Source organism: Paroedura picta, chromosome 2 (assembly GCF_049243985.1).
Source record: "Paroedura picta isolate Pp20150507F chromosome 2, Ppicta_v3.0, whole genome shotgun sequence".
NCBI classification, from domain to species: domain Eukaryota; kingdom Metazoa; phylum Chordata; class Lepidosauria; order Squamata; family Gekkonidae; genus Paroedura; species Paroedura picta.
Window position 1 is genome coordinate 26681476 of NC_135370.1, and position 71151 is coordinate 26752626.

Genomic DNA, 71151 nt, shown 5'->3' on the forward strand with positions numbered 1-71151 from the left:
CCTTTAGGAAGTGAAAAGTAGGTTATAAAAGCCAGCTCTTCTTCTAATTGTACACAGTGCTTTATTTATTTATTTTATGGAGGCTATCCATCGTTCAGGTTCTGTGCAGAGATGTACTGATTAAGGTCATGGATAATAAATAATGCTCATTTGTACATTATATACGAGCGGGTGTGCAGCAATTAATAAACCATTCCCACAGTATTGGAGCTTCAATTTGCCATCCTAGAGATTGCTTTCCAGGAAAAGAAAATTGTTTCCAAGTCACAATGTAAGAGGAGCACTCAGAAGGCATCTTGCATCCTCTCAGCGCACAAAAGAATTGGCCCATAAACCATCGTTGCCCCCCCAAAAAAAACGCTTTGCCCCACGTATGATATACAGCTTAATGATATGCCCAGCTTCCATTAAACTGTAGAATGATCTACATTCATTTACAGCAGAAGGCGAGACAGTATTTGTTGAAAAAACACCTTTGCAGGCTAAGATGCTGCAGCCAAAGAGATAAGCTATCCATGTCCTTGAATTTTTAATTCTCAGCCAATGAGAGGATTGGTACATGGCTGAATAAATGTCCCTAGCATTAGTGCTGCTTAATGTGTCCGGGATGCATTTAGTGAGGGGGGGATCAGCAAAAGTGAAATGGACATTTATTAAAAACTTTGATGGGAGTTCCTGCCAGGTCGGGTTGCCGGCCAGGAGATCTGGCAGAATTACAACTGATCCTCAGGCACAGGGATCCGGCCCCCTCAAGAAAAGGGCTGCTTTGGAGAGTGAGCTGTCTCGCATCCCATCCTGGCAGAGCTCTCGACCCTCCCTAAACCTGGCTCACCGGAGGCTTCACCCCCAAGACTCCTGGAATTTCTCCACCTGAAGGGGGCAACCTTAGTTCTGATGCAATATGCAAGATCTGTCATGTGCCTCATTCAACAGCATTTAAAGGATATCCTACAGGGGACATCAGAGGAGATGTGTGGCTAAGATTTAGATAAGGAATTTCCCAGTGTTTTTCAAATTAGCCAGGGCACCAGTTCAAAGTTCCTGGTTGCAAGGCTTCTCTTAAATCTGTGGTTCTCAGCCTGAGGGTCGGGACCCCTTTGGGGGTCGAACAACCCTTTCACAGCAGGGCAAGCAGCTTGGCCATCCACACAACAGCCTGGCAGGGTAGATCGAGATAGAGCGTTGTCTGTCTGGCGCAGTGGAAAAGAGCGAGATCGGCATGGTGGGACAAGAGGCAGAGCTGAACTGAGAAACCCTGCGGGGGAAAAAACTATATACAATAATGAACCATGGATCTTCACGCCATTGGTCAGTTTCGGTTTAATTTCTGTGAAAGAACCCTTGTATAACTTTATGGTTAGGGGTCACCACAGCATGAGGAACGGTATTAAAGGGTTGCGGCATTAGGAAGGTTGAGAACCACTGCCTCAAGTGACTGCGCTCCAGAAGCCCTAACTTCTCTCAGCAGAGATCTGCCTCTTATTTCCCTCTCCTCTGCTATCTCCAATCCTCCCCCCCCCCCCCCACTCATTCAGGAAAAGAAAGAAAGAGCCTCCTGCTGCGCTTGGCTCCCATCCCGGCTTTGAGCTTCCCCAATCAAGTGCAGAATACCTTCTGTTTCAATTCGGGGGTGTGGGGAGGAAAACCTGGGCTCTAATCAATCTGAATTCAGCAGGATCAACAACAGAAGGAACAAAGTAAGAGCAGAATCAGCCCTGGAGTCCGTGAGGTCTTGAGATCATGAGTCAAATTACTCTGCTAACTTTTCTGGATATTGCAGATCTGGACCATGGGCCCCACCACTCCCCATCCATGAGGGGAGGGGAGCCTTCAATGTGATATAACGCCATAACTCTGCCTTCCAAAGCAGCCATTTTTTTCTAGGAGACCCAATCCCAGGAGACCTCCAGATACCACCTGGAGGCTGGCAACTCAACCCTTGAGTGATGCTCCACCTTCTTCTGCTCTATTCCTTGCCCTGCCTCTGGGTCCAGAGAGCCATTGCTCTTCTGGCTTACTGTCTCCGCAACCGTTGACTTTCCCAGGGCCAGGCTGCAAAGGCCGCCCGGTGGCTGAGGTGACTACCTTTCCGCCCTTGGTCCCGCCCTGCTTCATCCAGGTGAGTCTAGCTGCTGGGCCCAAGGTCCTAACCTGTACAGCAGGACATTCCTAGGAAGATTGCCATACCAGAGCTTGGTGCGGAGCTATTTGTATACCTTTTGGAGTGGCACAAAGGAATATTCCGACAAGTAAAAGGATAGATAGATAGATAGATAGATAGATAGATAGATAGATAGATAGATAGATAGATAGATAGATAGATAGATAGATAGATAGATAGATAGATAGATAGATAGATAGATAGATAGATAGATAGATAGATAGATAGATAGATAGATAGATAGATGGATGGATAGATGGATAGATGGATAGATGGATAGATGGATAGATGGATAGATGGATGGATGGATGGATGGATGGAGGGAGGGAGGGAGGGAGGGAGGGAGGGAAGGAGAGAAAGAGAGAGAGAGAGAGAGAGAGAGAGAGAGAGAGAGAGAGAGAGAGAGAGAGAGAGAGAGAGAGAGAGAGAGAGAGATCTTTGTCATTCGGCCCTGACAGGCAAAAGAATTGGAGAAATATTGTTTTTGTCTGTGTTTCTCGTTTCTTCTGTGGAGACGGTTATTGCTTATTCTGTGTTCGCACTCACAATGTGCATGGCTTTCTATGGTTTGTATTTAAAAAAAAGAAAGAAATTCAATTGGTTCTCTGCTTCTCACAATAACACATTTCCTGTCCATAACTGACTGAGATGCCTGCCTTCTTGTCGTGTGCGTCTGTCGGAAAGAAACAATCTTATTTCCTTCCTGTGGAATGGGAGGATGACATCCATCGGCTCGGATGCGGTGATACGTGTGTGGGAAAGGACGTCGGTTTAGCATAGCTGCACTTGCCCGATCGTGGCGCAACATCGGCTGCCATGCGTATCGCATGGATATTTTTAATCAACTAATGGTGTCCCGACCTGCATGGCCGAAGCTAAGCCAGTCTCATCGGATCTCAGAAGATAAGCAGGACTGGCCCCAATTAGTCCTTGGAGGGGGTGGCTGAACATGGGCAGACAAGGATAAACCACCTGTGTTTGTCTCTTCCCTTGAAAACCCTAGAGGTTCACCATAAGTCAGTTGAAACGATGTACATGAATGTCCCCTGACCTGGAAGGCCCAGACTAGCTTGATCTTGTCAGTGCTCAGGAGCTAAGCGGGGTTGCTTAGAAGAAGAAGAAGAAGAAGAAGAAGAAGAAGAAGAAGAAGAAGAAGAAGAAGAGTTCTTATTTGCGGCTTTTCTCTACCCGAAGGAGTATCAAAGCAGTTTACATTCGCCTTCCCTTTCATCTTCCCACAACAGACACCCTGTGTGGTGGGTGAGGCTGAGAGAGCCCAGATATTCCTGCTCGGTCAGAACAGCTTTATCAGTGCTGTGGTGAGCCCAAGGTCATCCAGCTGGCTGCATGTGGCGGAGTGCGGAATCAAACCCGGCTCACCAGATTAGGAGTCCACATTCCTAACCGCTACACCAAACTGGCTCTACACCAAACTGGTACTTGGCTGGGAGACCACCAAGGAAGTCCAGGGTTGCTCAAGAGAAGGAGGCAATGTTCATCTCTGGCCTTGAGAACCCTACTGGGTCACCGTAAGTCAGCTGCGACTTGACGGCATTTTCTACCAGCACCACCACCATATGAAGGCGCAAGAGGAGACTGGCAGCAGTGTTTCAAGATGAGCTTCCCCGAATCCTGTTAGACTTTGTCTTGAGCAAGAGTCAGCCACTGACTGTCAGAAAAGGCTTAACTCTTTGTTAACACCTGTTGCTGCTAGTGGGAACAGGCAAAGTGAGTCATGGGATTTGTTTATTGGCATGTAAAATGTTTATGCCATTGTCTACCTGTCCTGGCTGCACCTACACAACTGTGAACGGAAGAGAAGGACTTCTCCTCCCTCCCTTTGTTACTCCAGACTGCTTTAGGCAGAGAAAGGGAGAGGTCCACCTTGTACTTTAACCACGTAACATCTAAGGTTAAGAGCTCCATCATGAGCTACAGGAAATTAAGCTTTTAAACATTATTTTGTCCCCCAGTTCCCCTACCAGGGTAGTTTAAGGTGACCAGATTTTAACATTGGTCAAGCGGGACACCATTGACCAGGTGAGATCTTGATTAAAAATTTGGTCTATATGGAGTAACAAAAAGTTTACATAGAACGCAAAAATAGTATTGTCATATATATATTTTTTAATTTCAACATAAGTACAATTTGCCAGGTGCCCCCAGATGTCCCAGATGTCCCTCCAAAAGTGGGACAATCTGGTCACCTTATGGTAGTTCTAGCAAAATCCTTTATTATACTTTAATACTGCCATGTCTGGTCTCATCATTTATATTTAAGTCTTCTACTTTTAATTAAGAGCCTCTTGTGGTGCAGAGTGGTAAGGCAGCTGTCTGAAAGCTTTGTCCATGAGGCTGGGAGTTCAATCCCAGCAGCCAGCTCAAGGTTGACTCAGCCTTCCATCCTTCCGAGGTTGGTAAAATGAGTACCCAGCTTGCTGGGAGGTAAACGGTAATGACTGGGGAAGGCACTGGCAAACCACCCTGTATTGAGTCTGCCATGAAAACGCTAGAGGGCGTCACCCCAAGGGTCAAACGTGACTTGGTGCTTGTACAAGGGATACCTTTACCTTTACCTTTTACCTTTACCTTACTTTTAATTACAGAATACCCAACAAATCCCAACTGACTTCTTCAGATATGTGGAACTGAACTGCCTACTTAAGGGGAGAGGGGCGGTGGCTCCAGTAAGCTCCTGGGCAGACCCTGAGGTTCATGGGCCCTCTGACTCCCAAGGGTCATGGAGGGACACTCAGCCAGTTGGAGCTGCTGGGCCAGAAGCTCAGGTGGCTCAAGAGTAGGAGCCGGGGCCAGGGGTTGGGAGGCCTGAGGAACCCACTGAAGATACGGGCCTATCAAAGAGGCCCCACTGTCACCTCTAGAACCCAAGGAATGGAGAAGCCAAAAATCTGGACTCCTGTTCAGCTCAGAAGGTGAAATGTCCTGCCAACTACCTGAGGCATCTCCTCAGCATGAGAAGACCGAAGCTTCACTGTGAAGCTTTGCAGTCCAGGTCACAGCTATGACTGTTGACAGTGATTCCTATAAAGAGCCTCGGTTGAAACATGCAAAAGAGGAATGAAGCCCTGGCTGCTTAAAGGATAAATAGCTTCACTGAAAAGAGAAACAACCTTGTAAAGAAAGAGAGGGGGGAGAGAGAGTCCTGACTGCCTAACAGTTATTCCGAAGGCAAGCAAAGAGGAAGTGGGCTCAGAGGAGCAGGAAGTCTCCAACTGAGCCAGGAGGAGATTCTTTGAAAACACCAGGAAGTCCCTAATCTATAGGCTGGCAAGAAAAGAGGGATGAGGAAGAGTTGGTTTTTATGCCCTGCTTTTCACAACCTATAGGAGTCTCAAAGTGGCTGACAATTGCTTTCCTCTACTCTCCCCACAACAGACACCCTGTGAGGTAGGTGGGGCTGAGACAGCTCTGAGAGAACTGCTCTGCAAGAACAGCTCTAACAGAACTATGACTATCCCAAGGTCACCCAGCTGGCAGCATGTGGAGGAAGAGTGGGGAATCCAATCCAGTTCTCCAGATTAGAGGCTGCTACTTTTAGACACTGCTCCTACCTGGCTGTTACTGCTACACATCTCCCCTGATGCTCTCCACAGGACATTCTTCTTCTGCTGTTGAATCATGCACACTACAGTTTTTGCATAACCCAACAAGTTCAGCTCTGGCAGGGGTAGAACTAGCAGCTCTGGTAAGGGCTTGTGACCAACAACTGGCTTTGAGTGCAAACAGGGCTTCCTTATAGCTCTCATAAGCAAGGTGAGACGTTCCAATTAAAATTTACGGATGCCAGTTTAAGGTTACGAGCCAATAAAACATGTCAAGAACGGCCCATCAAAATTTCTATGGAATGAGTCCTGTATGTCATTGGAGATTGTTCTTTCTTATCCATTCGGGACCCAGAGAAGGGGAAATTAGCTTTAAAAGAGTCCTAGGTGTAGTCTGCATGGGGCTTTTTACCCAGTCCCAGTCCGAATGAATCCCTCCCGTCTACACTGAATTCAATTTGCATTTTGATTTGGGGCACTTTAAATTTTCCCTCTGCAACATGCATGATTGATACCTTTCCCCCGTGACATCCTGGAGTAGATATAAGCCTTGATATTTCAAAAACCGCCATGAGTAAATGTGCAGCTCTTTGTGAATTAACTTGCTGCCTCATGCCTCCAATGCTGTAGCAAAGCAGTCTTCCCTGATTGGCCAGGGTGTCAGTTCAAAATCTTCCTGGTTCCTAGTTGGAAGGCTTGTCTTAAAGTGACTGCGCTCCAGAAGCCCTAACTTCTCTCAGTAATTTGCCTCCTGGCTTTTTTCCCTCTCATCTGCTGTCTCCAATCCTCTCCCGCCCCCCTCCCCCCCACTCAAGAAAAGAAAGAGGCTCCTGCTGGGCTTGTCTCTCCCCCCCACACACACACACGTCTGAGCTTCCCCAATTGAGTGCAGAACACATTATTACAAAGTAAGCACAGAATCAGCCCTAGAAAGGAAGAACGCAAGATTCTTATAACCTTTGTATACTTCTCAACAGTGGCATGCCAGAATAAAATTACCAAGAGAGAGGAGTGAGAGCCCATGTTTTAGACAGCCCATCAATCACCTTATTGCGGGGTGGGCTTGGGGAAGGAGTGTCCTTTGAATTCAGGAGAACTGCTCCAGACCTGGTAGGGGCCTAATGGTGCATCATGGGAGGGGAATGAGTCTTGATACCTTTTGGAATGCTGCACGGGCAAGCAAGGATAAATGAAGCCTGTGGGATTTCTGGCCAAGTTTGGAGCCAAGGCAGACTTATTTGTACCTAAGGAAGAGACTTTTGACTCTCAAAAGGGCGTTTCCCAGAAATTTTGTTGCCTTTGAGACACTACAGGACTTGAACCTAGCTGTTCTCCCCAATCAAGGCACCAGACACTGGCAAGCTGCCCAGCATATTTAATATTTGCTTACTTTAATAGATTATTATATAGAATATCTTTTCTCAACCTTTTTTACCATTGTGAAACCCTCTAAACATTTTTCAGGCTTTGAGAAACCCCAGAAATGGTATGATCGTGCAGAATAGGGTTGGGAAGCAGAGCTGTGGACACGCCCACTCGGGGCCCGTCCCCTTCCCACCCCCTTCAGGCCCACCATCAGCCATTCTGGGGAGAGGCAGGAAGGTTAACATGACCATATATAGTCATATCATGTGACAAATGTTGAACACATTTTTAAAATATCTAAAACATTCACTCCCACCCATCCAGGGCTGTTAAGAAACCCCAGGAATTCACAAAACCCTGGTTGGTAAAGCTTGATATAGGTCAGCCATTCCAGTAAACCAGTTGTCTCACTATTATGTCTGGCCATTTGGCCACTGATGCAAATGAGGTCTTCTGCCAGCCAAGGAACTAACCAATCAAAGGAACCTGTTAAGGTCCAACCAGATCGCTCTGTTTGGGCCAATCGGATTGCTCTGCTAGGGCCAATCAGAGGCAGCTATTAGTTGTCTGAAAGGTATAAAACTGCGTGAGTTTGCCTGTTTTTCTCTGTTCAGTATTTGGAGTCTGTTGCTGGAGTTGCTCAATAAAAAGAGCTGTTCTGAAGAATTGGAGTCTGTGATCACTAAGCCTGCAGACTTAATACTCACATCCTTTTTTTTATGGAGGGGGTGGGGAGGGAGGTAACCTGGGCAAACAGTAGGCATGAGGTTCCTTTCCTTCTCACCCCTGTCTCTTGGGGTTCCACCAAGAGCTGTTATCTGTGCTCCCTTCTGTTCTATATCCTTCCATCCATACCTCTTATCTCTCTTCTTCTGCTACCTTTTTTCCTGGCACTTGCCTGAAGGCACATTACAGCTTTATCATTTTGCTCCCCCCTGTCCCCCCCCCTTCCAGATCTGTCTAATTGCCTTCCTGTTATCTCAGTTTAGGGGGCCTCTCACTTTCTCAAAGCTGAAACTTGATAAAAGTGGATCGCAATCAGACAACCGCGTTGTTCCCATTTTAGCAACATTTAGGAGGCTGGATAAGGAAATCTGAATTACGGTTTCCCCAGTCCAGTGGGCAGGGTTGCCGGTTAGTCAGCTGTATCTCTGAGGATTGTTTTCAAGGGGGAGGGGGATGATGTTTTCATGCAGAGTGACTTGCCCCACTGTTTAGTTCATAAGCGGAGTTTAAATATGCAAAGGCGCAGAGCACCAGGGGGTTTAAAGAATTTTTGAAATCTTTCTTGAGAAGAGTAAGAGAGGAGAGAGACAGAGTCCTAACAGTCTAACACGGAGGCTGGCAACAGTCTAACACGGTAGTCTCCAACCACCGGGCCATGGCCCGGTGCCGGGCCGTGAAGGCCCTGGCATGGGGCTGCGGCTCCCTGCCTCCACCACTGGTCTAACAGACTAATACTCCATTCTGGAAGGAAAGCAGAAGAAATTATACTCAAAGGAGCGGGAGGAAGAGTACTCAGGAGTCCTAACTGTCTAAATGTTCAACTGTTATTCTGCATTCATTTTGGGGGCAAGAAGGGAGTCTCCAGTTGAGTCAATCAGGACACAAGAGGAGAATATTTGAAAAACTCCAGGAAGTTCCTAATCTAAATAGAAGAAGAAGAGTTGGCTCTTATATGCCGCTTTTCTCTACCCGAAGGAGTCCCAAAGCGGCTTCCAGTCGCCTTCCCTTTCTTCTCCCCACAACAGACACCCTGTGAGGTGGGTGAGGCTGAGAGAGCCCTGATATTAATGCTTGGTCAGAACAGTGAGCCCAAGGTCACCCAGCTGGCTGCACGTGGGGGAGTGCAGAATCAAACCCAGCATGCCAGATTAGAAGTCCACACACCTAACCACTACACCAGACTGCTAAATACACCTAGAAAATAGAGTTTGAGGGGGCCATAGAGGCCATCTAATCCAATCCCCTGCTCAATGCAGGATCCGCCTGATAAAAAACTAACAATAATCACCCAATGCAATGAGTAAGGTTGTCAGGTCCATTGGTGCTCCTGGCGGGGGATGGGGGACACTTTCCGGGAGCGACTTCAGCATGTTTTAGAAGTTGAGGAATGGTGCTCTGGCTTTTTTGCTTCTAACCATGGAGTTTTGACCAAAATCCAGAGCGTCACTGGCCCTCCACCCCCGATGATCCCTGATATGCCAACATAATGTATTATGTATTATGTATTGTTTTATGTATTGTTCTCTGTTATAATGTAAACCGCCCTGAGCCTCCGGGGAGGGCGGTATAAAAGTATGATAAATAAATAAATAAATAAATAATAAATAAATAAATAATTTCTGGATGATGTCAGCACATTGCATCAAAATGCGGAGTTCATCAGGTTTCGAGTAAGTTTTTTTTGGGGGGGGGGATTTAGGAGATGAGATGAGCATCCTATTTGGGAAGTATCCTGTCTCACACAGTGGCCAATCTGTATCTCTCGATGCCAATGACAGGTCATATAAAGCAGTGGTCCCCAACCTTTTTATTACTGAGGCCCGGGGGGGGGTAGTCTTTTCCCGAGGGATGTCACCGCCGCCTGAGTCCCTGTTCCACTTGCTTTCCCGCCAGTGCCCCTGACTTCCCGCTATCCACTGGGGGGCACTGCCAGCAGCAGCCATGGCAGCCACTGGAGAGCACCATAGGTGAGCTAGCGGCAGAATGGCAGGGCAGCCCCCGAGGCAGCAGCTGGGGAGGAGGATGAGGAGGAGCCGCAGCCCGATACTGACTGATCCACGGCCCGATCCCGGTCCCCAGACCAGGGGTTGGGGACCACTGATATAGAGGACAAGGCCTTCCTAAAACTAAGAAGAACCTTACTGGATCAGACCAGTGGCCCATCTAGCTCAACACCCCATCTCACACTGTGGCTAAAGTTTTTCTTGATGTCCAACAATGGAAGAGAGTCGGAGACTTTCCCCTGGTGTTGTCTCTTGGTGATGGCATTCAGAGGACTAGTGCCTCTGAAAGTGGAGGTTCCCTTTAATTGTCATTGATAGACTTATCCTCCATGAATCTATCAAATCCCCTTCAAAAGCTATTTATTCCTGTGGCCATCACTCCATTCTCTGTCATTTTAAAAATCCATCCTCCTCCTACTGGCCATCAGCTTAATTGGACGCCCTCAAATTCTGGAGGGAGAAAAAGGGTCCCCTCCCAACTCTCTTCACCCCATGTATAATTGTTTCTGTCCCTCACACAATCCTGTTTCCTCATTCACCCCCTAACAAGAAGACAAGAGGTTATTGTCTAACGCCCACCTTGATGTACAAGAGGCAGAAGGATCCCTGTTGACAAAGGATCAGCTATTGGCTCCTCCATGCTTCCCTCACCTTGTTATTTGTTCTTGCCTCTCTTTCCCAGCAGCAGGACTATCAGTGACTCCCCTGGGTGTATTATGCATGGAAATCTCACAAAACCTGCCCCAAAAGACACTGTTTTTATTTCTGCACATGGGATCATTTTCACTGTACAAAATGGTATTTTTGATTATACATGGCAGCCTCTCCTCATATCATCAATTGCACTTTTTCAGGGTAGTATTTAAAACTAGCTTTTCAATGACTTTTCTTTTGTGATAGTACTGAGGACACTCTTTTTTCATGCATAAACATTAGCGTGCTTTTGGTCTCCACCCCAGTGCCAACCCCTTTTCTGCTCGCAGTCCCTCGTCCACCAATGGGAGCTCGAGGTGCCTGCTGCTGATTGTCAGTGATCACATGAACATGCAATTTGGTTCATCTTCCTGGCAACTGAGCCAACTAATCGCCATGTAAATGAGGAAGATCACTTCTCTGTTAGGCGTGGCATTTCCTGCTACAGCAAACGGTCCTGAAACTACTAAGCTCCACTTCTGATCAGTGACCATAGTGGGCACAGGAGGAAGCTTCCCCTTTCAAATCCAGTGCCCAAAAAAGCAATGCAGTATTAGAGCACATGCATAAATTGGATTTTTTAAAAAACATTTTTAAACAGGATGATTTAAAAGGGTTGCCGAACTGACCGTGGGGAAAAATGGTACATGCATACTAGCCCCTGGAGACAGGAGAAAGCTAAGACTCACCGTGCCTTACCCAGCTGACAACATTTGGAAAATTCATGTTGGATTGCTAGAAGACACTTTCTGGACACTGACAAAGTGACTGGCAAGGGCACAGGAATGACTAAAGTTTAAAGATTAAAGGTGATGGAAGTCTTCTTTCTTTCTTTCTTTCTCTCTCTCTCTCTCTCTCTTTCTCTCTTTCTTTCTTTCTGCAGGTAAATTATCTCTGTGTTCTAATCCAGCCCCTTTAGACTTGGAAGGGTCATCAATAACGCTGTCATTTACAACACCATCCGTGCACAGGCAAATGTGTTTAGAGGCGCACATTTCACATCACACAGAGACGCTGCAGCAGCAGGGGAACTGAAATGGACTTTCTCACAAATACAGAATCCACCATCTGTATTGACGTTATGCATCCAAAACATGTTCTTTTGTCATTGTTGTTGTTGAGATTTTTGAAATGTGACTGGAGATTTCCGGCTATGATGACGGTGGACTGATATCTTCTTTGAAAAGCTCTCAGATAAACTAGTCTTATTTTAGAGAGCCAGTTTCGTTTAGTGGTTAGGAGTGCAGACTTCTAATCTGGCAAGCCGGGTTCGATTCTGCACTCCCCCACATGCAGACAGCTTGGTGAGCTTGGGCTCACCACGGTACTGAGAAAACTGTTCTGACCGGGCAGTGATATCAGGGCTCTCTCAGCCTCACCCACCCCACAGAGTGTCTGTTTTGGGAAGACACATGGGTGTGTCTGTCTGCATACTTCTATACCATTCTGATACTCATGGGGTGGTTTGAATCTTCTTGGATGCTTTCCGTTCCAAAGAGGCTTCACTGGGACCATTTATGCACTTGGAACTTCATTGCCCCACCCCCCTGTCAGGAGCACAGATCAGGCACGGATGAGGTGCACCAAGCCAAATGCTTCCCGATGTGGGTGCAGGAAGAGGTGGGGCAACCTGCCATGACTAAAACTCCAGCCTGCAGCCCAGCATGAAACCTCCAGTGCATAAATGGTCTGGAAGAGAGCAGAGCACCCGATTGGGAGCCGTGTCTCTGGTGAGAACACGGCCGCATGAAGTCATAAATTACATCCTGGATGCATACACCCGGCTACTTGGGCATGGATGGTTTTGAAGGATTTGGACCCAGCTGGATCTATGCCTTCCTTGTGGTTTGGTTTCAGCAAAAAGAGGAGGGGGAGGGAGAGAACACGATATTCAGAACGATTACACCCCCCTGCCTCGGATGCGTATCAAACGTGGGAGATATTTGAAAGCAAACATGCCTGGGCAGATACAATTTGACAAATCCTGGATTTCTCTATCTGGCCGATCCTCGTTTTGAAAAAAAGTGCGACATCCCAATTAGAGCTGAGGGCCGTCCTAGATTTTAATGAGATTTTTGCAGAAGCAATGACAGCTAGCATTATATATATATATATATATATATATATATATATATATATATTTGGGGGGGTGTCATTTCCATTTCCATTCAAGGCCCCCTAAATCCGATGGCTTTAAAGTGGCCCTTCAAAAGACAGATGTCCGAGCATTGGCCAAATCACAGCATGGCAAACCAAGATTTTCACAGTAGAGTCTCTGGCGAGGTCCAGAATTCCTGGACGGAGGCCCATTAAATCATATATGAAATCACCTTATTGACCCTCAAAGCAGCGCCAGGACTTGATCCTGTCACTTTCAAGGCCGACTGTGTAATTACGGCGCTGACTTATTCCCCGGGGTCAAGCAACGCCCGCTCTCCTTTCATTTGAATGGAAATCTTTGGCCGATAGCCTTATAAATTGTGCTTCGGGTTTAGAGTTCATTACCCGAGAGCTGTTAACAAGCATCGGGTAGGGTCAAGCACGAGGAATCCCACCGGGTGGTAGTCGGCGGACCGAAAGGCAATAAGTTACAGGCCAGCCATAAAACGAACGGAGTTCCCGGCCAGGCTGCGAAGACCTGTGCCTCTTGCTCTGAAAGGGCGGAAAGGTTCACTACCTCGGGCCTCGAATGAAACCTGTCAGTCAAGTGGAAGGACAGTCGTAGAGACATTGACATTGTGAATGCAAAGTGCAATAGATCCCATGGCTCCTACCGGTTCACCAGAGGTGACGGCTGTCTTTCAGAGAGGGGATGAGAGTTCGATAAGCCAGGTCTTTCTTTGTTAGTGTTGCGTTTTGTAATTGTCACCTTACCTGCAACACCGTAGGGACCTTTAACAAACACTGTCTAGAGCAGGGGTAGTCAACCTGTGGTCCTCCAGATGTTCATGAACTACAATTCCCATGAGCCCCTGCCAGCAAACGCTGGCAGTGGCTCATGGGAATTGTAGTTCATGAACATCTGGAGGACCACAGGTTGACTACCCCTGGTCTAGAGCACACACAATTTGTCTTTGCCTGTTCAGATTGGAGAGAAGAGCCCGGGTGATCCGACCCCTGAAAGTTAGGGCCAAACTCTCGGGGTCTGACGCATGGGCAAGGGTGTCATTTTAGCGAAGAATCTGGCCATTCAAAAAGCTGCAAGGGCATTTTGGTGTGGGAGGGATGAGGTGATGTTTTATATCCCCCCCCCCCCACACACACACACACACCGTTTCAAGCACCGGCAGTGGTGGGGGCTTGTAGGGTTGGATTCTTGTTGGCATCCTTGGATTGGACCCTTGAATGCTGTTATGCCCCCATTTGGCCCTAAGGCAGCTCAATTGTTCTCACAGAAAAGGTCTGTTTTGGGAATGTCTCATCTACACAGCAGCCCATGCAGGTGAGTCTTCGTCTTGCAGAGGGACCAAGTGGAGTGGGCTTGGAATCTTGTGATCTGTGAGTTCAGTGACTCTGCAGGACTAAACTGAAATCCTTCATTAGAATATGCCATGGTGAGCAGAATGAATTCTGAGCAGATCAACCCAAATTTGCTCTTTCCAAAAGCTCATTGTTCTAGCAGTGAAGTGGAACAAGGGCAGTTTGCTATGCATAACAAGAAAAGGTTGGTTTTAATATCCCACTTTTCTCTACCTGAAGGAATCTCAAAGAGTCTGACAATGACCTTCCTTTCCTCACCCCCACAAAAGGCATTTGTGAGGCATATCAGGCTGAGAGAGCTCCTGGAGAGCTGAGACTGGCCCAAGGTCGCCCAGCAAACCTCACGTGTTTCAAAGTGGGTGACAACTGCCCTCCCTTTCTCTCCCCACAATGGGCACCTTGTGAGGCAGGTGAGGCTGAGAGAGTTCTGAGAGAACTGGGATGCTAGGTCTCCCAGCAGGCCTCCTGTGTCTCAAATCACCTTCCCTTCCTCTCCCTACAATGGGCGCCTAATGAAACAGGTGGGGCCAAAAGAGTCCTGAGAGAAATGGGACTGATGTGTCAAAAAGTGGCTTACAGTCGACTTCCCTTCCTCTGCCCACAACAGGCACCCTGAGAGAACTGGGACTGGTTGAAGGTCACCCAGCAGGCCTCATGTGATTGTAAGCCACTCTTAGAACTCTCTCAGCCCCACCTGCCTCACAGGGAGCCTGTTGTGGGGAGAGGAAGGGAAGGCGATTGTTAGCCGCTTTGAGACGCCTTCAGGCAGTGAAAGGTAAAGGTAAAGGTATCCCCTGTGCAAGCACCGAGTCATGTCTGACCCTTGGGGTGACGCCCTCTAGCGTTTTCATGGCAGACTCAATACGGGGTGGTTTGCCAGTGCCTTCCCCAGTCATTACCATTTACCCCCCAGCAGCAATCTGGGTACTCATTTTACCGACCTCGGAAGGATGGAAGGCTGAGTCAACCTTGAGCCGACTGCTGGGATTGAACTCCCAGCCTCATGGGCAAAGTTTTCAGACAGCTGCCTTACCACTCTGCACCACAAGAGGCTCATCAGGCAGTGAAAAGAGGGGTATAAAAACCAGCTTTTTTTCTTCAGTATGTGGAGGAGCAGGGAATCAAACCCGGCTCACTGGATTAGAAGCTGCCGCTCTTAACCACAACACCACCCTGGCTCTCAGACAATGCAGGATTCAGGAATGACCAGAAGTGAATTGTTCCTCCTGAAGTGGGAGGGCCGATTCTCAGAATGACGGAGAGCAAGACAGATCCTGCAACAAGCAGTGTAGTAAACACCGTGAAGATTAAGCGTGGCTGCTAACTCAATGTCACTTCCGATTACCCACAAAGATTTGCTTCAGGCTCATGGGGCATTCAAGGAAATGTTTCAGACCAAACTGAGCAATTGTCGGTGGTCTATACCAGAAATGTTCCTCGCTGTTGTTTAATGCAACCAGCACACACAGACACACCCTTTATTTGCCAGAAGAGAACACAAAAGTTGATTTTCAAGTTGCTGCTAAGGAGTTCTGGTGACTGTTCACGAGGGTTGCCAACCTCCAGGCAGTGGGAAACCAATATGGCAATAAAATATCCAGATTGGACTTATATAGAGTCGTCTCTCTTCAGTAATTCTTTTATTCTTATTTCACACAAGTCCCGACGCGTCTCACCTGACAGCTTTTTCAAGGGACATTTTTTATATTTAAGGACCAACTTATTAAGGAATCTCTTGATAGAGTATAAGGCCATACAAATAGCCTTGTGGCACTTCAGACGCTAATTTTATGCATGATATTTTATTGCCATAATGGTTTCCCAGTGCGTCTGTATTTTTCTATATTTGTTTCTTCACTGGGACCCACCCCTCCCAGTTCATTATCTGTGAACCTCCAGACAGTGACTGATGATCTCCGGCTATTACGAGTGATTTCCGGACAAAAATGGCCGCTTGGGATTGTAAACTCTATGGTATTATATTACGCCCCATTGAAGTCCCTCCCCAAAGCTTGACTTTCTCAGGCTCCACCCACAAACCATCGGGTATTTCATAGCCTGTAGCTGGCAGCCCTGCTGCTCACACATGAACACATGTGAATCTTCCTTTTACTGAGTCAGACCCTTGGTCCATCAAGGTCGGTATTGCCTGCTCAGGCTGGAAGCAGCTGTTCAGAGTCTGCGGCAGATGGCTTTTGCATCACCTCCTGTCTGCTCCTTTCTGCTGGAGATGCTGGGGAATGAACCGGGAGCTACCTGCATGCCAAGCAGATGCTTTTCCATTGAGGCAGAGCCCTGCCCCATTTTACATGGCATTTTTCATTTGTTCATCATCTTCATTAGGCCTCACCAGAATCAAAGAGACATTTCATCAAATATAGAAAGGGAGGCCCCCCTGCAGCCCTGGCCCTGCTTCAACTAAACAAATGGCCCCCAAATTTCAGGTCAGAGAATCGGAGAAGCCAGTATTGATTGCGGGTTTACTGGGGATTCAGAGGTGCGTTTGGAGATTCATAGTGAGTGGTGTAGCGGTAAAAGAGTTGGTCTAAGATTGGGGAGACCAGAGTTCGAGTAATCACTTAGGCATGAGTACATTCCCCTGGCTTTCCAAAGTGGGTTTTCACAAAGTATTCTGAAAGAGAAAACGGTACGCACAATATCTTTCTTATGTATGTATAATGTATTTCTTATGCCATCCCTCCTTGCAAGAGGCTCAGGGTGGTATACAGATGTAAAAAAACACACACAAAAAAAAAACCCAGTGTGGAAACAAATTTAAAAACACAGGTCGGTTTCTCCATTTCCTCCCATCACTTTCTTGACTCAGACCAAACCTGAGAACCTGCTTGGTGTAGTGGTTAGGAGTGCAGACTTCTAATTTGGCGAGCCAGGTTTGATTCCATGCTCCTCCTACGCATGCAGACAGCTAGGTGACCTTAGGCATGCCATAGCACTGGTAAAGCTGTTCGGCCCGAGCAGGAATATCAGGGCTCTCTCAGCCTCATCCACCTCACAGGATGTCTGTTGTGGGGAGAGGGAAGGGAAGGCAACTGTAAGCCGCTTTGAGACTCCTCCGGGTAGAGAAAAGCAGCATATAAGAACCAACTCTTCTTTTTCAATAATCTCGGGGCTCTCTCAGCCTCACCCACCTCACAGGGTGTCTGTTGTGGGGAGAGGAAAGGGAAGGCGACTGGAAGCCACTTTGAGACTCCTTCGGGTGAAGAAGAGTGGCATATAAGAACCAACTCTTCTTCTTCATATGGGAAGGAGGCAATAAAAAGGAGGGGTAGGGATTCCTGTGTGATTTCTGACTACTGCAGCATCAAGCTTAAGCCTGGTGGAAGAGGCCCACATCTTTCAGGCCCTGCAGAAGTTTACTAGATCCACCAGGGCCTGTTTTTGCACTTTCCTTTGTGTCCAGATACAATTAATTGGCTTATTTGGGGAGTAAAAACACATGCTGTGGTAAAGGAGAAATGAAAGAAAACACACCTTTGGAAGCCAAATGGAGAACAAATACCATACCATAGGTAGGCAGCTGGCCGCTCTTCTTTAATTTCACACTCTATCATGAAACATTTCTATCCTTGGATTTTTTCTTCTTCTTCTTTTTTGCAGTTATTAAGCACTCCAAGTAATCAAACTCAACTGTTAATCAAAATTTGTTTGATTCTGACAGATGCAATTCTCTCATTGACACCCCCGCTCGGAACGATTTATTTTTGGTATTCGGTTCCTCGGCTCTCCCGCAATCATTTCTCATTATAGGAGGACGTATAAAAGAGGTAATTAGCAAGCAGCTTGAGGTTATAATGTCTGTTCTCCCTCAGAAGAAAAGTTATAGTCAACATTAAAACAAAAGCGGGAAAGGGTACGGATGGAAACGGGAACTTGGTTTTACTCGCCAGTTCTTACAGCCGTCGCAAGAGGAACTCTGACCCTACGGAGATACGGTTCCATGGGTAAAGATGCTCCATCAGTCAAACTGCCCAGATACGGCAATGTAGATCCCCCTCCCCACACCTAGAAGAAACAGGAATCTCAAGGTGTCAGCCCCCAAACAAAGCCGCTAATTTTCATCCGTTCACCGAAACCTGGGACTTCATAACGCAATTCACAAAGAGCCTTGATTACTCTGCAGCCTTGTTAGTTGGTAACTTGCTAATTTGACTGGTGCAATCAAATGCCGCCTCCACGCTGGTTGAAATGGAAGGCTTGTCGACCGACGGCTTGACGATTCAATCCCCCCCCGTCCATTTTAGGGGGTTATTCTCCTCCAGGTAAAAGAAGCATGCAATCTGATCCCCCAGCAGGCCTCATGTGATTGTAGCTTCAGGCCTCACCTTTCCTGTGATCAGCTCTTCCCATTCCATACGTTCTGTCGTTACCGAGTTGCTCTCAAGTGGGAGAGATGTGGGTTTACAGAGTTTTGTGCATTCTTCACACAGTTGTGTACAAGCCAGGAACGGGGACTGGGCCCTTTTTGTTTTGTATTGTATAGCGTATGTTATCAACTAAGGTTGGGTGCTTAAGGTTCTGGTTATCACCTTTAAGGCCATGCTTAAACTGGGACTGGCCTCATGTGTCAAAAATTGGCTTACAGTCGACTTCCTTTCCTCTGCCCGCAACAGGCACCCTGAGAGAACTGGGACTGGTTGAAGGTCACCCAGCAGGCCTCATGTGATTGTAAGCCAATTGTGCCACTCTTAGAACTCTCTCAGCCCCACCTGCCTCACTGGGCCCCGTGTACCTGTGGGATCGCCTCTCTGCTTACACTCTCCAAAGAGCCTTAGGCTCCAGCACCTCCAACTTTCTGGTGATCCCTGGCCCCAGGAAAGCTCACTTGACTTCAACCAGGGCCACAGCTTCCTCCATCCTGGCCCCTACCTGCTGGAACGAGCTCCAAGAGGACGTCCCTGATGGAACTTGAACAATTCTGCAGGGTCTGCCAAAAGGAGCTCCTACACCAGGCATTGAGTTGAGGTCAACCCGAACGACCTCTTCCCAAGGGCCCTCCCCCCTGAGCCTCCCTTCCATGGCACCCACTACAACTCCGCCCAACCCACTGGGCTATCAGTATGTGTTAATTTAATGTTCTCCATAGTATTCTATTGTTCCACTACATTGCCGTTGTCACTGTATTATTGTTAAACTGAGTTTGCATTGTTTCTGTTTTACGTGAACCGCCCTGAGCCTTTGGGGAGGGCAGTATATAAATATAATTAATGAATTAAAATGTGGTCAGACTTTCCAGTGCAGTTCATGCTGTCTAAAATTCTCACTGCTGACATTGCTTTGGGGTAGAGGGAAAACAGGGATGCAAGCAGTAGGCTGTGACTCTTGACAAAAGGCTGAACTGCAAAGATACAGACCAGACTGCGATCCTGTGGGCATGAACCGTGCAATCCAAAGCAGGGTTGGTGATAGAAAGTGCTGTCCAGCTACAGCTGCCTTATTGTCACCCTGTAGAGATTTCAGGGCCTGCCTCTGCATCATGATGTTGGTATTCTTTGGCGGTCTCCTATCTAACTACGGCCAATACTGCTTAGTTGACAAAAGCAGGCTAGCTTGGGCAATCCAGGACAGTTTTACCCTTGTTTGTTTGTTGTGGGTTTTTTTTTTAAATAAAAAGGGCCTTCCCTCCCCCTTCCTCCCCCTCTTATTTGTCTGAAAACTGATAGAGAAGATTCCCTGAGGCCAAAACAAAGTTGGTAATGGCCTTGCCAATCCCACTGCCTTTTCTGACAGAACCCAAGGCTAGAAAGCTGGCAATGTTGATGCGGTTGCCTAGCAATGACTGGAGAAGGCATTTGCTTTCTCCAGTCCAGCTTATATTATTTTAATGCTACAGGTGCAGCTTATATTACTTTGAGTTTGAATTCCTGTGAATTCCATCCCAGCTGAAGCACACAGCTCAATGCTTCAGAATGTAGAGTGTTGTCATTTGCTCCTCCCCTGACAACCAGACTGTTAATGTTTTATTTATACTTCATTTTATCTATTTCGTTTACAAGCTGCCCTTTCCCCCACTGAGGTCCTAATGTGGCTTATAACATTACCCCTTCTCCATTTTATCTTCGTAGCAACCATCCTGTGACCAGTATGTGATCACCCAACAAACTTCTACAGAAGAAGAAGAAGAAGGGTTGGTTCTTATATGCCTCTTACAGTATAGAGATTTGAACGTGGGTCTTGTAGGCCCATTTCTAACACTCCAACTCTACATCATCCTGGCTCTTGTCTTATCACTTATGGTTTGAATCTTGAGCTTTCCTAGATATGCATTACCTCTTCATTTGGGTGGTATTGAAAGCAAGGCTAAGAAAGTCTACACAGAACTTTACAAACTTCTTTGAACAGGGCTTACTCTTGGGAAAGTGTTCTTAGGATTTCACAGAGAGCCTTCCACATGTATGTTCCCTGGAGAGCATTTCACTCTTCAAATACCAATCTGTTGGTGGTCCCTGCTGGCCCCAAAGATGTCCACCTGGTCTTGACCGCCTTGCCAGTCTGGGGGAATGAATTGCCTGTCAAAATTCAGGCCCTAATGGATCTAGCAAAGTTCTGCAGGTCCTGCAAGATGTGGCCCTCTTCCACCAGGCATAAGGGTGATGCTGTAGTGGTCAGAAATCACATGGGCCTCCTTCCCCTCCTCTCTATTGACTCCTTCCTGTATGATTATTTTGGTCTGAGTCAGGAAAGTGATGGGAGGAAATGGAGAAATCAACCTGTGTTTTTAATTTGTTTTCACACTGTTTTGTTTTTTTTTTGCTTCTGTAAACCAACCCGAGCCTGCTTGTGAGGAGGGGTGGCATAAGAAATAAATTATACATAAATAAGAAAGATATTGTGTGTACACAAGTTTTCTCTTTCAAAATGCTTTGTAAAAAATCACTTCGGAAAGTTGGCAGAAAGTAGCCATTATTTGAGATGAGTAGTTCTTCAAATGCACTTGTATTTGCCTCTCTGTATGTAATATTTTTGGCTGCAGGACACCCAATGCAGCTTGCGTATGAGCAACTTCCAAGAATTATAATTTTTCGTAAACAAAGAAATGCCAACCAATTCAAGCCAAGAACCTGCATCTTCTGTGTGAATAAATATGGAAACAGCAGTCTATCAAATTCTTGACGAGTATCTGTCTGTGGCCAATGAAATCCAGAGATTGGGGCCAGGGGTGGACAAAACAAATCTTTCTATAAACCTGGGAAAACCCTCAAGTATTTCTGAAATATAGAAAAATAAACACACGGTGTGTGTGTTTTTGTGTGTAAAGAAACCCAAAATAATATAAGGTGCACCTATAGCTTTACAAATAAACGGACCAGATCCAATTGGATTAAATTAATGCAAAAGAAATTCCATCTAAACATCTGGAAGAAGTTCCTGACAGTTAGAGCGGTTTCTTAGTGGAACAGGCTTCCTCAGGAGGTGGTGGGTTCTCCATCTGGATCGCTATCTGACGGAGAGGCGGATTCTGCGAAGTTTCAAGGGGGTGGCAGGTTACAGTGGATGAGCTATAGGGTTGTGAGTGTCCTGCAAAGTGCAGGGGGTTGGACTAGATGACGCAGGAGATACCTTCCAACTCTATGATTCTATGATTCTATGAACAACACCTTCTCTGCCCATTGCTAGGCAACCATAGCAGTACTGCCAGCTTTCCAGCCTTGGTTTTTGTCAGTAAAAAGCAGTGCGAGGGACAGAGCCATGAGCAGCTCTGTTACAGCCTTTGAGAAAGGATGCATCAGGGCTTCCTATTGCAACAACCAACAGGTAACTGTCTCCCATGTGACTTATACTGTTTGCCCCAGCCTGACTGCTTACTACTGTTCAGTAGCAGCTACCCCACAAAAGCTGGTGTGATGCAGTGTTTAGAGAAGGGATGGCCAAACTGTGGCTCTCCAGATGTCCACAGACTACAATGACCATGAGCCCCTGCCAGCAGGGGAGAGCCACAGCTTGGCCACCCCCTGATTTAAAGTGTTACCAGATTTGAGTTTCCACTTTTTCCGCTCGTTGCGTGAAATGACCCAGTCACACACTCTGACACTAGCCTATCTCAGACGTTTTCTGATAAAATAAAATACAGTAACATGATACAAGTTCCTTAGTGAAGATTGGTAGGCTGGCTGGTCAGTGGGAAGGAAAGAAGGAATCAGTGGGAGAAGAGGGAGTGTGGGAGCTGCCAGGAATGGGGAAAGAAGAGAAAATAATGTGGAGCAGAGGATACAGGGGATAGTTAGGGGGGACCCTGGATGTACCCCAGTGGTCCCCAACCTTTTTATCACCGGGGACCGGTCAACGCTTGACCATTTTACTGAGGCTGGGGAGGGGGTGGTCTTTTGCCGAGGGATGTCGCCGCCACCGCCACCGCCTGAGCCCCTGCTCCACTTGCTTTCCCGCCAGCGCCGCTGATTTCCCACCAACCACTGGGGGGCGCTGCCAGCAGCATCTGCACAGTGCCACACTGAGGGGTAGCCCCATCCATGGCGGCCACTGGAGAGCACCAAAGGTAAGCCAGCGGCAGAGTGGCAGGGCAGCCCCCAAGGCAGCAGCCGGGGAGGAGGATGAGGAGGAGCTGCGGCCCGGTACTGACTGATCCACAGACTGGTACCGGTCCCCGGACCAGGGGTTTGGTGACCGCTGACCTACAGCACATCGGATGTCAGGCCATGATAGTTTCCAGGGAGAGAAAGATGAAGATGGGGGGGGGGGAGATAAACATGGAAAGAAAAGAAGGGAGCAGAGAAACAGGAGAGCACGGATTGCCAAACTGTGGCTCTCCAGAAGTCTGTGGACTACAATTACCACGAGCTTCTTCTGGCAGGGGATCATGGTAACTGTAGTCCATGGACCTCCGGAGAGCCACAGTTTGGCCATCCCTGCAGGAGAGGCTATCAGAGATATCCGGAATGTATGTGTGTTTTGTGGGGGAGGGGTGAATTGCCCCCCCCCCGCAAGTCCATCCAGGATCCAAATTTCTTTATCTCTAATAGCCTGTGAACCACGTAACCCTTATCCACTTCAATTTAAGACGACATGTACTACTACTTTTATTATTGTCATGTCAATAAATCCTTCCCTTTGGTTTAGTTGCCGTTCATGCAGAGGTTTGGACAAAGTTGCAGACGCAGATGTCAAATGGTCGTTTCCGCCTTTTGTTTGGGAGTGTGCATTTCCCAGTTCAAGATGCCTTCTCAAAACAGAGATATGCTGGGAAGTCCTTGTGGGATAAAAAGGCCAGGCAAAGGTTACCATGTACAGCTATGTAAAATTCACCGGCGTTTGGTCAAACATGGGTAAGAAGGAAAGTAGGCGAGCGCTCCGCTGCATTTAAATTGTCTGTGCAAGACTTATTCGTCTTGTAAATATTTAGCAAACAGAGCTTCTCTCCCTTATGGCCTCTTGCCATATTTTAATACTATTAGTATTTATTAGCGGCATGCAGACAGAGGAAAGGAAATTTGTTGGCTAGCTTGGCTAGAAAGAGGTGTAATAAATTAAAAGGTGAGCAGAAGGGAACGGGAGCAGAGTGCGTTTTATGTAATGTTGCAGAAACTAAAAGAACGGCCACATAGACTGGAAACTACAGGACGGTGGGCCAGGCAGATCTCTTGCTATGAGAGGCTGCTTTTTAAATGTGGGTTGTCATTTGGTTGCTCAACTGCACATGAGCCCATGGATCAATATATTACAAAGGAAATTATAGCTGAGAATGAAATGTGAGCAGATATTGCTAGCAGAGGACCAAGAGTCATGGAGAGGGGGTGACTGAATGACAAAGAGGGTTGAACTGGATGGGCCCCTTACCTGATCCAACATGGCTTCTCTTATGATCTTATCTCTGGCAGCCGACATGCTCTGGCTCCTTGGTACTTGGGTGTCAACAGTGGGAGGGCTTCTGGAGTGCTGGCCTACCTGTGGATCTCTTGATGGCACCTGGTCTTTGGCCCCTGTGTGACAGTGTTGGACTGGATGGGCCAGTGGTCCGATCCAGCATTGCTTCTCTTGGGTTATTATGATCTCATTTTTTCCAAAAGATATCCGTAGATTGAGATCCAATGTTTCCTGTAATCCGTTCTTTTCCTATAAACCGCCATAAGCTGCCGGGGAGGGCAGTATATAAATAAAGGTAAAGGTAAAGGTATCCCCTGTGCAAGCACCGAGTCATGTCTGACCCTTGGGGTGACGCCCTCTAGCGTTTTCATGGCAGACTCAATACGGGGTGGTTTGCCAGTGCCTTCCCCAGTCATTACCGTTTACCCCCAAGCAAGCTGGGTACTCATTTTACCGACCTCGGAAGGATGGAAGGCTGAGTCAACCTTGAGCCGGCTGCTGGGATTGAACTCCCAACCTCATGGGCAAAGCTTTCAGATGGCTGCCTTACCACTCTGCGCCACAAGAGGCTCTAAGTATATAAATACAAACAAACAAATAATCTGATAGTATTTTTTAATATAAACTTGATTGTTTTATTTTGTTTTATTTACTATTATCCAAGCCCGCTGCAGTAAACATGCAGTGGGCAGTAGCGTCAGGGAGGGTGGGTGGTGGGAGGTGGGAGGCAGGCCACCAGAGCTGCGGAGAGGTCTCCCAGCTCCGTAGCAACCTCCCAGGGTGGAAGGTAGTGGGGTGGGGTTGTGGCAGGTGGGGTGCTGGCAGATGTGTGCAGGCTGTGGGCGGGTGCAAGTGTATCTGCAAAGTGGCGGCGGGCCAGTGTGTTGGTGGTGCTGGCAGCGGGCCTAGGCAACAGATCAGAGGCAGCGGTGCAATTTCCCGTGCGGGCCATCGTGCGGCGCTGGGCATGTATGTGGCCGTTGTCGTCTCCTCATTGTGATGTCTCGTGACATGGGCAGTGGAAGCTGCCCCCGCCTCCTCGCTCTCCTAGGTCGCACAGGGCGCAGAGTTTGGGGGCAGCAGTTCATGCTTGTGTTTGCCGCGGTGGCAGGCTCGGCAGCACCTCGTAGTCTTCCTTGGCAGGCTCCATGTGCATCGACACCACCTCATCACCGCAGCTGCCGTGCTGGCATGGTCACCGCAAGGGGCAGATCCTCCTGGTTAGCGGGCTCCGTGGCGGGGTCATAGATGGGTGCCTTTTCAGTGGCGATGGCTGAAGTGGCCTCTGCTTGCCACCGCAGGTCAGCATGCGTAGCAGCGGCGAGGTGCTGGCGAGCGGCCGGGCATGGAGGGTATGAGGAGTTAGGGCCAGACTAATCAGGGTGTGGCCAGCTTGCTGCACCTTGATTGGCCCTATTCCAACTTGGACATCCCAAACACACTCCACCCCCCCCCCCCCGGGCAGTTTCACAAATATTAAGAGGAACCATGGAGAAGATTTATTACATTTATGGACCACCATTCCCAGCTCTGCTGGCTCACAGCACTTAACAAGTAAAAACAGTAAAATAGCATAACAATCCCCTCCCACCTACACATCCCCATTAACCAGCCCATCCCGCTGCACCCCCAGCTGTATTACCCAACCCCAACCAATCCCCGCAAGCCGGTATGCCCAAGAAGATGGTAAAACAGCAGTCTGGGGAGGGGCAAGATCTTGATCCGCCCAGCCTCAACCAAAGGCTTGGTGGAAGTGCTCCATTTTACAAACCCTGTGGAACAGCACCAGCTCCTGTAGGGCCCTCAGCTCTCTTGGAAGCTCATCCCACAAGGCTGGGACCAGGGCCAAAAAAGCCCTGGCCCTTGTTGAAGCCAGGCAGACTTCCTGTGGCCTATGAATCTCCAGCCTATTAACCATTTTTATAGTTTTACCATTTGGTATACTGCAAGTTACCCGGAGCCTCTTGTGGTGCAGAGCGGTAAGGCAGCAGTCATGCAGTCTGAAAGCTCTGCCCATGAGGCTGGGAGTTCAGTCCCAGCAGCCGGCTCAAGGTTGACTCAGCCTTCCATCCTTCCGAGGTCGGTAAAATGAGTACCCAGCTTGCTGGGGGGTAAACGGTAATGACTGGGGAAGGCACTGGCAAACCGCCCCGTATTGAGGGGCTTTTTGCACGGCTTCAAAATAGCACAATGGTTGCTAATTGAAAACGCTACTGATTTGGAATAACGCACGACGTCGTAGACAATCTGCAACACTCCTGAAACCGATCAGCAAAAAGCGCTTCGTTGTAGCGCTTTCAGGGGAATCCCAAAAAGTGGATTCACCCTCCGGAAAGCGATACACTCCTGCAACCAATCTGCAACACTAGCGATAAAGACCTGTGCGTTAACATTGTTGCGGTTTCTTCAAAGTCCCTCCTCCTGAGCCTGTCCTCCAAACTTCCGGCGAAGCGATCGCCATTTTTTTTTCTCTGAGCGAGCGGGGATAAACGCACCAGCGAGCCTCTTTCTGTTTAGAGGCTTCCCTGGCTTCAGTCCTTCACCTTTAGTCACTAAGCACAAACCACATAAAAGCCCGTTTGCTGAAATAAAGTCCCTTTATTTTTTACACATTAATTCAGCCGAAAATCGGGCCCGTGAGAGGGGGGGGGATTTTTTTTTTTATCACTCGAGGCAGCGTACAAACGATCATACAATCAAACGACAGCTCACATTAGGCAGCTGGATGGGTCTCTCCATTGCAACGAATCTACCCAGATTCGTTGCTATGGGTCTGTTTTTTTTAAAAAAAAACCTTTCTTAAAGGGAAAGGGGCTGTTTGGGAGCATGCTAATGGCTGCCCATTGGCTGCTTGACGGCCAGGGGCGGGACGAGCTTGGCAATAGCGCTTCCTTTCTAGCGATTTCTGCCGAGACCGGAAGCCTGTGGGAAATGCTAAAAAACGCAACTGATTCCACTACAAAGGCAGGTATGCATAACGACGAATTCCACTATTTTAAATGGCGATTTTTCATTCCGCAAACAATTTGCAACAAAGATCCCCGTGCCTAAAGGCCCTGAGTCTGCCATGAAAACGCTGGAGGGCGTCACCCCAAGGGTCAGACATGACCCGGTGCTTGCACAGGGGATACCTTTACCTTTAAGTTACCCGGAGCCATCATGGAAGGGCAGGATATAAATTTGAAAAATAATGAAATCAATAATAAAGAAGATCAAGGATATCACCCCCATCCCCAGCTTCCCTTCAAGGCAAGTGGCATCCATCTTTCACTCACAGAATAGTTTGGGCTGAGAGAGAGAGAAAGAGAAAGATCACCCACCCAGCTTTATAGCCCAGTGAAGATTTGAACCCAGACCTCCCCGTACAAGCCATATGCTGTGCTAAAAGTTACAGAGGCATAATAACGTAATTTGGCTGCAGACCTACCTCTCTTATTGCCTTGTGCAGGTTAATGAGTAAAACGCATTGCCGATATTAATGAATAATGAAGATGAATCATGTCGCAATCAAGGCAAAATGGGGTCAATATAATAATTAAAAACAAGGACTTGTGGCTGAATGCCGGTTCTGAGTGGCTGATGACTTCCCAGAGCACTGAGGTGGGAGGAACTCGGAACACATTGCAACGCGCAAAAGGGAAGAGAATAAAATGGATCCAATTCTTTGCGATAACTCACGTGTAAAGGCAGCCAACCCCTGAATTCCAGAATCAGGTGAAAGCTTCAGCCTCCGTGCCCTGTTGTTTGACCTCCTGAAGAAGAGGTTGGCCACTGTGTGAGATAGGGTGCTGGACTACAGAGAAGACTGGTCTGATCCAATAGGGCTCTTCTGATGTTCTTAGGAAGGCCTCAGCCTCCATGCTATGTTGTTGAACCTTTAAAGGAACAAGTTGGCGACTGTGTGAGAAAGGATGGTGGACTAGATGGACCACAACTGTGATCCAGATGGGTTCATCTTGTGTTTTTAACATCAGGGGAATGCCTCAGCCTCTATGCCCTGTTTTTGGCCCTGATGGGCCATTGTGTGAGGCAGGATGCTGGACTAGATAGACCACTGGTCTGACCCAGCAGGGCAATTCTGATGTTCTTGGGAAGGCCTCAGCCTCTATGCCCTGTGGTTGGCCCTCCAGAGGAACTGGTTGGCCCCTGTGTGAGACAGGATGCTGGACTAGATGGGCCACTGGTCTGACCCAGCAGGGCTCTTCTGATGTTCTTAGGAAGGCCTCAGCCTCTATGCCCTGTTGTTGGCCCTCCAGAGGAACAAACTGGCAACTGTGTGAGAAAGGATGCTGGACTAGATGGACCACAATTATGATCCAGATGGGTCGGTCTTGTGTTTTTAACATCAGGGGAATGCCTCAGCCTCTATGCTCTGTTGTTGGTTATCCAGAGGGACTGGTTGACCACTATGTGAGACAGAATGCTGAACTAGCTGGACCATTGGCCTGATCCGGCAGGGCTCTTCGGACGTTCTAATATTGATATCTGAGAAAAATGCATTTTTCCTTTAATATTCATGTACCTGAATCAAGGAGGCCCAGGTCATAAGTGTTGCTCACCAAGTGTTGTACCACTTTTTAAAAAGATTACTGTTAAAAACATACACAAAGCCCATAGGCCAAAATATCATTGCACCGTACAATCTTAGGCCTTGGAATCCTTTGGACTGAGTTTAGATCTTGCTTGCAGATGACTTGTTTTATCCAAGCAATACTGTTGACCATGTGCTCTTCTTGAATGACCATGGGGATTGTCCCTGATGCTGGCCAGATGTTGCACAGATGTTGGCCAAGGCAAATGGGAATCGTGGCCAACGTTACTAGGCTCAAGCTGTTACTGTTTGAGGAGTATTCTATGTAGAACCCACTGGTTTCCTTTGTGCTTGGTATTGTTTACCATCTGCCTCATGATTCCCTACAATTTTTGACAGGTGCAAATGGACCCACCAGGTTGGACTGACTCCAAACAAAGAGCGCTTCACCTGGTGTCTCCGTTACTTGGACCTGGAGGCTGACATCTCATGTTGCAACAGTGTTGTGACTTCGCCGGTCATGACGTGACCACTCAGCGCTCTAACATAGCCCAAATATCTACCTGTCATAATGAGGCATGAATATGAACAGAGATAAACCTCCAGGGAAAAGGGATGTCCTCTCTCTTTATCCGGAGAACAAAACTTTCGATTTGACAAAACAACAAGGCTCTATTTTGAGAGGAACGTAGAATTAGAGATGAGAGAAACACAAATATAACTTAGTTTGGGGCTAAAGTAAGCTCCAGATTAATCTATGTTTACGCACTCTGTGCAGGGCTTCCCTTGTATCTGATCTGGAAGCTTCACCTGGTCCAGAATGCAGCTGCCTGGGTCTTTGCAGGAACCAGGAGGAGAGAGCACATTCAGCCAATTCTCTCCCTGCTGCATTGGCTCGAGACTGAGAACTGAATCAAGTTTGAGGTGCTGTTACTCACCTTTAAAACCTTCAGTGGTCTGGGACCTTCATATCTGTGGGACTACTTATTCCCTTATGCTCTACAGAGAAACCTGCGTTCAAGATTCTCAGGCCCTTGTTCAAGATCTCCAGCCCCAGAGAAGTTAAATTGGCCTCAACCAGAGCCAGGTCTTCTCTGAAAAAGAAGAGTTGGGGCCATTCCGCACAATGACTAATGTTGCTAAATGTTTGCAGTATGCAGAAACGCTATATTTAATAGTGGAATTTCATCATTCCGCATACCTTCAATTCTAGTGGAATATTGAAGTCCCAGTAACGGTCTATTCATTCCCCACAGGTTTCCGGTCTTGCTGGAATCGCAACAAAGGAGGCTATATTTTTCCATGCTTCATCCTGCCCCTGGCCGTCAATCAAACAGAACATCCAATTAATTGTTGTTTTCGCGCTCCCGAAAAGCCCGAAAACACCAGTAGCAACGAGTATTTGTTCATTCGATGTCTCAAAACCCGAAAACACCAGTAGCAACGAGTATTTGTTCATTCGATGTCTCAAGACCTTTTTCGCTGGCGTAGGAGCTGGTGCTTAATCGTTTACACCAGTGGTCCCCAACCTTTTTATCACCGGGGACCACTCAACGCTGGGGACCACTCACCGGGGACCACTCAACGCCTTTTACTGAGGCCCGGTGGGGGGGGGTAGTTTACTCCTCTACTCTCAACCACTGCTCAAGCACTCTTTGATTGCTATGGTAATGTTTAAACATCCCTTCAAAATAAGATACAGACAGGCCACAACAATGAAGTGTGTTGTAAAGTAAAGGGCCGGGGGGGGGGGGGAGAAGGCGTCCTTTGGGGCCCACCTCCAATTAGTCAATGGACCACATGTAGTCCGCAGCCCACAGGTTGGGGATCGCTAATCTAGTCCAGTGGTCCCCAACCTTTTTATCACCGGGGACCACTCAACGCTGGGGACCACTCACCGGGGACCACTCAACGCCTTTTACTGAGGCCCGGTGGGGGGGGTAGTTTACTCCTCTACTCTCAACCACTGCTCTAGCACTCTTTGATTGCTATGGTAATGTTTAAACATCCCTTCAAAATAAGATACAGACAGGCCACAACAATGAAGTGTGTTGTAAAGGGCTGGGGGGGATGAAGTAAAGGGCCAGGGGGGGTGGAGAGAAGGCATCCTTCGGGGCCCACCTCCAATTAGTCGAAGGATCACATGTGGTCCACGGCCCACAGGTTGAGGATCGCTGGTTTACACGCTCTTCAAGTAAAAAAAAAATCCCCCCCCATGGGTGAAATTTGTAGCTGAAATTACGGGCAGTGTCGAACAGGGGGCTGTACTGTGCTCGGAAACGTTAAGGACAATTGCAGAAGGGAGCTTTGTTTTACTGTTAAGCACTTCTGAATTGTTTGTGGAGGGACTTCAGCCGGAGAAACCTCGCTTATTCATTGCTTTTGCAGGTTTAAGGGGGGGGAAATGGCGATCGCATCTCCGGAAGCTCGGGGGCGAGAGCTAGTGAGGGACATTCTTTTTATCGCTACTTTGAGAATGCACATGTCTTTCGCTGATGTGTTGCGGCTTGTGCTCAGATGTTTAGCGGTTTTTTAAGGGGGAATCCACTTTTCTGGATTTTCCAAGGTCACACATTAACTTCATTTCAGTCACTGGTGGCATGCCCATATACTTAAGGAACTTTTCTAGCTCCGTCTCCAGTCTCAATCTAGAAAAGAAAGGTTGGTTTTTAAACCTTGCTTTTCACTGCCTGCAGGAGTCTCAAAGTTGCATTCAAACATCTTTTCTTTCCTCTCCCCACCACAGACGCCTTGTGAGGGAGGTGAGGCTGAGAGCCATGATATTACTGAAGAAGAGTTGGTTCTTATATGCTGCTTTTCTCTACCTGAAGGAGTCTCAAAGCAGCTTCAAATCGCCTTCCCTTTCCTCTCCCCACAACAGACACCCTGTGATGCAGGTGAGGCCGATAGAGCCCTGCTATCACTGCTCGGTCATAACAGCTTTCTCAGTGCTGTGGCAGGGCCAAGGTCACCCAGCCGGTTGCATGTGGGGGAGCAGGGAATCAAATTCAACTTACCAGATTAGATGTCACTGCTCTTAATCACTATCCTGCACTGGCTCTCTGCACCCTCCTGGTGGAACACTCTTGGTGAGGCTGAGAGAGCCCTGATATTCCTGCTTGGTCAGAACAGCTTTATCAGTGCTGTGGCGAGCCCAAGATCACCCAGCTGGCTGCATGTGGGGGAGCACGAAATCAAACCTGGCTCACCATATTAGAAGTCTGCACTCCTAACCGCTACACCAAGCTCGCTTTCATATGCAGTTCCCCTGGAGAAAATGGCTGCTTTTGGAAGTAGACATTAGGGTATTATACTCCTCTCCACAAACCCTGCTCCACGCCTAGCAATTTTCCAACTGGGACCTAGCTACCCCATCTATAAGAGATCACTGCACCCCAGTCAAAAGACATCTATTTTGTGTTTCTGTTGGAATGAGCATGATCCGTAGTGTGCATGACTGGACAGAAAATGGAAAACAGCCTGTAGGAGCATCAGAGGAGATATGTAGCTAGCATGTTTAGATCAGGAATTTCCTGATATTTGTCGGATAACCTCCTCTCTGTCCTGATTGGCTCATTTGGGGACTTCCTGCTCCTTTGAGCACACTTCCTCCCTGCTTGCCTCCAGAACAGAAAAACGGCAGCAAAACAGAGAGAAAGTCAGGACTTTCTCTACCTTTTCTTTGTATACATCATTGTCTCTCTTCCTAAATAAAAAACTATTTTATTCTTTAAGCAGCCAGGTGCTTTGCCCATCTTTGCACTCTTAAACCCTGCCACCGTTCTCAGCTGCACAAATGGTGGTGATCCAAACCAGCTAATCCATCGGAAAAGTTATTCACAACAAACTTTAGTTCCAGGGGTTGCGACAAACTTTAGCTGACTGAGCGCATCGCTAAGCGAGGATTCTTTATTTATTTTAACCCGAGTCCATTAACGCAAATGCGCCAATGAGCAAAGGCATGCCTATCTCTCGGCTGCGACGCTTAAAATGCAATTAGATTCCAGCTGGAGATCACCAAAATACACCAGCATCCATGCAGAGTGAGTCTCTGCCTTGTTCTATTTTGAGGCTGAGCTATATCACCTTGTAGCAACAGCTGTTGGAAGAGATGGGGCTGGTGTGTATTCCTCCTCTACCACTTGGCAGGCGCGTCGGTTGTAATACATTTTCAGTTCATTTTAGGTTCAGGTATCCCTGGGAGCAATCTTCCTCGTGTTCATCAAAAAGGAACGAGGTACCGAGATTGCACTGCGGAGATTTGGAAGCTGAATGCACGCGAGCTCGCTGCTGGAACCCTCGGCTGGGGCTTTATGGCGGAAAAGCAGCCTGCGTTTGAATATTAGCTGCTAAATTAGGCAGAGTAAACATCCTGAGGTGCAAGAGCAGAGCCAAGACACTTAGTTCGCAAGCAAGAGGTAGGTTGGCAGTCGGCCTTGTGCAGAGACCTCGGCAAGGTTGTAGCAGCGATTTCCCGAGTTGGGAGCAAGAGCCAAACGTCGGTCTTGGTTGCCAACCTCCGCGTGGGGCCTGCAGATCTCTTGGAATCACAGCCAAGAGATCACAACCTCTTGGAATCACAAGCGATTTCCATCAGAGAACAATTCCCTCCAGAAACAATAGTGTGAAAGATGTGGCTTTATAATCCACTGAGGTCCTTGTCTGCCCCAAACGCCACCCTCCCCAGGGCTCTACCACCAATCTACAGGACTTTCCTAGCCGTAAGTTGGCAATCGTAACTTGACTTTTTCTTGACAATGCCTTGAAGTCCTAAGAACATAAGAAGAGCCATGCTAGATCAGACTCATGATCCATCTAGTGGAGCGTCTTCTCACACAATGGCCAACTTGTTCCTCAAGAGGGCCAAAAGCAGGGCAGGGAGGCTGAGGCCTTCCTATGAACATCAGAAGAGCCCTGCTGGATCAGACCCGTGGTCCATCTAGTCCAGCAATCTGTGTCACACAGTGGCCAACCAGTCCCCCGGAAGACCAACCACAGAGTACAAAGGCCGAGGCCTTCCTAAGAATCTCAGAAGAGCCCTGCTGGATCAGACCAATAATCCACCTAGTCCAGCATCCTGTCTCACAAAATAGCCAACCAATTGGTCTGGAGGGCCAACAACAGGGCAGAGAGGCTGATGTTTTCATCCTTACCACTTTGTTGTTGTTGTTATGTGCGAAGTCGTGTCCGACCCATCGCGACCCCATGGACAATGATCCTCCAGGCCTTCCTGTCCTCTACCATTCCCTGGAGTCCTTTTAAGTTTGCACCTACTGCTTCAGTGACTCCATCCATCCACCTCATTCTCTGTCGTCCCCTTCTTCTTTTGCCCTCGATCACTCCCAGCATTAGGCTCTTCTCCAGGGAGTCTTTCCTTCTCATTAGGTGGCCAAAGTATTTGAGTTTCATCTTCAGGATCTGGCCTTCTAAAGAGCAGTCAGGGCCTTACCACTTAGTAGCTCTCTAATATTTGTGAAGAGCCCTTCTGGGTGGAGTGTGTCCAGCTGGTGTCCAGGTTCACCTTCTTGTGTCTGGACTGTTTCCGCCGGACACACACTATGGCCCAATCCCATTGGGTGTGCCCTGATTGGGCCAGTCCCTAGAGGGCCCACCCCTACAAGGCAACCGCACTCTGCTCCGAGACCCTTGCCCTCAGACTCAGCCTGGGCGCCGAGGCACACGGACCTCCAGAGCCCTGGCCGGCCCTCTGCTCGGCCCGAGGTGCACTGAGGACAGAGCAGGAGGGCCAGCCACCACTGCGGGTAGATGGGCCCTCGCCTTCTTTGCCTCCCTCCCCATCCAGGTTCCCCCCCGCAGCTGCCACCTGCCCAGCCCGCCGTCCCCACACACCTCGCCCGCAACTGTAACAAGAGGCCATGCTCCAGCGGCAGCCAGGGATGCCGTGCAGGAAAGCGGGACACCCTGGGCCCACGCACCGAGGCTAGGACTGGGAGGGGCGGCTGTTGTCACCGGCTGCCAAGCCCTGCCTCGGCCTCACCTCCTGCCCCTCCCTCCCTCGCTGTGGAGGCCATCGGAACCTCACCAGCACACCTGCACAGATGAGCCCACGCAAAGCGCTTGGCTGAGTAGATCATGGTGCACCAGCCACCCTGGCTTTCCCTCCAGCCCTCTCCCCACACACAGCATGGTGCCTGTGGATCTCGGCAGTCATCCCTGGCTACGTCCGGCTGCTCCACTGGGCCTGAGCTTCTTGCCATCTCCTGGAAAGTGAGCTGCACCAAGACCAGCTAGAACTGGGAGGGGGGAGGCAACAGGAAGGAGGGAGGAGACCCTTGGCCAATGGAGGGGGTAAGGGGTCTCCAGCTGCGCCTGCCCCCCCACTGGGCGCCCCCCATATCCTGCAGCCCCTCCCCCCCAGCACATGCCTCTTTCAATCCTCACCCTTTGCATGAGCCCTCGTACCTGCCACCCTCGTTTTATAATGGGCTTTGAAGCTAGTAAGAACATGTGAAGAGCCAGATGGATCAGATCAATATTCCATCTAGTCCAGCACCCTGTCTCACAGAAAAGCCAACGATTCCCTCTGTGTGGCTAAGATTAGGGCACAGAGGCTGAGGCCTTCCCCTGATGTTGCCTCCTGACCCTGGGATTCAGAGGTTTAGTGCCTCTGAATCTGGAGGTTCCCCTCCATCACCATGGCTAGTGGCCATTAACAGACTGATCCTTCATTCATGTATTGAAACCATTTTGAAAGGTGGTCATGACACCCCATCTCCAGACTACAGAGGTCAGTTTCACTGGACAAAATGGCTGCTTTGTGCTGGCAGAGTCTGAATATGCAAAGGTGTACTTCACGAGGCTACTTAAAGAAGAAAATACTTTTATTGTGAAGAGAAACACACGTGTATTGAAAACCGTTCTTCTGTTCTGGAGGCAAGCAGGGAGGAAATGTGTTCAAAGGCGCAGAAGGTCTCCTATTGACCCCATCAACACACTGGAGAAGATTATTAGAAATTCATCAGGAAGTTCCTATTCTAACTACGCTAAATACAAATCTCCCTGACATTCCTAACTGGAGTTGGCAACCTTAATCTCCTCAGGAGAGAAAAGAGAGATTAAATATATGTGTATAAACTCAAGAGAGGGCAAAAGAACAAGTGATGATACATGAATTTCCTCCAGGCCAAGATGGAGAGGCCAAGCACAGAATCCTATGACTAGACAGGTTGGTACATGCAGAAACCAGCCTGGCAGAGCCTATGGAGTCTATAGGGCCTCTTAACAAACAGAGGGAGCCAGGCCAGTTCTCCCTTTTGTTTAGCTTCGCTAGATTTCTTTCTCTGGCCTAGAGAAGCCAGGCCAAATTTCCCTCTGGCTTGAGCTGGACTAGAACCTTCTCTTCCATTTCCTGCTTGCTCAACTGACTGAGCTAAATGTTTACCTTATGGAAATCACCCCCTCCCAGCCAAGGACCATTAGACTATCTACAGGAAAGGAATATCCCTTCCAGGTACTAACTGCAACTTCTTTTGTCTCTTTTGTCCAGTGCAATTTCTGCCTAACAGCCTCTCTTGCCCTCAAATCTCTCCCATTGTGCTCCTCCCAGAGTCCTTCCTGAGAGGGCCATTAGCAACACATTACACCTGGCCAAGGTATTGTTCCACTTGATGAGTTTATTCCATCCCTCCCACTCCAGTGAGCTCACATGCCAACCACCCTGTCAGATTCATACATAGTAACTCACAACCAATCCTCAATTACGTACCTCCTAGTGGGCAGTCACTAGGCTGGCCTGGGAATTTCAAACACAGCATCAAACCTTTCATACTCCCCAAGTGTGTGTGTGTGTTTGTGTTGTGTTGTCCTTCCTGAGAGGGCCATTAGCAACACACCCAGCATCCTGTCCACCGCTGATGTCATGAACCCAGTGTCTTGGCTGCTTGGATCCAGGTAAGGTGCAGTATTCCTTAACCTTTTCCCCCTGTAGAACTTACTGTGCATGTTTTTGCTTGGATGTGCCCCAATATCTGTACTTTTGTAAAGGCCGTTGGAGAGAAAAGGAAAGGGGCATGTTTAGATGGGAGCTACAGAAAACTAGCCCCATAGAAATTTCTTCTGAACCCCCTAAGGACTGGCAGAAGAGAAAAATTTAAAACTCATACCCAGAAACAAGATTTAGAAATTAAGGATCTTAATAAGAAAAGAACTGAGTGTAAGCTTCATTGTTTTCTTCATTTAATAAGGATAATAAAATCAGAGTCCAGTAGCACCTTTAAGACCAACAAAGATTTATTCGTGAGCTTTCAAGTGCAAGGACTCTTTGTCAGAATGCAAAGGCTCACACCTTGAATAAATCTTTGTTGGTCTTAAAGGTGCTACTGGACTCTGGTTTTATTATGGTCCTTCATACCAACATGGCTACTCATTTGAATCTTATCTTCATTTAAGAAGGGTTTCTTCTAGAGAATGGACCCCGTAAAAAGAGATAGAAAAGATCTTGCATTACCCCAGCCTCTTGCTATTCCTTAGCAATTTGGGTAACAGATTTTGGTGGAGAATGTGCAGGCACTGCCCTGTATATCTGAGACCATATTTTGGTGGGAAAAGCTTGGGCACTCACTACCTTGCATGTCAGAAAGCAAGGGAATACATATGCTTGTTTTCAGAGTGCAGATGTAGGGGATTTTTCCTGTGAAGAAACCCTGTGTTTAGGGATTTCATGAGACTGGTGGTAAAAAAAAACAACGATTGCAACCTTCTGATTGATCATATTGCTATTAGAGATTGGCTATAATTCTACATCCTGCCCTGGTTCAAGTCTTTGGTTCTGACCAGGCCGTGAAAACACCCTGTTCGTCTCTGGAATGTAGTTTTTGGTAAGGTTTCTCACAAGACCAAAGTTTATTTCATAGCTGAGATAGCCCTTTTCAAGGCTGGAGAAATGGAAGAAGAATGTGTCACTACTGTTGATGTAAACCATTGGGCGGGAGGGGGAGATAATGGAAGCAGCTTTTCAGAACCTGTCAGCAACTTTTGGGGGGGGTCTGGCTTGGTGGCTGCAGGGTGGTCCCATGGGGTGTCCGGTGGGGGGGGGGGCTTGACCTGTAAGGACATGGGAAGTTATTTAATCTCATGTAATTGTATTGTTCTCCACACAGATCTGGAAACTCCCCTATGTCTATATAGGGAGAAAGCCAGTTTGGTGTAGTGGTTAGGAATGTGGACTTCTAATCTGGCAAGGTGGGTTTGATTCCACTCTCCCCCACATGCAGCCAGCTGGGTGACCTTGGGCTCATCATAGAACTGATAAAGGTGTTCTGACTGAGCAGTGATATCAGGGCTCTCTCAGCCTCACCCGCCTCACAGGAAAATCAGAGTCCAGTAGCACCTTTATGACCAGCAAAGATTTATTCAAGGCGTGAGCAAGCTCACGCCTTGAATAAATCTTTGTTGGTCATAAAGGTGCTACTGGACTCTGATTATATTGTGCTACTTCAGACCAACATGGCTACTCATTTGAATCCACCTCACAGGGTGTCTGTTGTGGGGAGAGGAAAGGGAAGGCGACTGTAAGCTGCTTTGAGACTCCTTCAGGGAGAGAAAAGCGGCATAGAAGAACCAACTCTTCTTCTATCTCACAGGGTGTCTGTGGTAGGGAGAGGAAGGGAAGGCGACTGTAAGCTGCTTTGTTACTCCTTTGGGTAGAGAAAAGCGGCATATAAGAACCCACTCTTCTATTTCTTCTGGAGTAGAAATATACAAAGGTTTTTTCTCTCAGTGTGATTCATTGGGGATGGGCAAAAGAACCCTAATTTGGCCATTTGGCTGTCACTGGTGCTCATGTTTGATAGCAATCCTCTCAGGGTGAGTTTCTGAGCTTTACTTTCTTGGGAGGAGGTCCAGCTTGAAAGATTAGGATCCCAAGGGGAAAAAAATTCAGCTCCCTTACACCTAGTTCAAGTTACAACCCCAGCAGATAGAGGTGAGAGGCAGGGAATCCAGAAACAGCTTCCCATTACAGACCAGCTTAGAGAATCTAAGTAGATATACTCTTTGAGTTTCCCACTCTCAAGCAGTTATGTAGAAACCAGGACTCCAAAAAAATTACCCATTCAGGCAAACAGTGGTCTCCCTGCTCAGTACAGGATCAAGAGGGAGAACTGCTTTAATCAGAGTCACCCCAGTTCTAATTGAAATAGAGACAATTGCTCCCTGCAGCCACCTAATGGCTGGAGCAAACACAAGCCAGGAATAAGTCACAAAATTGTCTCCCTTTGAATAACTTCCAGAATAGAGATTCTGACCCTCAGCAGCACAATAAGAGAATCAGTAAAAGGACTTTTCTGTGGCAGGAACTTGGAAATACTGGAGCAGACATGTCCCAGTATGATAACCAACCCACATCTGTGCTCGTGTGCTTTTGTAAAGGCCATTAGAGCGAAAAGGAACAGAGACATGTTTAGATGTGAGTTACAGAAAACTAGCCCCATATAAATTTCTTCTGAACCCCCTAAGGACTGGCAGAAGGAAAGAGAGAGATTTAAAACTCTTACCCAGAAACAAGGTTTAGAAATTAAGGATCTTAATAAGAAAAACAAGGAATTCCAGGATGAACTTTTTAAAAGTAAAAACATTTACAAAATGCCCTGGATTTCCAAAGCCACACAGATAATAGATTGAAAAGAAAATACAGCAGGTCCAACAATCCAGCTTTATCTCTTGTCCTTAATGAAGAGGAAATATTCATAGTTCCCCCGTCTCAGATTCAAGAAGAAAACCTCGCCTCTGAGCCTGTACAGAGCTACAAAATCCAGGCTCACAACATTTATTGTAGCAGGAAAGAATATGTTGAAAGGACAAAATTCTTTTTTCAATTTACTCTGGGCTTCCCTCCACCCAGTAAATATTGCAAGCAAAGTTTAACAGATCACCAATTCAGTGATGTAATCAGCTTAATCTCTCCACTTCCAAAAATAGTTCCAGGGCCACTGAGTTGATTGACACAGGAAGATAAGTTTTCAACATGTGTGCTTCCATTTTTACTTTTTACATTTTCAGATTTTAAATTTGGCTGTAATTGGTAGAGCCTCCACTGATAGTTGCATTCACACTGAAGCCAGCCATTATTTTGCAATCTTAAAACAGACTCCCTTCCTAGGTAGTCAGCCCCAGGACTCATGCCATCCAAGCAACTAATCTACATAACTAAGGAACTTTAGCAGCACAGAAAATATTCTTTCTTCCCAAATCAGGAAGGGAAGAAGTTTTGTTTCTTCAATGACTGACCCCCACCTCAGAGGGAATTGGGGGGGGGGAGGAGTACAGTAAAATAGTTCTGTTTTAAGAAATGTTTTGGTTTGGCCTTTAAGACGATTTTTGCCACTTTTTGTATTTGAAATTGTTCTTCTTTTCCCTCCATAGTTTTTCATTCCCTCTGACATTTTTACTTTAATTTTAATAGGCTGTTATTCTCCCCTCCCCCGCAATTTTTTGTTTCCATAAGACCCATTTTGTTCAAAAATCTGCTTTTGCAAATTTGTTTGGGTTTTGGATAGGCATAAACAGCTTCATACAGACCTTTCATTGGTCTACTTATCAGGCTGGCCTACCAGCAAGCAGATCTCAATCTGAAAAAAACAAGTTTCTAGTCCTGGAGCCTTTGCAGGGTCTTTGCAAAAAGGAAGCAAGGATCCTTTCCTTGGTACACTGGGCCAGGAATGTGCACATTTCATCATTAAATTTTCTTCGAAGTTATTTGTTTTACTCATTTTTACAAGAAAACCTTTGCTTTGAGATTTGTGCTTATGTACTCTTAACGTCCTCGATGGTTTATGCTGATTTCCAAATCCTTTCCATGTCAGCCCACCATATTTTCGGTCTCCCCGGGAAAACAAAAAGCAAATTCTTTTGCCTTGTTCCGAGTCCTCTTTTAATTAGGAGCCCTCTTTTCTGCTCTCTGTAGCAAGGAGAAGATCACAAGCCCAGTTCTGGTTTTGAAGCCTCCTTCTTGTGTGTTGAGGTATCTTGTGTTCCTTATAGGGGAAAAAAATCTGTAGTATGTTTTCTGCTTAGGCTTCCAACCTGCTTCATATCAGAGCTTCTATTTCTTTTTCTGCTTGTTAATTGGAAAGTGACTGCCTCCAATACGCCCTGCCTGAAAAGCCCTGCTGCAGCCTCTCCAAGCCTGTGGAAGAGTGTGTGTGTGTGTGTGTGTGTGTGTGTGTGTGCTGGCCAGCGGAAACTCCATTCCTCCTCCCCCCCCCTCCCCCTGCACCAAAAAGGCCCGCTGAGTCTCTTCTTTCTGACTCTTTCTCTTTCTATTTCTTTCCATCTCTATATATCTGACTCTTTCTTTTTATCTCCCATTCTCTCTCTCTCTCTCTCTCTCTCTCCTTCCCTCTCTATTACTTTCTCTCTCCTCTTCCTTTTCTATCTCTTCCTATCTCTCCTATTTCTCTCTGTCTTCCTCTCTCTTTCCCTCTCTCCTGTTGTCCCGCTGTTTCTATCACTCCTTTTCTTTCTACCTCTTTCTTTCTTTCTATCTCTTTCTCTTTCTATTTGTCTATTTCTCTCTCCCTCCCTTTCCATCTTTCATTCTGTCTCTTTCTTACAGTTCTCTTAGAGCTCTCTCAGTGAAAAGTGGGGTACAAATATGCCCTTTTTCTCCCAGTTCTCACTCTACCACCCCACAGGACCAGCTCTTGCCATGCCTAACAGAGTCTCATAGAGCTGACTCTGGGACTTCAGGAGACTGAGTCGCAGGGCAGGGCCCTCTACAGCCTCTGGCTTGACCTCCCGGAGATCTGGGCTCTGTGTGTGAGACTCTCTGGGGATTCTGGACTACTCCACCAGGAGTCCTGCAGCAGAGACTGTAAGACCTCCACACACCTAAATACAAAGCATTCCAAAAGGAGCCAGAATTTCTTTCAGAGCTCTCTCATTCTCTCTCTGTCTTTCTCTCCCTCTCTGTATTTGTCTCTCTTTTTCTTTCTTAATCTCTCTTTCTTATTTTCTTTCCATCTCTCTATATTTCTTTCTATCACACTTTCTTAATGTTTTTATACAAACAAAGGGAGCCAATGTAGCTCTTTTTCTTTTGCTGTCAAGTCTAAATGCAAAGCAAGCTGGAAGCAGCCAGAATTTCTGAGTTCTTTCTTTCTTTCTTTCTTTCTTTCTTTCTTTCTTTCTTTCTTTCTTTCTTTCTTTCTTTCTTTCTTTCTTTCTTTCTTGCTCTCAAGTCACACTGGACTCTGATTTTATTGTGGTACTTCAGACCAACAGGGCTACTCATTTGAGTCACAGTTGACTTATGGTGACACCCCTCCCCAGGAGTCTCAAGGCAAGGGACCTCCAGAGGTGGTTTGCCCATTGCCTGTCTTTGTAATGACCCTGGTATTCTTTAGTAATCTCCCCTCCCAATACTCACTGGGCTGACCCTGCTTGGCAATTGAGATCTGACCACCCTGGGCTACCCAGAGGAGAACTGCAGCATAGTGGCTTATAAAACCAGCTGCATGATTCAGAGGGATGCCAAATCAAATCTCTTTGCAGCCACAAACACACTCAAAGTAAAAAAATCAAAATCCCAATGGCACAAATGTACTGAAGTCTCTTTTTTTCTTATTTAATGAATGTATTTCTAATTTTCAACTTATCAGTATCCATTAATTTCCAAATATCGGCAACCAGAATAAACCCAGGTATTATCTCGCTTTCTGTATCTTCATCAGGGATTGCCAGTCAATAGCTACAATTAGGCAGTGTCATAATTAGAGTCAGAGTTACATAAATAACATAAATTGTGCATCCAGCAAAAACGAACCCAATCAGCAACATACCTGAATAAAGATTCACAGTTATCACGTTTCACTTGGACCCCATTTTGGATGCCGATATTTGGAAATTAATAGTTACTGATAAGTTGAAAATTAGAACTACATTAGTTAAATAAGAAAAAAGAGACTTTAATACATTTGTGCCACTTGGATTTCGATTTTTGACTTCTGGTTGTTCACAAGAAATATACGGTGTTCTTTCTATGCCACAAGAATACCAGGCAGACATAGCCAAGTCACAGTAAGGCTCACTCTCCCCTTCTGCAATGTGGTCTACCTTATAGGGCTGTCGTTATGCCATTGTAATGATAAGATATATACAGCAGTTTCCCTACCTTCTACACCCTCCACTATTTCCCTCCATTTCCTCATGCCTCCCTCTTCTACCCATCTGCCCTATGTCTGACCCATCACGTCTGCTTGGTGTAGTGGTTAGGAGTGCGGACTTCTAATCTGGCAAGCCGGGTTCGATTCTGCACTCTGCCACATGCAGCCAGCTGGGTGATCTTGGGCTCGCCACGGCACTGATAAAACTGTTCTGGCCAAGCATGAATATCAGGGCTCTCTCAGCCTCACCTACCCCACAGGGTGTCTGTTGTGGGGAGAGGAAAGGGAAGGTGAATGTAAGCCGCTTTGAGACTCCTTCGGGTAGAGAAAAGCAGCATATAAGAACCAACTCTTTTCCCCCCCCCCTTCTTCACAGACACTCCGCTGCCTGGCTGCCTGCTTGACCACTCTCCGCACGACCTGCTGACTTCGCTTCCCCCATCTTCGGTCCTCCTGCGCCTTCCCTCTGGAACAATACTTACCACTCCTCGCTCCTCCCTGGTGAGTCCCCAACCCATCCCTCCATCGGTTCCCACTTGCCATCACTCCACCCCTCCCAGGCATATGTCTCAGCCATCCCTTCTGCCTTCACAGACTCTCCATCGCCTGCCTGCCGGCTTGACCACAGCAGAACACCAGCTGATTTAGCTGCACCTTCCATCGCCTGCCTGCCTACTTGACCGCTCCACACACCGCCTGGAGACTCAACTACCCCCATCCTCTTACCTCACACTCACTTCCCTTCCCCTTCCTCTCCCACCCTTCTGCCCCCTCCACTTCTCCCCTCCATTCCTTCACGCCTCCCTCTTCTACAAACTTCCCATAGTTCTCACCCATCCCTTCTTCCTGCACAGACCCTCCATCCTCTCCCTGCCTACCTGCCTGCTTGACTGCTCTGCACCCAGACTCTGCTGCCCATGTCTTCTGGCCTCCTGTACCTAGCTGTTGAGTCCCCCACCCATCTATCCATCTGTTCCCACCTGCCTTGACTCCACCCCTCCCCTACTCCACCCCTCCCGGTCAGATGTCTCACCCGTCCCTCCTCCCTTCAGAGACCCACCATTTTCTGCCTGCCTGCCTGCTTGACTCCTCTGCACCCCAGCTGCTGCCTCCGCTGCCCACATCTTCTGTCCTTCTGTACCTACCCTGTGGAACAACGCCTACTGCTCCTCACTCCAACCTCCTCACTACTGCTCCTCACTCCAACCTGGTGCGCTCCCCACCTACCGTCAATCCAGGCCTCCCTTTCACTCCCATTCTCCATTTCCCAGGCCTTCGTGCCACCTTGCCTTCTCCTTGCCCAGGGAGACCCGTTGCCACAGCACGGCAGAAGTGTACCCGCATCCCTGTGAAGATTGAGAATGCTCAACAAGCTTGCAACGCCCACAAACGCCAACGCCGTGCTTCCAATACTCCAGCCCAGGTTGCTGCTGAGAACAGAAGCAGGCGTGAACAACACCAGCGGGCCCGTGCTGCCACTGCTGCATGCCACCTCCCCTCTCCCCCTAGCACCACTGCACAGGACCACACTCCAGGGACCTCCACAGACCTGGGCCAACCCTGTGGAACAACGCCAACTGCTCCTCGCTCAGCCCTACCTGGTGAGTCGCTGGCAAGGCCCCCAGCCAGCCAGCCATCTTCTCTAACCTAGAGTAACAAAAGAAACAGGGAGCCTTGTGGCAAATTCAGCAAGGAATGAATAAACTAACCACAAAGAAATATCAAATGCCAAAATTATTCTACAAATTGAAAAAGGTATAAAGGTAAAGGTATCCCCTGTCATGCCTGACCCTTGGGGTGACGCCCTCTAGCGTTTTCATGGCAGACTCAATACGGGGTGGTTTGCCAGTGCCTTCCCCAGTCATTACCGTTTACCCCCCAGCAAGCTGGGTTCTCATTTTACTGACCTCGGAAGGATGGAAGGCCGAGTCAACCTTGAGCTGGCTGCTGGGATTGAACTCCCAGCCTCGTGGGCAGAGCTTCAGACTGTCTGCTGCCTTACCACTCTGCGGCACAAAAGGTATACAAACATTTTAATTAACAATCTACAAATGATCAATAAAAGTAACTCCCACTCTGTGGATAGTCAAGGAAACACCCAATAGGGCCCAGGAGCTCAGTTTGTTTCGCAAACAGCTTCTGCTAGGGGAGCAAACAGCTTCAAAGAATATTAATAAACCCCGTCATTATTAAAAACAGCATGGAACACCATAGTATTAAAAATAGTAGTGTCATACCAATTGTTTAATTTTTTGATAGACAGATTTTTTTGATCTTTTTTAGGTAGATAAATTTTTGATCGATAGATAAGATTTTTTGATAGTTTAATTTTTGAGAGATAGAGAGGCTTTTCTATTGATACAAAGTTGATGACAATTTATGTGGAAGAAGGGGAATGAGAGGAATAAACAAAAGCTTCACTGGCTGACAGAGCCATAAGCTGGCATTTGGAAAGCTTCTAAAAGGCGAAGAAAAACAACGAGTCAAGATGTAGAACAGCGCCATGAAGCCAATCGTTATCTTTGAGTCTATGTCAAGAATGTAGATTGCTGCTTAAAATGTTTGTATCCGTTTTTTCAATGTGTATAATAATTTTGGCATTTGATCTTTATCTGCTCTAACCTGCCATCAACCCAGGCCTCCCTCTCACTCCCAGTCTCCATTTCACAGGCCGTCACACCACCTTGCCTTCTTCCCGCATTACACCTGCGTGCCCAGAGACGCCCGCTGTCAAGCCGCTGCAAAAGCGTACCCGCACTCCCACGGAGATCGAGTTTGCTCGACAGGCTCGCGCCGCCTACAAACGCCGACACCGCGCTTCCCTTACTCCAGCCCAGATTACTGCTGAGAACAGACGACGGAGCGAACGACGACGGCGGGCCCGTGCTGCCGCTGTTGCTGCCGCTGCTGCCGCCGCCGCTGCCGCCGCATGCCACCTCCCGTCTACCCCTGGCGCCACTCCAGGGACCTCCACAGACGTCCATCCCACCACTGCCACTCAAACTCCAGCACTCACAGCCCCCAGTGACCCAGCAACGCACCCTGCTGCTCTTCAACCTCTTCTCGTGCCCACCCTTCGTGGGGTTCTACCTGATGCATTCACCATCCCGGGGAGCCGACCCACTTCAGACCCTCACTCCTGTGGCAACCTCACTGAGACCTGTCTCTGCTGCAAAGCACGCCACTTTCCCAGTGAGAGGCATGATGCTGGCCGCTACACTACATGCTGCTCTAAGGGAGCCGTCAGCCTCCCACCCATTGGCACTGCAACCCTCATTAACGATCTCCTTTCCCAGCACCATGAGTACTCTTCCAACTTTCTGGCCAACATCTGCTCCATTAACAGTTCCTTAGCCTTCGCCTCCATGGACGCTTCCGTCGCCCCACCGCCTCACTACGGCCCAAACTGCTTCCGGATCCATGGGGCTATCAACTACCACACTGGCACGCTACATCCTGCCACTGGCGAGCCGCACAAATATGCACAACTCTATATACTTGATTCACTGGAGGCTACACGCCAACGGCTCCAGCAACCCGGAAATGAGGCCTGCAACCCTCTCCTTCTGCAGGAACTCTGCTCCTTCATGGAGGCTAACAACCCTTTCGCCCAGGCTTGCAAGATGCTCTACAAAGTTGAGCAAGATTGCCTCCGTGAAGCCCTCGCCAACAATGCTCCACCTCCCACTGTCACAATGGCCATCATTCAAGACCGAGAGTACGATCCCCAACAATACAAGGCCCTGTGGTCCAATGAGGTAGCAGTCATCTTTGAATCTGAGGATTCCTCTGCACCTCTGCTCCGTGACTTACTCATCCACTGTCGGAGCCCTACTGGCCACAGGGCACACACCAATCGCATCAGCATCCTTGACCCAAACCTTGAGCCCCTGGTCTACCCTCTACTATTCCCTTTAGGAGATCAGAGCTGGGGCACAGAAATCCGACTCAACAGGCAGCCTGCCTCAACGCCACGAGTCCGCCCACAGGCCGCCCACCCACGGACGCGCATTACACAGAGGCAGTACTACCAGTTCCGCCTTTCTGTCCGCGACACCTTCAACCCATTCCTGGCTGCTGGCAGACTAACCCAGCAATACATTGTCGATGCCTACGTGAAGACTGAGGCCAACCGTCTCAATTTCCTGAGGAACAACCAGACTTCCCTCACGGTCGAAAGCTCCCACGGATTCATGGACCACCTTCAACAAACAGCTGGCAACGTTCCCATGCCAGACACTGCATTCGTCCTTCCCTCCTCTTTCCAGGGGAGTCCCAGGAACATAATGCAGAACTACCAGGATGCCATGGCTATTGTGCGCGAGTACGGTAAACCTGACCTCTTCATAACCATGACATGCAACCCACAGTGGCCTGAGATTCAAGAAAACCTTGATGGGCAACAAGCAGAGAACAGGCCAGACATTGTCGCCCGTGTCTTCCACCTCAAACTTACCTCACTCCTTGATGACTTGATGCGCCGAAATATTTTTGGCATCCCTGTGGCTCAAGTCCATGTGGTTATGTTCCAGAAAAGAGGACTTCCATGTGCCCACCTCCTGCTTCTCCTAAAACAGGAGTTCAAACCACACACACCGGACATCATCGATCTTATGGTCTGCGCTGAGATCCCAGACCCCCACAAAATGCCTACTTTATATGATGCTGTTACCGAACATATGATCCATGGCCCATGCGGCGACCAGCATCTATACTCTCCCTGCATGAAGGACAAGAAGTGCAGCGAACGCTTCCCTAAGTCCTTCCAAGAGGACACCCTACCAAACCACAACGGCTACCCACTGTACCGCCGAAGAGACAATAGCAGAACAGCATACATCCGTGGAGTTAGACTCGATAATCGCTGGGTTGTCCCCTACAACCCCTACCTACTCCTCCGGTACAACTGCCACATCAATGTTGAGGTTTGTGCCTCTGTAAAGAGTGTCAAATACATCTTCAAGTACATCTATAAGGGCTATGATCGTGCCCCGGTTCGTGTCATGGAAACCCACCAGAAATATGACGAAATCCAGAGTCATGTGGACTCGCGCTACATCAGCCCCCCTGAGGCCATGTGGCGCCTCCTCTCCTACAGCCTCCATTCCCAATCGCACGTCATCTTACGCCTCCCTGTCCATCTCCCTGGCTTCCACTCCGCCATTTTCGATGAACATGCACTGCAGGACAACGTCGATGCTGTTGCACGCCCTGCCCAAAGAGAAACTATGCTTACAGCATGGTTTCGACTCAATGAACACCATAAAGAGGCACGTTCAATCCTATACACTGATATTCCACACATCTATATTTTTCACAAGGAGACCAGAGAATGGGTTCCTCGCAAACACCATGCCACTAATCTCATTGGCCGCATGTACTCCGTGAACTATGCTACAGACACAGAGCTCTCCTGCTTGAGACTCCTGCTTCTGCACGTCCCTGGTGCGACCAGCTTTGAACATCTAAGGACCTTCAATGACATTCCATGTGCCACCTTCAAGGAGGCTGCCCTTCACCGTGGCCTCCTCCATGATGACAATGTCTGGGATGCTACAATGGCAGAGGCAGCCCTGTGCGGCATGCCACACCCCCTCAGGGACCTCTTTGCCTACATCCTCATCTTTGGGGTAGTCCCAAGACCTCAGGAACTCTTCGACAACTACAAAGACCAACTCTGGGAGGACTATGCCATACAACATATGCAAGGACATACAGATGAGTGCATCAAATGCCTGGCACGCACCCTGCAGGACATTGATGACACTTTGCAACTCCATGGCTCCTCATGTGCCAAACAAGGTCTCCAGATACCACTCGCGATCCTACCACCACCAGAGGATGAGCACAACCCACAACACTACCACAGGCTTGCAAAACAGATGGCAGACACCCTTAATGACCAGCAGCTTGCCGCTTACAATGCTATTCTCGAGGCCAGCCAAGATGAGACACGCCCACACCGGTGCTACTTCATTGATGGCCCTGGTGGCACTGGGAAGACATACCTATACAGTACTCTTATCTACAAGTTCAAAGGACAGGGTAGCATCGTCCTCCCTGTCGCGTCTACAGGCATTGCAGCAAACCTCCTCGTTGGCGGGAGAACATTCTTCAGCCAATTCAAACTACTTCCACCACTAACAGAGACCTCTGTCTCAAACATCACCCCAAACTCGCCTGAAGCCACCACGATATGCCGTGCCACTGCCATTATCTGGGACGAGGCCACCATGGCACCAAGAGCTGCCCTGACTGTTGTCGATCGCCTACTCAAGGGACTTATGTCCTCTGACAAACCGTTTGGTGGAAAACTACTCATCTTGGGAGGAGACTTCAGACAGACACTCCCCATTGTCAGCCACAGTGACAGGACAACCACCGTCGAGGCCACCATCAAGCACCACCCTCTCTGGCCATTTTTCAAAATCTTCCCCTTGACTGTCAATGTTCGCGCAACAGACCACGCCTTCAGCCAATGGGTCCTGCGTGTCGGGGATGGTGCACAGGACATCACCCCTACCCTTCCAGAAGACTTTATAGAAATCCCTAGACACACTATCACAACTTGTGGCCTGCCTACAGATATCTTTGGCACCCAGATCATGCCAGCAGACACCAACACCTTTATTAACAAGGCCATCCTGTGTCCAAGAATCTCACATGTTGACACCCTCAATGCCACTATACTGCACAGCCTTGAAGGCACTCCCACTACATACTACAGCATAGACTCCATTGAGGACAAGAATGACGAGAACTCAGAGGTTTTCTTCCCTATTGAGTTTCTACACTCTCTCAAGCCACCTGGCATGCCACCCCATCACCTGACACTCAAGATTGGCGCAATCGTCATGCTCTTAAGAAACCTCAACACTAAAAAAGGACTCTGCAACGGCACAAGGCTTATCGTCACTGACCTCAGGCCCAATGTGATTCTCGCTCGTATCATCACTGGCTCCGCCTTGGGGGAGACACTCTTCATACCTCGGATCAACTTAGCCCCCAAGGATCCTGACCTGCCTTTCACCCTCCGGCGGCAACAGTTCCCACTCAGACTTGCGTTTGCGATGACCATTAACAAGTCTCAGGGACAGACCCTCAGCAAGGTTGGCCTCCATCTTGAAGAGCCCGTTTTCAATCACGGGCAGCTCTATGTCGCACTCTCACGAGTAAGCCGCTTCCAGGACCTCAGGGTCCATGTCACCCCCGGACCACAGCAGGGCATGTTACTTCCACTTTCAGACCGCATTTTTACAAGGAACATTGTCTACCAGGAGGTCCTCTAACAACCACACCACCGAACACGTCTCTACTTTCTGCATCTCCACTCTATCTAACTATCTCCTCAAAGCTCTACTTGCACTCCCTGGAACCCACTGTCTACACCAGGGGTAGTCAAACTGCGGCCCTCCAGATGTCCATGGACTACAATTCCCATGAGCCCCTGCCAGCATTCGCTCATGGGAATTGTAGTCCATGGACATCTGGAGGACCGCAGTTTGACTACCCCTGGTCTACACTACCAACCCAGAACTTCCCGCAAGCTGCCACACTATAAAGACAACGTGCCTGAATCACCACATGAGTTCACAGATGCCAACAATTCCAAACAGGATACTCCCTCCTCTCCCCATGCTAGCACCTGTTGTATTTACAGCTGCAACGGGCTTTAATTCTAGTATTTACAATAATGTTGTCTCCCCGTCTACATTTCTCTTGCTGAGGTTGGACTTGGAGGCAGGTATAGCAAGCGTTCGTACTGCTGTTTAAAGCTGCATGTTTTTTTTTCGTTTTTTTTAAGTTACCGAGTTTCAGGGAATACAGGAAACCTGCTAAGATGGCACCAAGGAATACGGGAAACCTGCTAAGATGGCACCTCTTCCCCTTCCCCTCCCTTAATTTAATCAAAGGCCTATGTACGAAAAAGAGGCAAACTGGCAAACCGCATTCACGTGTGCCAGGCGCAAAATTCATTTGCGAAATTAACAGGGAGGCAGATTTAGCAGAACGGAGGGACATCGCAAAACCCGGAGAAGGAGAGCACCACAAAACGAGAGAAGCCTGCTCTTCCCTCCTGCCTCCCGAGTCCAAATGCTGTAGATGGAACCGGGAGGGGGGGGGGGATTTAAGCTTTTCACAGAAGGCAGCAAGAAGTATTAAATCTGGTATTTTCAGACACATTTCTTCCCCCAGGAAATGTTTCCCTGAGCCAGTGACAGTTGCTCAACGGGGGCCGCATCCTATTCCACATATGCACATATGTAGCCGATGAAACATTTATTATTGTTATTCTTAAGTAGCGTAAATAGGGCAATGTAAGTTGCTAGCTTTTTTGTTCTTGGCACTCTCCGGAATTCCCCCTCCAGTCCATTTTCTGTCCTCTTGGATACTGGCTAGCAAGACTCTTTTCTCGTGCCCTCTTTCCCATATCTTTCTCACCTTCAGACTTGGCCAGAAACTCCTGGCTTTCTGGAGGCGTGATTCCCATTTGCTCACGGCATGCCTGCGAAAAGAGAGCATGTGGTTTATTTTCTTCCTTGTCGCCATACATCCGGCTGTATGCCAGTCGGTTCCAAATCTGAATACGTTGTGTGAACCCATAAAGTCTTCTACGGAATCAAATTGTTGCTCTGTCAAATTCAGTCTTTCTCAATCAGGGCTTTGGGACAATCAGGGCTTTGAGCCTCCTTCAGGCAGGGAAAGCGGCATATAAGAACCAACTCTTCTTCTTCTTACCCGAACTGGAGATGCTGGGGATTGAACCTGGGGCCATCCGCTTGCTGAACAGCCTAGGAATGTGACAAGATTTCTTCTCTTCCTCTATATACCTTTTCATGCTAGTGGGTGTATAAATGCTCTCCTAATGGAAACAATCAGCCCTACCTTTGGAACAAACATTTGAAACCAAGACTGAGAAACAACGGCTCTTTACTGGCTTCTGCTTCCATTGATCTCAATATTCAGATCTATGTATTTCTGTCTGTCTGTTTGTCTGTCTTTGTTTTTGTCTTTCTGTCAGAAGTCGTGAGAGTTGGTCCATCGAGAGCCAGCTTGGTGTAGTGGTTAGGAGTGAGGACTTCTAATCTGGCATGCCAGGTTCGATTCTGCGCTCCCCCACATGCAGCCAGCTGGGTGACCTTGGGCTCGCCATGGCACTGATAAAACTGTTCTGACCAAGCAGGAATATCAGGGCTCTCTCAACCTCACCCACCCCACAGGGTGTCTGTCGTGGGGAGAGGAATGGAAAGGCGACTGTAAGCCGCTCTGAGACTCCTTTGGGTAGAGAAAAGCGGCATATAAGAACCAACTCTTCTTCATTAATATCAGGGCTCTCTCAGTCTCACCTATCTCACAGGGTGTCTGTTGTAAATAAAAATTTATTGAAGTGTTCTAGTTTATAGTGGGACGGAAACCTGATTTTAAAAACAGGGGTAGAGATCCAAATGTTTTTTGTTTTTTTAATTAATCAAACACCAAAAGCCTTTCATTCAGAAATCCCTAAGCAGTCAGGTATATGGGCTGGGCCAGGAGGGGTTTGCCAATCCCCCTATCTCAGACACTGGCAAGGTTTCGACCTCTGGATTGGGAGATTCTTGAAGTTTGGAAAATGGACCTTGGGGAAGATGAAGTTTTGTGCAATGACATTAAATCCACCCTCCCAAGCAGCCATTTTCTCTAGGAGACTGATCTTTGGTCAGTCATGAGAATGTAAGAGAAACCATGATGGATCAGGTCAGTGTCCCATCCAGTCTAATGCTCTGTGTCACACAGTGGCCACAACCCAGGGGCCATCAAGAGAAGAATAAGAAGAGTTGGTTATATACCCTGCTTTTCAAAGGAGTCTCAAAGCAGTTTAAAATTTCCTTTCCATTCCTCTCCCTATGATAGAATCCTGCCGTGTCTGAGAGCCAGCTTACTGCAGTGGTTAAGAGCTCTAGGTTAGGCTGGGAGTGTGTGACTAGCTCAAGGACTTACAGCAGTGGTCCCCAACCCCAGGTCTGGGGACCGGTGCCAGTCCGTGGATCAGTTGGTATCGGGCTGTGGCTCCTCCTTGACCTCCTCCCCAGCTGCTGCCTCGGGGGCTGCCCTACCACTCTGCCGCCAGCTCACCTTTGATGCTCTCTGGTGGCCACCATGGCTGGGGCTCCCCCTTGGCGTGGCACTGCGCAGATGCTGCTAGCAGCGCCCCCCAGTGGGCGGTGGGAAGTCGGGTGCCTGCAGGAAAGCAAGTGGGACAGGGGCTCAGGCGACAGCAGTGACGTCCCTTGGCAAAAGACTACCCTCCCCCAGGCCTCAGTAAAATTGTCAAGCATTGACCGGTCCCCTGTGATAAAAAGGTTGATAAAAAGGTTGGGGACCACTGACTTACAGGACAGAGTGGAGATTCAAACCCAGCTTTTCTAGATACTCTTCTCATATTCTAAGCCAGGGGTAGTCAAACTGTGGCCCTCTAGGAGTCCGCGAAGACTGGCAGAGGCTCGTGGGAATTGTAGTCCGTGGACATCTGGAGGGCCACAGTTTGACTACCCCGGTTCTAAGCACTCCACCACACCACATCTCCTATGTTGCTGTACATTAGTCCTTTTGTGAACCTTTATATATTTGCTGGGGAGGGGGGATATAAACTCTTGATAGGTTGAAACAGTCAAAAGGAACAATATTACAGCCACTGAAAAATAACAATTCTAGATGGCTAGCTGTGTCCCGGTGCCATCCTATGCAGATTAACATGAGTAACTTGTATACTATTGGAGAAGCACACCGACCCCTCTTAGCTGTAGTGGCTCCTTGGGCCAACTTGTGGAGGAGATGGGGCTCAGTGGTGGAGCATCTGCTTGGCATACAGAAGGCCCCAGGTTCGATCCCTGGCATCTCCTGTTAAAAATGATCAGCCAGGAGGCTGTGGGAAAGACCTCTTGCTTGAGGCCCTGGAGAGCCGCTGACAGTCTGAGAAGACAAGAAAGGCATGGATGGATGGATGGATGGATGGATGGATGGATGGATGGATGGATGGATGGATGGATGGATGGATGGATGGATGCCTTACTCCCTGTATGGCAACTCCATGCGTCATCTCTGCCAGCACCTTGAGTCTTGGGCCAACAGCAGAAAGATAGCTAGGTTTAATATACCCCACTTTTCACTACTCAAAGGAGTCCCAAAGCAGCTTACACACACCTTTGCCTTCCTCTCCCCTCAACAGAAGCCCTGTGAGGTAGGTGGGCATGAAAGATCCCTCAGAGAACTGCTCTGTGAGAACAGCTGTAACAGGACTCTGACTTGCCCAAGGTCACCTAGCTGGCTGCATGTGGAGGAGCGGGGAATCGAACCCGGTCCTCCAGTTTTGAGGCTGCCGTTTTTTAACCACAGCACCACACTGGTTCTCAGCAGAGCTCTGTTGAACAACTTGTGATGTTGTCAAAGTAGCACCATGGGCAAGATTTCGGGGTGTGTGTGTGCTTGTGTGTGTGTGTGTGTGTGTGTGTGTGTGGAGATCAGTGGGCTCCATCTTTCTCTGAGACACAACCGTTTTCTCTGTGTCCCAATCATCACCTGTCTTTCCCAGCCCTTGCGTTATCCAAAAGGTGCAGTCCGTTGAAATGGGAGTTCGACTCCTGTTTTCAAAAGATCTTTAATTCATGCCAAGGCAGAGGATACAAACATTCTCTTTGGATTCTTTCCATGTAAGTGGGAGGGCATCTTTCTAAAAGAAAAAAAATGTTTCATTCCGTTTTAGTTAGCAGCTTGATCGTTGGAATGGTCCATCAGGGCTCATTTGGAAACTGATCAAATTCGACGGTTTCTCAATCTAGAAGATGCCGCTTGGTGCTGTGTAGAATGTTTCCTGATAGGCAAAGCTTCCAGACTGACCCCTGGGTGAGCACATTTTATATACGATAAATCTCAGCAGGCTATTAAAGATTTTGTGTTCTTTAATAAAAATATCCCCATGTATTTACTTTGACAGCTGTTCTCCTATTTCTATATATTTCAGGGAAAAAATTATCCATGTCCTACATCAAAGTTGAATTCAGATACAGGGTGATGTTCTCGTCCAAAGCAGAAAGACTTCCATGACTGTAATTTAAACAGTTAGTTTTTTGGGTTTGTTTAAAAAAAAAACCCCGTTAAAAGGAAATGTAATTTTTTAAAAAAATCTTTGCTATATATCAAAGAATACGATCCATTTGTTCTCACAGAGACAAAAAAAAAGAATGTTATTTCAGTGTCCTATAAATAAAATCCATCTTTGTTTCCAATCAATTTCTTTTATACTGTCATTTATTTTTGTTAAGAATGCCATATAGTTTGGTATTTGGGTACATTTGAAGTAGCACTTTCCCTCAGAATGTCTTTCATTCACACCTCAAGAGCCTTAGGGCTCAAATGTGGCTGCCAGGTGCACAAGGAGCAGATTTGGGACATTCCTCGGGCCATGTCTGCGTTCATGAATCTGCCTTGTATTGAATCAGTTCTTCCGCCATCTCAGTCAGAGGTCTTTCACTTGCCCCTTCCAACTGGAGATGCCGGGGATTGAACCAGGGGCCTCCTGCATGCCAAGCAGATTCTCTACCCACTGGACCACAGCCTATGTAGATAAAGAATTGTTCTAAGCATCCTTTGGGGAGGGGAAATATGCAATCCAGAAGTTTGCCCATTCAAATAGCAGGGAAATTCTCAAGGTTTTTTTTTTTTTAAAGAAGACTTGGTTCTAATATGCCATTTTTCTCTACCAGGTGCCTCAAAGCAGCTTATATTCACCTTCCCTTTCCTCTCCCCACAACAGATACCCCGTGAGGGAGGTGAGGCTGAGAGAGCCTTGATATTATTGCTTGGTCAGAAGAGAAGAAGAGCTGCTTTTCTCTACCCGAAGGAATCTCAAAGCAGCTTACAGTCACCTTCCCTTTCCTCTCTCTACAACAGACACCCTGTGAGGTAGAAGAGCTGGTTCTTACATGCTGCTTTTCTCTTCCCAATGGGGTCTCAAATTGGCTTACAGGGAGGTGAAGCTGAGAGAGCCCTTATACTACTGTTTGGTCAGAAGAGCTTTCTCAGTGCTGTGGGGAGCCCAAGGTCACCCATCTGCCTGCATGTGGGGGAGTGCAGAACCAAACCCGGTATACCAGATCAGAAGTCCACGCTCCTAACCACTACACCAAGCTGGTTCTCTTTATAAAATCCACTGCATTGCAGCGTTATGTGAAAACTTAGTTTATCTAATTATTTGGCAGTGCTGTCTAGTGTTTACAAGGACAGGCAAGGATGTAGGAAACTTGGGGCTGTTCCGCATTCGTCCAAAATAGCACAATGGTTACTAATTGAAATCGCTACAGTTTTGCCGTTATGCACGTCGTTTATAATCTGCAACACTCCTGAAACTAATCCGCAAAAAGCGCTTCATTGTAGCGCTTTCAGGGAAATCCCAAAAAGTGGATTCACCCTCCGGAAAGCGCTACACTCCTGCAACCAATCTGCAACACTAGCGGGAAAGTTCTGTGCGTTACCATTGTTGCGGTTTCTGCAAAGTCCCTTCCCCTGGCTCTCTCCTCTGATCTTCCGGCGAAGCGATCGCCATTTTTTTTTCTCCAAGCGAGCGGAGATCAACGCACCAGCGAGCCTTCGTTTACCCAGCGAGGCTTCCCTGGCTGCAGCCCCTCTGTTTAAAGTAACCAAGCACAAGCATCGCAGAGGCCCGTTTGCTGGTTTATTTTCACTTTATTTTTCACACTGTTTTCGGCCGAAAATCACGCCCGTGGGGGGGGGGGATTTTTTTTTTCACTCAGGGGGAGTGTGGCAACGATGAAACGGCAGCTCAAACATCACCTGCTAGCTGGATGGGTCTCTCCGTTGCAACGAATCAACGCATATTCGTTGCAACGGGTGTTTAAAAAAAAAAAACCTTCCTTAAAGGGAAAGGGGCTGTTTGGGAGCAGGATAACGGCCGCCCATTGGCTGCTTGACGGCCAGGGGCGGGACACAGCTCAGCAATAGCGCTTCCTGGCTAGCGATTTTTGCAGAGATCGGAACCCTGTGGGAAACGATAGAAATGCAACTGGATTCCACTACAAAGGCAGGTATGCATAACGACAAATTCCACTATTTAAAATGGCGATTTTTCGTTCAGCAAACAATTTGCTACATGGATCCCGGTGCAGAATGGCCCTTGGGATTGGATCTGCCCTCTCTCTGAGAAATTCACTGGATGGCCTCGGGCCAGTCATTCTTTCAATGAAACCTACCTCACAGGGTTGTTGTTGTGAGAGTCGGGGAAGGAAGAATGGCCCTCTTGGCTTCTTTGGGTCTCCTTTGAGGAACAAAGTGGGGTATAATTCTGTTGAAATTAAGGACTGGCTAAGGTACAATACAGATCTAGGTGATGTTTGCCTCGGTGGGCCAGAAGTCATGAGATGTTCGTCCATCGCTTACCATGTAGGCTTCTACTCAAATCCACTGACTGCCATTTACTTTATCCCTGTATCCTTCGCCGAAATCTCCCCCAGGAGAACAGAAGGAACGAATGATTCCAAATGTGTGACTGAGCGGTGGTTTCCCCTAGCAACAGACATTGCAGCCCTTCTGAAAACTTTTATCTGCTTACGATCAGCGAACACTTCTAGGATTTGTTTCAGGATCATATCTCATTGAGAGTCGTCGTAATATCTCAACCCAAGACAAGGAAAGAACCGTGCTGATGTGTGAGGAGGAAACCTATTTTCCAATACAGGGGAATTAGTTTGTAGGCAAAGATGCTTGTGAACGCAGTATCTTGACATTGGTATTTTCATATTGAATTTTCTCCATGTAAAAGCCGAGGTTGTGTTGCACGGAAAGGGTGTTTAAGGGTCGCACTTGGAGCTTATGTACTTCTCCAATGGAAAGCTGTTCTATCCAAACTGAGTTGTTCTGACTACGTTTCGATTATTGTCAGATCTGCAGCATACCCAAAGAATAAAAAGGTAAAGGTATCCCCTGTGCAAGCACCGAGTCATGTCTGACCCTTGGGATGACGCCCTCTAGCGTTTTCATGGCAGACTCAATACGGGGTGGTTTGCCAGTGCCTTCCCCAGTCATTACCGTTTACCCCCCAGCAAGCTGGGTGCTCATTCTACCGACCTCGGAAGGATGGAAGGCTGAGCCAACCTTGAGCCGACTGCTGGGATCGAACTCTCATGGTCAGAGCTTCAGATAGCATGTCAACAGCTTTACCACCCTGCGCCACAAGAGGTTCATACCCAAAGAATACAACAAGGAAAATCCAAAGCAGGTGAAGTGAACAGCAGGGATGGGTCGATTGCCCTCCCTTTATTATCCCCAAATGTCTCTCTGCATTGGGTTCTCCTTTTGCAGACTCCTGGGTTTAACTACGAATCAGAATCACACAGAGCTGGAGGAGACCGCAGAGGGCCATCCAATCCAGCCCCCCGTCTTCCTGGGGACTTAGAAACCGCACCGTCCTGACAGGTGCTCTTCCAATCTCCTCCTAAAAACTTCCAATGAAGCAGACTCCACCACCCTTCGAGGCAGCAGATTCCAGCTACAAACAGAAAACGTTCAGAAAATATTTTCTCATATTTAAGTGGACTCTTCTGTCTCATAATTTGAACCCATTGCTCCTAATCCTTGACTCTAAAGCTGCAGTCAACAAGTTGGCCACCCTCTTCAACGTGTCTAACTTTGACGTAGTTCTACATAGCTGTCCTATCACCCCTTGGCCGCCTCTACTCCACAGACCCAACTCTCCTCATTTCTCCTCATTAGGCACCACTTCCAGCCCCTCAACTATCCTCACCTCCTTCCTCTGAACACGCCCAACTAGACTTGCAGGCAGGTCGTAGGGCAGGAAGGAAGTCACTGGACCAGAATGGTGAGTGAAAATTGCCCACAACTTTTATTAACGTGAACAGATAGAATCATAGAATCATAGAGTTGGAAGGGATCCCTTGGGTCATCTAGTCCAACCCCCTGCACTATGCAGGACACTCACATCCCAATCACTCATCTACTGTAGCCTGACACCCCCTTGAGCGTTCACAGAATCAGCCTCTCCGTCAGATGGCTATCTATCCACCACCTCCCAAGGAAGCCTGTTCCACTGAGAAACCGCTCTGTCAGGAACGTCTTCCGGATGTTTAGATGGAATTTCTTTTGAATTAATTTCATCCCATTCATTCTGGTCTGTCCCTCCGGGGCAAGAGAGAACAATTCTGCTCCATCCTCCATATGGCACCCTTTTAAATACTTGAAGATGGTTATCAGATCCCCTCTCAGTCGTCTCTTCTCTAGGCTAAACAGACCAAGCTCCCCCAACCTTTCTTCATACGACTTGGTCTCCAAACCCCTTACCATCTTTGTTGCCCTCCTCTGGACACGTTCCAGTTTGTCAACATCCCTCTTCAACTGAGGTGCCCCAAACTGAACACAGTACTCCAAGTGAGGCCGAACCAGAGCAGAGTAAAGCAGAACCATCACCTCCTGTGATCTGGACACGATACTCCGTTTGATACAACCCAAAATCCCATTTGCCTTTTTAGGCAAATAACACTGCTGACTCATGTTCAATGTATGGTCTATTAAGACTCCTAGATCTTTTTCACACATGCTACTGCCAAGAAAAGTCTCCCCCATCCTATATTGGTGTATTTGGTTTTTCCTACCTAAATGCAGAACTTTACATTTGTCCCTATTGAACTTCATTTTATTCAGTTTAGTCCACTTCTCGAGCCTATCAAGATCATCCTGCATTCTGTTGCTGTCTTCAGTTGTTGGCCCCAAAGCCTGGCAAGGTGTAAAGGAGCCTCTCTTGCCCACGGCAGCCTCAGGTTACTCACCTCTGCCCCTGAGGAGTTCCCCAGCTACTGGACACTCCAGGAAGTGTTCCCACCTGGCAAGCAAGGCTAGGCACAGACCTATCCAGGCCCATGGGAGGCCATCTGGCCGTGCAAGGCAGAGGTTCCCTTCCCGGTTCCCAGACTCAACCCAGGCCATCTCCTGAAAGGAGACCCTGCCCATAGGGAACTCAATCCCCTTGACTGAGCTCCACTCAAAGATCCTTAACCATGCCTGAACCGCCAATGGAACGCAGGCCTAATCCAGGCCCCGTTCCTGCCAACACTGCCCTGGATGCCACCCATGCACCCAAAGTGGCCCTTACCCCTTGCAACTAGATGTCCAAGCCCAGGTCAGAAAGATGTATCCCATCATTTGTAAGATACCTTCATGGACCTTTAATATTAATAGACCCAAGTCGTATGTCTTAAAATATAAAGTATAAAATATAAGGTAGGGTGTTGAAAGCTTTGTCCTTGATAAAATCTTTTAAGAAATAAGTTCACTGATAAAGAAAATGAGGTTTTATACCTAGGAACTCGTTGTATTGTTTGAGTAAAGTTTTTGCCATCGCCAGCTTGAACATTTCTTCTTTTTGCTGTCTATCCCTCTTTGGCTGACGGATCGTCTCTGCTTCTGCCACCGTATGAGGCAAGAATGAGTAGAAATTAAGGAGCACCAGGAACGCCTGGAGCTCTTGCTGGGACTGGAGGGTGTGTGCTTCCAAGAAGGCTGTCCCAGGTAGGATGTATTCCATTTGCATCTCCCAGGAATTCCACCTTGGGAACCCAAACGCACATCTTCACCCGCACCCACCTGCCTTTCGAACCACCCCTAAACTTCCTTCCACCTTTCCACCAGGTGTGCTTCTCTTCCCCCATCACCAGGACATCATCCAGGGAGGGCTCTACCCCCAGGATGCCCTTCAGGAGGGCTCCCGTCAGCTGCTGGAAAATGCCAGGGGCCACACGGACACCAACCACAACCAGAACACGAACAGTGAAGCCATTAAAACAGATGTATTTACAAACAAGAACTAAAATACAACTTATCAAATTAAACGATATTAACATTAATAAAAAACTATATTACAATCATTTACAAAAAGTATGTTCAAAGAATACTGTACAACTTGGACATCAATATTTCTCTCCGGCATGCCTTGGAGTTGGCATCGGAGGGCACGCTCTTCCCTATAAAGGGCTCTGGTGGCTTCCTTATTTCCAACTATTCGGGCCTCCATCGCTGACACTGCAGAGGAAAGGGAAAACAGAAATGCATCAGATCGTGCTGTGCCGATCAAACGGCACCCTGGAACTCAGAGGGCGGCACTGGGAGCCACTTACATTGGCTCATGACCCGCTGCTCCCAGGAGCTGACAGCGGAGATGAGCTGGGCCATGGGGTCTTCTGTCTGTGCCTCCCCCTCAGCACCTGCAGGGGAGGACACTGACATTAGGATACTGTGCCAATCTGTGCCTGGAGCACTTTGTTCGTTCACAAAGGCTGGGTGTTTGTCATGAGAGTGCTGAGACAGTCACGTACTTGGGCCTCCAGCCTCCTCCTCAGGCCCTGTGGGCTCCTCCGTGGCCGGGACTGGAATCCCTGTGGAAGACAAAAGTGGCCAGAGTGAGTTAGGCCACACCCACTCCACCGCAAAGAGCTCCTGGGGAGTCTGGAGGGAGCAGTGAAGGGGCTGAATCTGCGGATGATACTAAGGTGTTCAGGGCGAGGAGAACCAGGGAGGACTGTGAGGTGCTCCAGAGAGATCCCTCACAGGTGGACAAATGGCATTGAGGGCAAATGAGATTCAAAGTGGGCAAGTGCAAAGTGATGCCTCCTTTTGGCTCTTGGGCCAGTCTCCCATCTAGAGAGTGCACCTTTGCTGGGCTGTTAACAGAGCCCAATGGGCTTCTGGATACATGAACTATTGTACTTCCTCTTCTCCTCTCCCATTCCCCGAAAGAACTGATCTTAAGGTGTCTCTCCGCCTGATGGGCAAGGTGTTGGCTTATATTCTGGGTTTCCTTAGGGGCTGGCTTCCAAAAGTGATGCTGGAAAAGGAAGGCGAGTGCTTTGGAGGGTGGGCAGTGGGCATGCCTTCTTCCTTGGCTGCATCTCTTACCCGCATCCTCTGCTGCGGGGCCTCCCAGAATGCCCTCAGGGACCATTTGATCAAGTTGTTCCTCCTCCTCATTTGCAGTCCCCATGCTGTGGCCGCTGCCCTCCATGCTGGGTGGCTGCGAAGAAGAAACGAAGAGGGTAAACTTTTCAGTGTGCCAAAAATCATAGCACTACAAGCCCAAATGGGACCCTAAGGAGGGGAGGCGCTTGATGAAACAAAATCCCACAGAGCTCAAAGAGACCACAAAGGGACATTCTGGGGTAATTAAAGACCACATTCTGGGGCAATTAAAAATCACACAAGCCTAAACAGGCTGCTACCCCTGAGGCATCCCTTTCCTAAATTAAAAAAAACCCTAATTTACAACTTATTCAATTCCCATTTTGATATTTAGCACTTAAATGTTTCCTCTGCAACGTTTATGATTGATCCGTGGTGAGCCTACCTTTCCTCTGTGCTATCCAGGAGTGGCTATAACTCGCTACGTTTGAGAAAAGTGCTCCAAAAGCCCCAGTACTTCAAGTGGAAATGTTGATGTTTTGCCACATTACTTTCTTTCCTCTCCTGTGCCTCCAACGCTGACATAGAATGGTAGTCTGGCACTGATTGTGCAGGGTGTGTCAGTTTTAAGGCAGCAGGATTGTCTTCTCCTCCTCCCCTTGTTTCAGCAGGAAAAGAAAATTAACCAAGCAGCATTGTGCTCCAGACCCCCAATCCCACCCCAGCTTACTTTGGCTGCAGAGGAAACAAACGGCAGGAAATAAATTCCTCTCCAACCTTGTGCTCCTTCAATGCACACTGGAGCTTCTGACCACCGCTCCCCTCCACACTCTTAGCTTCCCCAATCAAGCAGGAAGGAGAGGGCAGCCGGACTACTGAGTGTAGAATGCAATATCTGTTTCCATTTGGGAAAAACAAAGGTGGATGCCCTGGGTTCAGATCAATTTGATTTCAGCAGGATCAACAATGGGTAAAAAATGTGAGTGCAGAACCAACCCTGCTCCAATCAGAGCTAGCTAGCCTGGGCCCTCCAAGCCACACTTTGACCACCCTACTGAAAAAACCACCTAGCTACTCTGGCAGTTCCTACCTATCTAGGTTTCTCCCTGGTTGTTGGGATTCTTTTTTATTTCATTCTAAATAAACTATTGCCATGATGATGAGTTTTTAGCAGGACTGCTTGTGAGGGTCTAGTACTTGCCATCCCCAATCCCTTGAGAGGTTCGTTCCTTCACAGGATGGTAGAATGCCTTGTTTCCAGCATGAAGGCCTTCAAAAACATGGCACGGTCGAGTGTTCAGCCATTTTCACACCTGGAATCTAGAAGAAGAAGAAGACTTGGTTCTTATATGCCGCTTTTCCCTACCCGAAGGAGGCTCAAAGCAGCTTACAGTCGCCTTCCCATTCCTCTCCTCACGACACACACCCTGTGAGGGAGGTGAGGCTGAGAGAGCCCTGATATAATTGCTGGGTCAGAACAGCTTTATCAGTGCCATGGCGAGCCCAAGGTCACCCAGCTGGCTGCATGTGGGGGAGCACAGAATCAAACCTGGCTCGCCAGATTAGAAGTCCGCACTCCTAACCACTACACCAAACTGGCTCTACAGAATCTACAGAAGTTCCTTTACGGACACTGTTTAATTTATTTCCGCAGAGGTCGGCATTGCTGTAGGGCTGCAAAGCTATATTCTCCAAATTAAGATAAAATGTTCTGTTCATGATCTACTTCCGTTTTGGGATCGGGCAGCCAAGACACATCCCCCTTTGTGTTTTCTGGCAATTGGGATTTAACAGGGAAAGGGTGTGTGTGTGATGAATCAGCCCTCTCCCCATCAGCTAGGCCCCCGTGCTCCTTGTTTTTGTGCCTTACTGTTCCCACGGAATCATTCATTGGGGTCCAGTTACCACGTCCAGCCACTCTCTGATCCACCCAAATGTAAGTAGAAACCGACACACCAGAATCTCGAAAGGGGGGGGGGTGCTTTCTTGTTGTAGCCTTTCTCCATAGCAATGCTGAAGTGTTAATTTTGCCCCAAAAATCCTACTGTGTTGTGGCCTTACTGTATAGCAAGGCAGAGATGCCGATTTCCCCCCCCCCCAAACAATTAATTAAGGGATAGTGAAATTTGAATCCCCATAGTATCCTCTGGAGTCACCTTCTGCCTAAATAGCATAGCAAATGACTTTGCTCTGTACGCACAAATAGACCTGACCAGTGCTGACACTTCCTTCTTTCAAAGGAACATAAAACTTTTAGAGATTCTACCTCAGCATAGAAGGCCTTCTTTCTTTGGCCCACTTTTTCCTTTGCCTGCTTTTTTTTTTTCAAATTCTGGTGCAATCCAGATTTTCTGGTAGATAGAGAAGTAAGAATCACTCCCAGATGGGACTATCTCGTTGCAGAGAAACAAGCTCAGGGTTCCCATTGATTTGTCATTGTCATGAGTTAAAATGTCCATGAAAATAAAATGATCCTTATGTTCATTGTTGTGGCGTATCTGTATCTTATTTTGGAGGGATGTTTAAACATTACCATAGCGATCAGAGAGCGTTAAGGCAGTGGTTGAGAGTAGAGAACTACCCCCCCCCACCAGGCCTCAGTAAAAGGCGCTGAGTGGTCCCTGGTGAGTGATCCCCGGCGTTGAGTGGTCCCCAGTGAAAAAAAGGTTGGGGACCACTGCTTAAAAGGCTGCCATGTAGAGGATGAAGCAAACTTGTTCTTCATTGCCCTGAAGGGATGGACCAGAACCAATGGGATGAAATTAATTGAAAAGAAATTCTGTCTAAACATCAGGAAGTTCCTGACAGTTAGAGGGGTTTCCCAGTGGAACAGGCTTCCTTTGGGAGGTGGTGGGTTCTCCATCTTGAGAAATTTTTTAAAAAGAGGCTGGATAGCCATCTGGCAGAGAGGCTGATTCTGTGAAGGCTCAAGGGGGTGGCAGGTTACAGTGGATGAGCGATAGGGTTGTGCATAGTGCAGGGGGTTGGACTAGATGATCCAGGAGGCCCCTTCCAACTCTATTATTCTATGATTCTATCTGGCAGCCAGGCTGCAGCATGGAAGACAGACAAACATCTTTCCTGAACCAGATTTCTGGAAGAAGAGAAGGTCTGTCTAGTAGATCTGCTTGATCTGCTTGTATTTTGGATCCTAGCCGCAGGGATCCAAACCAGCTGTTCCAAGCAGTCATTGACCATGTAACACCAGCAGCTACCACCAGGCCCAGGACCTCATTCCTTGGGTTTCCAGCTCTGGGCTGGGAAATACCTGGAGACTTTGGGATGGAGACAGGTGTGGTTGGGATTTGGGCTGGAGAGGGACCTCTATGGATTTATCCAGGGGAACTGATCTCTTTAGAGTTCACAGCCACGGAGGGCAACTGCCATTTCTTCCTCCTGCTTTTTAGGAAACATCATAATTTCAGAAGCTCTACCTGTGCGGAGAGGGTGTTCTTCCTTCTTAAACCTTCTTCCTCCGTTGTACTTCCACTGAATGTTGGCACAAACCGAGGGTTCTGGTACAAGGGGAAAAAATCATTGGCCACCCCAGACAGGACACTCCCAACAGCCACATGCAGTCATGAACATGCCAAGATCCTCTTGACCAGGTGAGAACGTCGATCTCCCATCCAGGTGTGTATTGTCTGCTCCCCTTGTCCAGCCATTCTCCAGCACAGAAGGCTGACGGAGGTCTTTCTTATACCAAAGGATGAGAGATTGCAGGGACTGTCCCTGATGCCTTCTGTGTGGGAAACATGGATTCCCCTTTGGTGGTGGAAAGTCCCATCAGCTTGGAGGTGACTCGTGGTGACCCCTTAGGCTTGACAAGGCAAGAGATGTTCAAAGGGGGGTTGCGATTTTCCAGCCTCTGCTTATCAGCCCTGGACTTCCTTGGTGGTCTCCCCTCCAAGCACTAACCACGGCTGACCCTGGTCCTATAGGACCACCTTTCTGAGTACATCCCCAGAAGAGCCTTTTTCTCAGCTAATACTAACAGGCTAGTGGTCTCTGGCCCCAAGGAAATTTGGCTGGCCTTAACCAGAGCCAGGTTGTTTTCGGTCTTGACTCCTGCCTGCTGGATGGAGCTCCGAGAAAACCACAGGGCCCTGCTGGAGCTCACTGACTTCCACGGGGCCTGTAAAATGGGGGTCTTCCGCCAGGCCTACAGTTGAAGCCAGTAAAACAACTATCAATGATTGGCCTTCCTCCTGTATCAGACTCCCCTCTCCGGGGTCTGGTTCTACACCCATGGGGAAATTCTTAAAATGGATTTTAATGTATTTTATAATTTATAATCAGTTGAGAACTACTGATCTAGAGGGATAGTTAGGTAAATTTTATTTGCTGAATGTCTTGATGGCTGTATCAGGAGGGAGGCAGAAGGACTCCAGCATCTCAGTCAAAAGCTTTCCCAGATCAGCTTTCTGAGAGCCTTCAGAAACTCCAGGGACTGCCTTGTTGGATGCAAATCACGTGCTTGCACCATCCCCGAAGCCCTTCACTTCAGCTGAGTTGAAATGCAGCTCAACGAACGTTTCCCCTCCGGCTCAGTAAGTGGCTGAGAGCAAGAAGAGAGATCATTTGGAATCTGGCCAGATCCTTTATGGACCCAAAGAAGTCATGCAATTGGGAGAAAAGGGGCCTGCCAACACCTTCCTTGATGTCCTCTGTGAGAAAGGGAGAGCCTCTTGTCCAGCAAGCAAGACTTCTGATTGGCCATTCAAGAATTGATCAACAATGTATATTTAAGAAATGTCATTTGAGGAACAGCAGCCAGCACAGCATAAGGACATTCACGGTGTGACTGTCAGTAATCTAGAGCAGCCATTTTGTGCTGGCTCCTCTAGCAGCCATTTTGGGGCAACCACTTTGCAGCTGTGCCAACCATATGGAGTCAGATGGGCCAGAGAGGGCCCCTGGCTCACAAACATTGGCATTCCAGGTTTAGAGAGTTAGATCTGGATTTGGGTGATCTTGATTTTAAAAATCTCCACATTAGGAAGCTGCAATGCAACCTTGGCCCAATTGTTCTTTCTAACCAGTATCATGAACTCAGTAAATGAAATCTATACACTCCCGCTTGAGCTCGTCTGGGATACATGCAGCAGGGCTGAAAAAGGCACTCAAAGGGACTTCTCTACATCACATTTCCACCCCTCCATCTCCCATCCCTCCCTTTCCCCACACCTGAGATGGTGGAATGAGGTCCTCTTTCCTTTTTTCCTTCTTCATCAGACTCTGAGGTAAAGGAGATGAGAAAGAGCATGGGGGACAAAGGAACCCAGGAGATTGTCCAGCTGCCAGCTCTGGCTTGTGAAATCCCTGGTGACTGTGGGGGTGTAGGTGGGCATGGGGGGATTTGGGGTGGGGAGGGACCTCAGTGGGGTAGAATGGCACATTTTCCAAATCAGTCATTTTTTTCAAGGGGAATTAATCTAGTTGGATACCAAAAAACCCTTTGGATTAATCCCAGGTTTCAACCCAGCTCCCTCATACCTTAGACAAAGTCTTCACCCATTTGGATAATTCCAAATAAGTCCTCTTGTGACGGTTTCTAGTTATTTTTACCTCCTTTTCCGGTGTGGACTACAGGAAGGCAAGTGAGAGAACATCCCTTGTCCAGAGTAATATAATTCAAAGAGGTGGAAAAGATTTGGGAGGTTCTTTCTCTTACACTTTTGGGCCATTTGCAGATTTTATGCAAATTCTTCCCATCCGTTTATCCCAAACATTGATGGCCATGTAAAAAAAAAAAAAACTGAGATGGAGCCCTCTGATACCCTCTTCAAGAAGACCTCCCTCCAGACTAACCAAAGTGCCCTTGTAGTCTGCTGTTCTATGAACAGGCTGTGAATCCACCCAAGGGTGCTTTCATCTATCCCACAATTTGCTAGCTACGATCTCACCCAGGGCCCGGTGGTCTTTGGCCCTCAAGAAGCACAACTAGCCTTTGCCAGGGCCTGGTCCATTTCCCCTCTGGACCCCCCTGGTGAAATCTACTGCCAACAGAGACGAGGGACCTGACAGAGGTATCCAAGTTCCCCAGGGCCTGAAAAACAGGGCTATTCCATCATGCACACGGGTGAGGCCAGGATGCAGAGATGACAACCCCCGCCCATCCCAGGCACCCCATCCCACCCAGGCACATAGTGATGGAGCATCAGGACTCAGCTTTAAGTATTTGTTACATAGTTTTTATAGACATGTTCTAACTTTGTTGTAAAATATGATGCATACCACCCCAAGCCTGGTAACAGATTGGCAGGAAAGAAAGAAAGAAAGAAAGAAAGAAAGAAAGAAAGAAAGAAAGAAAGAAAGAAAGAAAGAAAGAAAGAAAGAAAGAAAGAAAGAAAGAAAGAAAGAAAGAAAGAAAGAAATTTATGTACCTCAATAAAGCCCCATGTGCTTTTATGGGCCCATTTCAGACTCTTCTCATGAGTATGATTCTAAGATTCATAGTCGAGGATTCCCTTCTTAGTCAAAGGACCATGATGACACCGACCACCCCAATTCCTACTCACATCAAGTCCCTTTTTATGTATCACGTACTCACCGGCTCACCAACACGCCTCCGAATTCCAGACCTTGGTGCCAAACCTGTAGAAAAGTTCGACCAAAACCTTGTTTATCCTGAACATCAAGTCAGTCCCAACTTAAGAAGAACTACAACAAGGAAACGTGAGCCCTGTAGTCGTCAGAATCAGGATCCTCTGCAGGGCGCATGATTGGGTAGAATATAACGAGTATCCGAGTGGAGGAGACATCTATTTAAGAAACTTAGATCAGGAACTTCTGGATATGTTTCCAGTTATTACCTCCTGTGCCCTGTTTGGCTCAAGAGGTGACTTCCTGATCTTTTGAGCACACTTGAAGAACTGCTGACCTAACAGTTAATTAGGTCCCTTTTCTTTCTATACATAGTTGTTTCTCTTCATAATGCCCTCAGGACAGCAGACTTGTACCTTCCCACTGCCACAGATTCTTACCTGGAGAGGGTCCCGCACCCAATCCAAACCCACCTCCTCCTGCCCAGACTCTCAACTTCCCAGCATTCCTCCATCTCCTTCCAGAATAGTGTCCTTTCTTACCTTGAACACACACTCCTTGCACAGCATCTCGTTCTCCACTGCCTGTTCGGCCATTGGGCTCTTGGCTCTCCACCTGCTCTTTCCAGCAACTGGGAGCCGAGTGAGCCCAACGGCTGCTGGGAGCATCTTTTGCATCCTCCGTTGCCACGGATGCCGGAACCCCCCGATAGTGACATCAGCGGTGGGGGTTCCGTAGGCCCCGGCTGTCCAGGAAGGCTGATCTGGTGGACTGGGCAGGGAGGTTGGAAGTGGGCTGAACTACCGTCCCTCCTGCCCATCCCAGGAATTCGTGAGTCCAAGAGCAGGGGTGTCTAACAGGTGGGAGCCTGCAGGAAACTGGGGATTTCTGACCCAATGTGGTTGATGCAGCCAGGGAATGGCTCCCGTAGGAGAAAAAGCCCACTACAAAATGGCTCCTGACACTGACTTTCAGGCAGACACATTTAAGAAATCTACCCTCCTCTTCAGCAAGGAATATAGGGAAAGAGGCATTCCTTGAAGCTCATGCCCGGAGTGGACATCAGTGCTTTGACTGGATTTCATGTGATTTGCTGGTAAAGGTATCCCCTGTGCAAGCACCGAGTCATTTCTGACCCTTGGGGTGCCCCCCTTTAGCATTTTCTTGGCAGACTCAATACGGGGTGGTTTGCCAGTGCCTTCCCCAGTCATTACCGTTTTACCCCCCAGCAAGCTGGGTACTCATTTTACCAACCTCGGAAGGATGGAAGGCTGAGTCGACCTTGAGCCGGCTGCTGGGATCGAACTCCCAGCCTCATGGTCAGACCTTCAGACAGCATGTCAGCTGCCTTACCACCCTGCGCCTCAAGAGGCTCCATGTGCTGGTGGGAATATAGATTTACCAAAGGTTTGGAAATAACAAAGGGGCTGGTGCTCTTGTCCCCCGAATCTCCCCCGCTAGCATAGGAGTAGTGCACTGGGAGGAAGAGCCGGCAAAGCTGGGTGGTTGCCAACTCTCCAGGCGGGACCCAAAGATTAATGGTGAGTGGTGGCAGCAATGGACAGAAAGAGGTAGGCCCCACCCATGGAAAGGGTGGGGGGCTGGAACTGGGGCCACAGGGTTGGCATCTGTCGAGCAGGTGGTCTGTTCCACCACAGCATCCTTGGGAGGGTTCCTAAATCTATGAAGGAGAATGGGTGTCTTGATCCAACGAACCTAATAATGCTAAAATGTGCTGATTTCATTTGTAGGGAAGTCTTGCAGGATGCAGAAGACAGATGGCAGAAGCCTTGGGGCATCCCACACCCGAAGAAGAAGAAAGCTGAGGAAGATGTCTCCTGAAGACAAAACGCCATCTATGCCCAGGTCTGTTCTCAAAAATTATTACATTCCCTTCAAAGCAAGAGGATGACGTTTAGAAGGGTGAGGATTCCAGAATGGTCCAGATTTCTGCCTTTTATTCTGCGGTCTGATCTGGATCGGTGATAAACCTACTTTTAAAGATGCCCCTGGCATCACATTGGATGCCCGGTCTTGGCAGAATAGGGAACATGGGAAAGTCCCACTTAGTAGAAACATGAATGGAATTTAAACTTTGTGTGGAAAAAAAATTAAGAGCCCTGGGTAGCTTTGAACTCCCAAAGTGGTTCCATTCTGTGATGACTGAAAATAAGCTGTGCCTGCAGCAACGGCATTGGTCTTCCTTCGATGGTGGGTACTGTCTGCCAGACAGAGTGTTTTTTCTCTCTGCCAGAAGCCTGTGCTTGGAGAAATACTGGCTAGAAAGAATGCCCTGAAAGAGATTTTTGAGTGAAATAGGGACGTTTCCGCACCGGTAGGTCTTCTAAAATGATTATGTTTCCTTCAGTGCCAGAAGAATAGTTGCCAGCAGTGAGAATGAATTTGTGTTTGGAGTAGGACTTTGTTTTCTGTGATATTTAGGAGGGTGGTCATTCCCAAACTGGCACGTCTCCTGCCCGACCCGGTATTTCTGTCTGATTTCGATCAGGACGGAAGTTGGTGCCTGCTTTCGGGGCCCACAGGCAGTCCTGGCAGAAGTGGAGAGCTGTGTGTGAAAGAATCAGGAACCCAAAAACTGAGATGGTTAACAGCAGCCACTGAAGCTTACAGGCCATCAGTGGGGAAGGAAGACAAGCCAGATCTGCCCTGAGTCTTGGTGAAGATGAGTGTTGATGAAAATCCTCACTTTTTTTAGAATCTGGGGTGTTGGTTTCTACTTAAATTTGGGTAGATCAGAGAGTGGCTGGACATGGTAACTGGACCCCAATGAAAGATTCTTTGTGAACAGTAAGGCATAAAAACAAGGAGCACGGGAGCCTAGCTGATCGGGAGAGGGCTGCTTCATCATACACACACCCTTTCCTAAATGCCAGAAAACACAAATGCCAGAAAACACAAATGGGGAAGTGTCCTCGCTGAAGCAGACCAGAAACAGAGCATTTTATTTTAAGGTAGAGGATATAGCTTTGCAGTCCTACAAAAAAGCGGACTGCACCATTAAAAAGAAATTATCACAAGCAGGAAATGGAGAGGGGAGGGCAGGTACCAGTGGAAGACAACACTAGCGAGACCGTCGCGCATTTCTCCCTCTACAAGAGCTCTTGCCTGGTTGCTCCCCGATGTGAGGTGCAATAAGGAGTGGCAAAAC

At 48.0% G+C, this 71151-nt stretch overlaps 2 protein-coding genes across 2 annotated transcripts; one reads left to right on the forward strand and one right to left on the reverse strand.

Annotated features, from left to right (window-relative positions):
* Window positions 1-23247: 23247 nt before the first annotated feature.
* On the forward strand, window positions 23248-49771 carry LOC143828370 (uncharacterized). The gene is made up of 3 exons (XM_077318756.1): window positions 23248-23290; window positions 43754-43951; window positions 45153-49771. Exons 1-3 carry the CDS (start codon window positions 23248-23250, stop codon window positions 49769-49771), a joined length of 4860 nt encoding a protein of 1619 aa, XP_077174871.1.
* Window positions 49772-59914: 10143 nt separating this feature from the next.
* On the reverse strand, window positions 59915-69299 carry LOC143828376 (uncharacterized). The gene is made up of 10 exons (XM_077318768.1): window positions 68525-69299; window positions 67990-68033; window positions 64871-64951; window positions 61882-62756; window positions 61437-61551; window positions 60857-60916; window positions 60659-60745; window positions 60415-60563; window positions 60129-60259; window positions 59915-59948 (listed from the first exon to the last, which is right to left on the reverse strand). The coding sequence occupies exons 5-10, from the start codon at window positions 61540-61542 to the stop codon at window positions 59915-59917; spliced, it is 567 nt and encodes a 188-aa protein (XP_077174883.1). The 5' UTR covers window positions 61543-61551; window positions 61882-62756; window positions 64871-64951; window positions 67990-68033; window positions 68525-69299.
* Window positions 69300-71151: the final 1852 nt, after the last annotated feature.

Excerpts from the sequence above, each read along its gene's own strand:
- LOC143828370 (XM_077318756.1), top strand. The coding sequence starts at position 23,248 with ATGTACAGCTATGTAAAATTCACCGGCGTTTGGTCAAACATGG. Across the intron at positions 23,291-43,753 it reads CGGCGTTTGGTCAAACATGG|GCCTTCGTGCCACCTTGCCT; the intron begins GTAAGAAGGAAA and ends TCCATTTCCCAG. Across the intron at positions 43,952-45,152 it reads TGAACAACACCAGCGGGCCC|GCCGTCACACCACCTTGCCT; the intron begins GTGCTGCCACTG and ends TCCATTTCACAG.
- LOC143828376 (XM_077318768.1), bottom strand. The coding sequence starts at position 61,542 with ATGGAGGGCAGCGGCCACAGCATGGGGACTGCAAATGAGGAGGAGGAA. Across the intron at positions 60,746-60,856 it reads GGAGGAGGCTGGAGGCCCAA|GTGCTGAGGGGGAGGCACAG; the intron begins GTACGTGACTGT and ends CCTCCCCTGCAG. Across the intron at positions 59,949-60,128 it reads AGGGGTGGTTCGAAAGGCAG|AAGCAGAGACGATCCGTCAG; the intron begins GTGGGTGCGGGT and ends ATACGGTGGCAG.